At 44.5% G+C, this 71,247-nt stretch overlaps 1 protein-coding gene and 1 pseudogene across 4 annotated transcripts; one reads left to right on the forward strand and one right to left on the reverse strand.

Moving 5' to 3' along the window:
* The first annotated feature begins 4,120 nt into the window (after positions 1 to 4,120).
* Positions 4,121 to 43,651, forward strand: PRMT2 (protein arginine methyltransferase 2). 3 transcript variants are annotated; one of them, XM_082624514.1, is made up of 11 exons: positions 4,121 to 4,246; positions 5,479 to 5,575; positions 11,156 to 11,263; positions 11,929 to 12,111; positions 16,546 to 16,707; positions 17,629 to 17,793; positions 38,527 to 38,702; positions 39,948 to 40,077; positions 40,861 to 40,997; positions 42,356 to 42,527; positions 43,070 to 43,246. In XM_082624514.1, the coding sequence occupies exons 2-11, from the start codon at positions 5,537 to 5,539 to the stop codon at positions 43,100 to 43,102; spliced, it is 1,305 nt and encodes a 434-aa protein (XP_082480640.1). In that variant the 5' UTR covers positions 4,121 to 4,246; positions 5,479 to 5,536; the 3' UTR covers positions 43,103 to 43,246. The 3 variants fall into 3 exon arrangements, with proteins under 3 accessions (XP_082480640.1, XP_082480639.1, XP_082480641.1); XM_082624513.1 differs by lacking the exon at positions 42,356 to 42,527 and having other exon boundaries at positions 43,070 to 43,651; XM_082624515.1 differs by lacking the exons at positions 39,948 to 40,077; positions 42,356 to 42,527; positions 43,070 to 43,246 and having other exon boundaries at positions 4,152 to 4,246; positions 40,861 to 40,986.
* On the reverse strand, positions 43,482 to 46,866 carry LOC309806043 (vomeronasal type-1 receptor 4-like; annotated as a pseudogene). The gene is made up of 3 exons: positions 46,590 to 46,866; positions 46,308 to 46,455; positions 43,482 to 43,558 (listed from the first exon to the last, which is right to left on the reverse strand). The product of its transcript is annotated as a vomeronasal type-1 receptor 4-like (transcript).
* Positions 46,867 to 71,247: the final 24,381 nt, after the last annotated feature.

Consider the following 71,247-nt stretch of genomic DNA (forward strand, 5'->3'; position numbering starts at 1 on the left):
CCTATTTTCTTAAGATTTTGTTTAATATTGGTGATGAAATGAAATTCATTTTATGGCAATACAAGAAAAATTTAAACATAAAATGATTCTCTGCCCATTTGGGCCTTTTCCCTCCCCTTGAGTGTGTGTTGTGCATCTGCATTGACCAAACCTCTTTGGGAGACAACATTCCTTCTTAATCTTGTAAAGGGTCACGGTGACCCGCTACTCACTTTGTATTGTTACATGCAGATCTGGATTGTGTAAATGGTCAATATGTCACTTGACATATAACCTTTTGTCTCAAGAACTTATCTATAACTGTGTTTGAGCTCTAATGGGTGGAACAATTCTCAGAGCTTTCTGAAATACTATCTCCTGGCTTATAATCCTCAGGTTGGCTCCAAAAATATTTTCCCCTTCTTTTGTAGATCCACTATTGATTAATTTTTTTGTTGACATTGGTGTTATTTCTTCTTTACACATTTGATAGAATTCACCCATTAACCCATTTGGGACTGGAATTTTCTTGGTGGGAAGGTTTTTGTACAAAACTTAAAACCTCTCTATATATTCTTTAATTTTCTCTTGGGTCAGGATTGTTAGGTTATGCCTTTAAAGGTGTTGTCCATTTCATACAAGTTATCAGATGTATTGGCACAAAGTTGTTCACAGTCTACGGTTTATCTTTTTAACGTTGGTGTCATCTGGGGTGAGGTCCCTTTTTCATTTCTAATATTGATAGCTCTTTTTTTTTCTCTTGATAAATCTTGCTAGGAATTTATCAATTCTATTAATTTTTTCAGAGAACCAACTTGTCTTTGTTAACTTTTTCTGTTGTTTCCTCATTCAGTAATTTATGTTTATATCTTTAATATTTCCTTCTTTGACTTACCTTGCTAAACTTTGTTTGCTCAAACTTTGGTTTTAATTTGCTTTTCTTTTATTTTTTAATTTTAGCTTCTTAAGTTGGAAGTTTAGATCATGGATTTAATTTTTCTTCATTTCTAACATAAGCACTGAAAGCATCAATTTCTCTCTAAGCTCTGCTTTACCTGCATCACCCAAATTTTAATATATGTATCTTAGTCTCAGTGGGCTGTTACAACAAAAATACCATAAACCGTGTGGCTTATAAACAACTAAACATTTATTTCTCACAGTCGTGGAGGCTGGAAGTCCAAGATCATGGTGCCCACTTCCTGTGTCTGGTGAGGGCTTCCTGGTCCATAGACGGCTGTCTTCTCGCTGTGTCCTCATGTGTAGAAGGGACAGGGAGCTCTCTCGGATCCCTTTTATAAGAGCATTGATCCCATTCATGAGGGCTCTACTCTCATGATCTTATCTCCTCTGAAACACTCTGCTACTTAATACCATCACCTTGGGGTTAGGATTTCAACATATGAGTTTTGGGGTGATGCAGACATTCAGTCCATAGGAGTATATTTTCATTAACATTCAATTTGAAATTGAAAATAATATCTCTTTGGTTTCTTTCTTTCACTCATGGGTTATTTAGATTTATGCTGCTTAATTTCCGAATATTGGGACTTTTCCAGATTTCTTACTGCATTGATTTCTAATTTTATTTCACTATGGTCAGAGAACATACTCTAAGATTTCAATCTTTGCAACTTATTGTGACTTATTTTATGGGCCAGTCTATGGTCTTTCTTGGTTAACATTCCATATGATCTTAATAATAAGGTGTATTCTGCAGTTGTTTGGTGTATTATTGATACTTTGATTGTTAATTAAATCATGGCTGTGATAGTGTTGTTTAGATCTTCTACATCACTACTGTGTGTGTGTTTTTGTTTGTGCAGTTGTTCTGTCAGTTGCTAAAGGGTAGATGACATTTGATGTTACTTGGTGCTACTGTACATGACATTTTTAGATTGGAATTTCCAACTGTTGATTGTTACCATATTGGGCCTTCATCCAGAGACCTTAGAAATTCACTCATTAATTGTAATACTTTATTTGTAGATTATCTTGGATTATCTGCAAACACAATCATGCCGTCTGTGAACAATGACAGTTTTACTTTTTCCTTTCAGTCTTTACATTCTTTGTCTTTCTCTATCTTTCTTGAATTGGATAAGACTGCCTGTACACTGTTGAATAGAAATGGTGATAGAGGACATTCTTGTCCTGTGCCTGAATCCAGGAGGAAGGCATTCGCTGTTTTGTTATTAAATATTATCTGTGTGTCCTTTCACAAACTAAGGTATTTCTATTTCTAGGTTTGTAAGAGTTTATTGGGTGTTGAATTTTATGAAATGTTTTTTTCTGCACCTATGTAGATGCTGTTTTTTTCCCTCTAATCTGTAATGTGGAAATAACATTGATTTTTAAATATTAAACATTCTTTCATTCCTAGAATAACACTCAGTCATGATATGTAATCATTTTATATATCACCGGATTGTTTTTGCTGATGTCCATCCAGTTAAAGAAAGATGCACAACATAAGAGTTGTTGAGTTTAAGTTTTATGTAGGGTCTTGCTGAGCGTTATAGCTCAGGAGGCAGCCTCTCAGTGGCTCTGAGGGAACTGCTCAGAAGAGGTAGGGGAGGGGCCAGTTTATGTATGATTTTTGGCCTGGGAATACATGCAGTCAAGCATACATTTTGGTAAAAGATTGCTGTTAATCACAAAGAACAGATATCCCAAGTTAATGATTTTAGTACTTTTCTATGTATGGGAAGATACAAGAATCCAGGTCATTGAAATTCTTCCTGAGCGATGCATCTAGGGGTCTGTGTATCCAAAGCACAGAGTGCCAAATCCTGAATTCCTCTCGGTGCACTGTCGTCCAACCGCAGTGGGTTACGACTTAACCCTTGTAGAACTGCGTGGTGAGCAACGCTCTCTGTCTTAGCCATTTTAACTTTTTTTCTGCGTCTACTAGTATTTTATAGCAGGGTTATGCTGGCCTCATAGAACCAGTTAGGAAGTGTTTCAGTTTTCTTTATTTTCTGGAAGAATTTGTGTAACATTAGTATTATTTTCTCCTTATGTTTGGAAGCATTTACTAGTGAAGCCATCTGCTCCTGGAATATTCTTTGTAAGAAGATTTTAAATTATGAAATTAATTCCTTTTGAAAATCTAGAACTATGCAGATTTTCTAAATATTCTCGTTTAGTTTTGGTAAGTTGTTCTTCAAGGAATTTGTCTAATTTATCTAATTTGTTAAATTTTTTGGACAAACTTCATGATATTAGTATATTATCTTTAAAAAAACCTACAGCATCTGTACTGAATTCCTTTTTCATTTCGTATATTGGTAATTTGTGTTCCTGCTCTTTTTTGTATTATGGTAAGATACGCATAAAACTTACCTTAACCATTTATAAGTGTACAGTTCAGTGGTATTAAATAGCTCACACTGCTGTGCAACGATCGCCAGCATCCATCCCCGTTAATTCTCATCGTCCTGTGAAACTGAAACCCTACACCCATTCACATCGTCTCCCTATTTTCTGCTCTCCCAGGTCCTGGCACCCGCCACCCTACTTTCTCTAGGATTTTGACCACCTTCTCCTACCTTTCCGGCTCCAGCCACCACCTGCCCACTCCCGTTAGACCACCATATAGCAGTGGCCAATAACGTTGTTTTTCTTTAAATCTCAAACTTCCTCTCGTAAGTTTATAAATAAAAAATCACTCTGCTTCCATTTGTCAACTGGAAAGAACGACACAGGGTTTACACTTCACAGTGCGGTTGGGAAAGTTAACTGAATTATTACAAGAAAAGCACGAGAAAGCAGGTCCTGCTCCGGAAATCAGCCGCTTCTGTCATTCATAGAGGGTTTCTGACCCCCCCAGACCAGGATGGCTCCCGCTCCCCTCCGCCTGCGCCGCCGCCCCGCCCCCTCCCCGGGCTGCCCCCAGCGCCCGGGGACGCGAGCCCGAGCCCGCACGCTTGAAGCGCAGCGCCCGGGCTCGCGCAACGGCCGAAGGCGGGATCCGCGAGGCGCGCCTGCGCGGGGCGCTCGGCCCAGGACCGGGTCTTCGCCGGGATGCCCCCGAGCGCACTGCGCCTGCGCGGTCCAGGGCGTTGGCTCCCCTCTCCGGACAGCGGGGCGTGTACGGCGGCGCATGCGCGCAAAGCCGGCTCCAGGGCGGGGCTTTCTACGCGGGCAGCCTGCGCACATTACGCCTGCGCGGGCCGAGGGCGGCGGCTCGGGTTCTTGGTGGGTGCTGGCTGCCCCTCCGTGTCGGAGGTGTGGATGCCAACCTCAGCGGAGAAGCGCGGCTGAGGTAGGTTTCCCGTGGGCAGCTCGGGCGGCTGGACCGCGCGTGGGGCAGGACATGCCAGGTGAGGGGTCCTCGCCCGATGTGTGCGTCAGCGGGCGGTCCGAGGCCGCCGCTCCCTATCGAGATTTCTCCGCGCCTTCCCGCCTCTGTGCTGACCTCGAGCTTGGTGCCCCGCCCCCGCCAGGGCCACGCCGTCCCTCCGAGCACGCCTACGGCGCCACACCCATCGCCCCGCAGCCCCGCTACCTCCCCAACCACGCCCACAGTGCCCCGCCCCTCCCGGAGCCGCGCCCCAGTGCCACGCCCACATCCCGTCTGCCTTTGGCTTCCGGGCCACTCTCCCACCCTCTCAGAGAGCAGGTCACATTCCCTTCCCTCACTACCCATTCTGCTCTCGCGTCACGCCCTGCCCCTCCCTTCATCCTCTCTTCCCCTGTTTCTCTCCCTACCCCGTTGGCCACCTGCCCTTCAGGATCGTTGGCCCTCTCCCCCAACCCTGCCCCGCCCCTCAACCGAGCTCCGCCCCATCCAGGGCCCGCCCCATTATCCCGCCCCGCCCACCCTGGCCCCATCCGTCAACCCGGCCCCGCCCTCCCACCGGCCCAGCCCCAATGCAGTGTTTCCAGCGAAAATGCAATGCATGTGTATTAGTATTTATAATTACAAACGTCACCCAAGGAAGTATTACGTCTTGACTGATAAAGTGAAGCCCTCATTTTAAACAAAGAATTTCTGTATAATTGAAAAAAACACACATCCATCTCAGAGCGTAGTATGGGTTACACTGTCACCGGAAAAATAAGGTTGAGAATGAGAAGAAAAGCCTCTGGGAGATGCAGACCTTGGTTCCTGTTAGTGGAAACACTTTAAAGCCCCAGATAGGAAATTCTAATTGGAGTTAAAGTTGTCAGGGTTCCAAGGAAGGAATTGACATCAATTTATTGTTTTAATTCAACCCAGTGATCTAACAGAAACTAAGTCTTTGGCCAATGAACAATTAACACCTTGCAGGCTAGTGATGAAAATATACACTGTTTGGAGTTCATAAATTTTAAATGCTTTCAATTGATTTTGTAAGAATTATGTTTATAAATTTCATTTCTGTTCATTCTTTACATTCTTTACATTTATTTCCATTTGGTAGAGGACCTTTTTCGTGGACCTTAGAAGTTATGTGGACTTAATTATTATGCAACATAACAAGCATTTTCTCATTCTATCTCTTTTTAAAATAGAAATGGAGGAGAAAATGAAACATTAAAGCAGCAGCTATGTGCAGATCCCAGAGGAATTATGGCAACACCAGGTGACTGCCCCGGAAGTGAGTTGCAGGTAATTTCGGTTCTGCTGTGTGAGAACTTGTATTTAAAGACCAGGACCATTACAGAGACTGGAGCTCAGCCCAGAGTGATGGCATTTTCCTTGGACCTTGGAGGGTGGCCACTAACCAGGGGATGCTTAAATAAAGGAAATGCACAGTGTGTAAAGGTCACATACGACGTTCTGAAATGGGCACTGTAAACACTTCCCAGGAATCTAGGGTTCCATTTTTGGCCCTTGAGCTGGTGAAGAAAGCACATTTTTTTTTAGTTATTTAAAAACATCCCAGACATAATATGTTAGAGACAGGTTGGACATTAGAAAAGATTTATATATTCATACTGTTTATCTGCCTGGGACACACATATAATTTCATTCAAGTTAACAGTAAAAAAAAAAAGTCACCTTAAATTTAAAGGAATGTCAATTATGTAAAATTAAGAACCAGAATACTCTAATAAATAATGTTTTTTAAAAAACATTTTCATGTCAGTGATGTCAATTTTAACTTTTTTTTTTCTCTTTATATTCTAATTATCGTTCTAAATTCATTTGGGTTTTTATATATAGAAATTTTATTTATAGTTGGATCATTTCATTAATCTGTTTCTTAAAATTATGAAAATATTCTTAAAATTTGATTCTTAAAATATGATTAAAATTAATCATAAAATGTTTTAATTTCATGGATCTCTTAATTTTCTTTTGAGAAATTAAAAAACTACTGGAACATTTACAGAATAGCATTGCAGACATCAAGTATCAATACATATTACACAGAAGTGGAAACTTGCTAACATTTTGTCATATTTACTTCAGAATATAAGTATATATATGAATAAAAAAACATAAATAAAGTTTGTTCCCCAACCCCAGTCCCATTCTTCTTCCTCTGTCTCAAGTGCAAACACTACTATGAATTATGAATTGATATTTGTGCTTCTGCACCATCTTTTATACTTTTATACCTTAAGTAGGCATCTTTGAGCAGCATATGATATTGTTTGTGTGTGCTTTTTAGGATTTACCTAAGTGGTGTCATAGTTTGTGTGTCCTCTGCAGCCTGCCTTTTCCACCTACGTTACTTTTGAGGGATTTGTCTTTAATGTATGGTACAGCTGGTTTAGTCCTGAAGGATGGTCCCTCTAGTGTGTTCCTTATATGAAATGTATCATATTCACAGGTAGGTATGTAGGTCTGTTCAGTCTTACTGTTGTACGTTAGGTATATACCACATTTTATCTCTTTCCCTTTTGTTGGACACTTACATTGCTTCCAGTTTTTCTCTATTTCAAACAGTGCTGCAGTGAACATCCTTCAGTGTGTCTCTTTGTGCATATGTGCTCCAGGGTATTTACCCAATAATGGCATTGTAGGATGGAAGGGATTGCATATTTTCAGTTTTACTAGATAATGAGCAATTGTTCCCCCAGGTGGTTTACCAGTTCACAGGTCTGCCAGGAGCCCAAAGTGCTTGCTAACACTTGAGAACATCAGGCTTTTTAATTTTGGTCAGTCTGTGGGTTAGAAATGGTATCTTGTGATTTTAGTTTTCCTGGTTATTTATGAGTCATGGTAGTATTTCAATGATATTTGTGTTCATCCTGGTAATAGCATTCTTCATCACAGAAGAGATGCCTGATAGTCACAGTTTGTGTTTTTATCTTTTTAGGATTTTATCAATTTTATGTTTTCAAAGAAACCTTTGTTAACTTTCTCTTTGTCCATCTGTGTTCTATTTCATTGATTTCTGCTTTTATTTCCTTTATTCTATTCTATTTGGGTTTAATTTTCTCTTTTCATAGCATCCTGAGATGGAAGCTTGGATCACTGATTTTAAACCTTTCTTTTCATATATATTTGTGTGTGTGTGTGTGTGTGTATATCTTTAAAGCTGTAACTTTTCCTCTATTCACTGCTTTAGCTGCACCTCACACATTTAAATGCATTGTATTTTCATTATTGTTCACTTAAAATACTTTCTAATGTATGACAATGGAAATTAGAAAATTTCCGGGCTATTCAGAAGCGTGTTGCTTAATTTCCAAACATGGGAAATTTTATATTTTTGTTATTTAATTTTGGCTTGATTATGTTTGGTCAGAAAATATAACATTTCAATCTTTGGAAATTTATTCAGGCCTGCTTTATGGTCTCATCGTAAGGGTTATTTGGTGGATGTTCCATGTGCACTTGCAGAGACTAAGTTATTCTGCAGTTGTTGGGTGTAGTGTTCCATGTCTTCACTGTCAAATGGGTTATTAGTATTGCTCAAATCTATATCCTGTTTGATGTTTTGTCCATTTGTTCTATCAATTACTGAGAGAGATGCGTTTCAAAAATCTCCACAGTGATTGTGGATTTGTCTATTTTTTTTGTTATTTCCTTTTGGATCTATCACTTTTTGCTTCATATATTTTGAATCTCTGTTATTTGGTGCATATGTTTAGGTTAGTTTTTGTTTTCTAGATTGGTTGACCCTTTTATTTTTATGAAGTCTCTCTTTTTACCTATTAATACTTCTTGCCTTGCATCTACTTTGTCTTAGTGTTTGCATGGCACACGGACACATATATACCTATATTTTCAGCCAAACTAACTCCATATATTTAAACTGTTCCTCTTGTAAAGAGCTTATAGTTATGTCTTTTATTTTCCTGTCGGATAATATTTGCCATTTAATTGGAGTATTCAGTCCATTAACATGTAACATAAGTCTAACATGAGCCTAACATCTTGCTGTTTGTTTTCTGTCACAATTCTTCCTTTTTACCTTTCTCCATTCTTGCCTTCTTTTAGATTAATAAAATATTTTCTATAATTCCACGTTATCTCCTCTGTTGACTTTTTAGCTGTACTGTTTTGGGCTGGCCAAAAAGTTTGTTCGGGTTTTTCTGAAGATGTTAGGGAAAAACCTGAACAAACTTTTTGGCCACCCCAATATTATTCTGATGGTCACCCAAGAAATTATGATATGCATCCTTAACCTATTCTAGTCTTTTTTTGACCGCTTCACAAGAATCCTCTAAATTAGTTCCATTTACCAGCCGCTATTTTTGTGCTGTTTTTGTAACATATTTTACTTCTATATATGCTATAAACCCCACAAAAATTATTATTGTTTCTCTATACTGTCAAAAGTCTTTTTTATAAAGTATAAGTAATAGTGTTTCCCTACACGTTTACCTTTTCTGGAGTCTTTACACCTACTCCTCTGGCAAAAATTAAAGACGGTTACTCCATGCACTGCTGGTGAAGTGTGAAGTGCCGCATCCTTTATGGAAAGAATCTGACAAACGTTTGAGTGAAAACTATGTTGACGTTTCAGCCCCGTCAGTCTATCCCTTAGAGAGAAAGTGTCATCATGTCATGATAAATGTGCACAGACGCTTGTGGTGGTAGAAAACTGGACATCCAGAGCAAGTCCATCAGTCGAAGGTGACTTAAGCCTCAGGCAGAATCCCCGCTGCGAAATGTTATGTAGCCATATGTTATGTATGTACATGTGTACATACATAACATATATACGTATGTTATGTAGAGTTCTGCAGGCGGGGAGTTTGCCACAAGTTATTGTGTGAGTGAAAAAAGAAAAATTTTTTAAAACTGGTATCTTTTACAAAAAGCTATGTCAAAAGGAAAAATAAGTTGTGTGCGCACACGTGTGACACGAGCACGGGAGGTGTGAGGACCCTCCTCCCTCTGCATGCACTCCATGTAGACCAGGCGACCGTGAGGGTTGGGGGTGTGGGGGGCCGGTGACACACAGCGTGGATGGAGCTGGACAGGATGAGGGAGGGAGAGCAGAAACGAGTCGCGTTACTGTGATAGGAAAATGTGCAAAGGATACAAACAGGTGATTATTAAAATAAAAAGATGACCAGTGTATAGGTAAAATCATGTTTGATCACTAATAATCAAAGGAAGGCAAATGGAGGTAACCAAGAGGTAATTTCTCGCCCTCAGACTGGCAGAGGCTGCAGTGATGAACATCCACTGTTGATCAGGCGCAGGGAACTCACGAGGCTCTGTCCTCGCATGCAGGAGCTCAAGCGGCCGCCCCGTGGAAGGCATCAGGTGGTGGTGTCAAAGCCGTAAAAGATCTTGACCCTCAGTGTCATATTCAGGAATTTATCCTAAGAAAACTATCAGGGACAGACCGATTCATATTAAAGTTCACCTTAACATAACTTATACTAGTCAAAACTGAAAACAGTTTAAATGTTTATAGGAGATTTGATAAATAAGTTACAGTAATTCATGGAATGGAATACTATGAGATACTGAAAATGTGCTTAGAAGTGTATTTAATAATGGGGAAAAATGTTCAGAATTTCATAAGTGCAAAATATGTCATGAGGCAGAATTTTATGATCCCGGTAAACACCATGTAAGGAGGTATTGTGTGTGCACGTGAAGAAAGCCTGAAGCGCTGTAACGGTGGCGTGTTACCGTCATTGAGCTCTGACCAGTGAGCAAGCTCACACTTAGTTTTAATTTTCCTCTTTGTGCTCTTTTCTTCCACACGTTTTCTAAAATGAACATGAATGGTGGTTATGTTTAGGAAAATCTGTTAAACGTATGTCCGGGCAGGGTTGCTGCAGTGAACTGGATCGCGAGCTGGGGCCCTGCCGCCTCTGGGGTGGCCTCCAGGGAGACCCGTTTGGACGTAACGGGAGGCGGGCTGCGTGCAGCCGAGACCCAGGGCGCTCCCTCCGAGTCCTGAGCAGCAGTGCGCCCCGAGGGCTGCGCCCTGCCCCCTGTGGGCCCTCAGCACGGCCGCCCAGCTATGCCCTCGGGTCTGACGCCCAGACAGGGCTGCTTTCGCCTGGGCCGGTCGCCACCTTCAGAGCGTTGCTGCTGATGGGGTCAGTCACCAAGTGGTCACTCGCGGTGCCTCCTTCTTGTTCTTTCTCTGACGTTCGCTTAAGGATGCGAGTCATTTTGTACTAGAGACTAAAGTCAAGGTGGAGGGAGGGTGAGATCCTTTCATTCTGCTAGTGGAGACGACCCCAAGTGTTTGTAGGATGAAAACGTGGTCACGTGAATCTTGGTTTGAAACCATCCTAATAACCTGGAGCCAAGAGAGACAGACAGAGACAGAGACAGAGAGGCAGAGGTGGAGAGAGACAGAAACAGAGATGGAGACAGAGATGGAGAGAGAGATGGAAACAGAGAGTCAGAGACAGACAGAGACAGAGAGACGGAGAGGGACAGAGGCGGAGAAAGACAGAAACAGAGGCGGAGACGGAGATACAGAGAGGCAGAGACAGAGAGACAGATGGAGAGGGACAGAGACGGAGAGAGAGACGGAGACAGAGGCGGAGACAGAGATGGAAATGGAGACAGAGAGAGAGGCAGAGACAGCAGAGACAGAGAGACAGATGGAGAGGGACAGAGACAAACAGACGAAGACAGAGAGACAGATGGAGAGGACAGAGGCAGAGAGAGAGACAGAAACAGAGACGGAGACAGAGAGACAGGGAGGCAGAGACAGAGGCGGAGTGAGACAGATGGAGAGACAGGCAGAGAGAAGGGCGGAGAGGACAGGCAGCCCCACAGTCACCTCCCTTTCTCCCTTGCTTTGAACAGGAGGGAGAGGACCCCGCCGTGCAGGGCGAGGAGGGGAACCTCCAGGGTAGTGTGCACCCCGAGGAGTTCGTGGCCATCGCAGACTATTCTGCCACTGATGAGACGCAGGTAGCCATGTGGGTTATGCTTTGTGGATTCAGCATGTTCAGGGACAGGATTAGATGTAAAATTTGCAGAAGTCATAGCAGATTTAAATAAAGAAGTATTCAGATACTTCACTGCCACAGGAGACCTGTGGGTGACCCTCCCAGCCTAAAAAATTCAGGTCCCAAGCCTGATGTGAAGGATTCCCGGGTGAGGAACAGGGGGTGGAGGTACCTGCTTCAGTTTCTGCTTTGAAACTCTTACTTAGAACCTATTCTAATTAATGAAAAATTGGGTGTAAAATAAAAATATTTACTTGAATGTAGCATTCTTTACTTTGTAATAGGAATTTCTTAGCATAAGCCTCCAGTAACCGAATCAGCTACCACCTAGCTGAGTTACAGTGAAGGGGCTGTTAGAAATTTTGTTCTAAGAAATTTACGCTGTTTGAAAACGTTTAATCTTTTTTTTTAAAAAAAAATCAATTAAGGTGTGCTTTTGTTTCGTGTAGATATTCCACAAAAATCTTAAAATCCTGGTATCATTTTCATATCTTGTCAGTTGATGCATTTACCCATTGACTCCTTTTCGAAATTGCTGTGACTTGGGCCCCAGTGATGGGGGATTTATCACGGAAATACGAACTACAGGTTTTTCTTTAATTTTCATTTCTCTGTATGTTTTTATAGCTCAGCTTTTCGAGAGGAGAAAAAATTCTCATCCTGAGACAAACCACTGCCGACTGGTGGTGGGGTGAGCGTGCCGGCTGCTGCGGGTACATCCCCGCGAACCACCTGGGGAAGCGCTTGGAGGACTGGGGCCCCGAGGACTCGTGGCAGGACGAGGAGTACTTCGGCAGCTACGGGACCCTGGTACCGACTCCCCTGCCCGCCCAGCCGCTGGCGCTCGCTGCTCGCGAGTTTTAGGTTCTAAGTTTACAAATAATCTCTGGGCTTCTACTCATCATTCAGAGCAGGGCCCACAGATGTTTTCTTCACCTTAGCTGCTCAGCCCTGGCATCCACATGCTGAAGCAGCTGTACAGAACTTCAAGTGAGCAGGGCTGCTGCGTTCCAATAAAACTTTATCCATAGACACTGAAATTTTATTTCCATATGATTTTCATGTGTCATATTCTTCTTTTGGTTTTTAAAAACCGTATAAAAATGTAAAAGCCATTCTTAGCTTGTAGGCCATATAAAAGCAGGTGGTGGGCTGGACTGGCCCACGGGCTGTAATGTGCAGACCACTGGTTTAGAGATATTGTTTGAGCAGTGGAGTATTTCTCAGTATTTAAAAAAATAATAACTTTTACATTAAAAATGAAATACAAAAAAATTATATAAATCAACAGTAATACCTATAAATAACTAACTTATTAGTTTGTTTTTTTTCCAATGTGAATAAAGACCCAAGGTCCTGTGGTCCAGACTACCCTGTTTATAATTAAAACTAAATGCATGATGAACGTTGCAAATACAATGTTGAGTGAAAGAAGCAAGACATCAAAGAATACCTTATGTTTGATTCAATTATATAAGTTATAAGGCAGCGTTAAAAGGTGTTGCCTATGAATGTATATATAAGTGGTGGAGCTCTAGAGATCAGGGACCTGATTCCCCTGAGAATCTGGATGGGGGTTACTGGTAAGGGGGGGTTCTATGTTTGCCAAGGCCGGGTGAGATGCTCCGGGGTGCTGGTAGGGTTCTGGTGTGGGTACAAGAGTGTTTGGAATGTAACTATGTTAAGTAAACTCTAAAGTACTTTTTAGTGTACTTTTTTGTAGGTATGTCATATTTGACAATTAAACATGTTAAAGGAAATGAAAAACCCCTGATGTGTGTACATATTTAGAGATGGAAACCATCTACTAAGAAAGACATAGTGATAATCTGAAGTCTGTCTCCTCACTCTGCTCCTTGAGATTTTTTTCAGCAACAGTGCTTATGCTTCTTCCAAATCTAAGCTGCATCTGTTTTATTCTTTTAAATTTATAGAAGAGGAATAGTTTCACACACAGTTTTTCACCTTGCTCTTCTCACGCAGCTGTACTGTTTTGAAGGTCTGTTCTTTACAGTAGCTGCGGAGTATTGTGTTGATTTGAAAAGGATCATGTTTAGTTTCCGTCACAGCAGGCAATGCTGTAATGGATGTCCTCCTACATAAATCCTGCTAAACCTTTGCTGGAATTTTCACTGGGTAAATTTGAAGGGTGTATGTATGTGTTTTTTACTTGGGTGGATCTTGCCAAGCTGCCCGCCAGAAAGATACCAACAGCATAGAAGGTGTATTTCACCACCACAAGTCTTCAGAGTGAAAAAAGATTTCCAGTCTTAAAGGTGAAATATGTATCTCGGTTTTGATTTCCATTTTTTAAAGTGAGATTGATCTTCTTTCATATCTTATTGGCCTTTTGTATTTCTTATTTTTTGATAAACTTTCATATAATTTGCCCATTTTTCGTTTGATTTCGGTCAATTTATATGTTAAATAGGCAGTTTAGCTTGTATTTATATGTATCACACTGACCATTTGCTGCTGTTTTTCCCCCATGGAACTTTTTATCTTTACATGGTCTAATTTGTCCTTCTTTTCTTTGTAGCTTCTGCGTTTGTGTCCTATTTTCAAGGCCTTCACTCCAAGATTATAAATATCCATGCTTTCTTTTAGAACTTTTGTGATTGCATTTTTTTTAACAATGAAATATTTAAATCAATCCGGAATTTACTTGTTAAGAATAAGGTAAAATTCCGACTTAATTTCCCCACAAATATCCAGCTGTTCCAGCTTTTGGTTACTCTTCCTTTTCTGCATAATGTGAAACGCTCATTTATCATATGTCAAATTGTTAGGGTCTGTTTTGGGAATCTCTGTTCTGTGTCATTGATCTGGTTATTTCTTCTGCAGGTCCAGATGCTTTTTAATGATTGGAAGAGCTAGGCCTCTAGTATTTCTCCTAATTTTTAGCATTTTCATGGCCTCGTCTGTTTATTTTTTTGAAACTGTTGCCAGTGCATTTTGGCTCCCTGTGCACCGATGGCGAATAGAAATACAGAGACAGAGATTTGGAGGATAAGAAATAGAGAGGCTTTGTATTTTCTTTGCCAGGCAAAGGGAAGACCCAGCAGGCTAGCGCCTCAAGAACTGTGCCCCCCTGTTCTGGGGAATTACAGAGGGTATTATAGGTGGAACTCACAGTCCAGGATAAGTGATAGGATCAAAGTGGTGAAGGTCTTGCATTCTTCTTCTTGCAGTATTTTAAAACAGTCACTGCTGGCGTCAGGCAGCCTGGTAATTGGGTCCGTTCATCTCTGGGTTATCGGCCTGCGACCTTCTTTCTGAAATGTAAACAGCTACAAGGGGTGATTTGCTACAAGTGAATGCATGGAGAGTAAATGCCAGGTGCAGGGTACGATTCATGTGGAATCAGAGTAATTAGCTTTGTTTAGCTTTGTGAAAGACAAGTCTAGCTACCAGTGTTTGTCAGTAGTAACAGCTAAAGAATAACCAAGATGGCTTAACTCTTTCAGGCCTGTTTATGCTGTTTCCCCAGCCTGTTCATTGTTGCTTATTGTTCTTGTTTATCAGAAAAGTCTCATTTCTATTTTTTGCTGCAACAAAACTAGTTTTATTATCGTTGTGTTGTGCTCCTGCTCCACCCCGTACAGTTGTCCTGCATTCTAATGTGTTAATGGAAAACGTGCATTAATTTAGGGAGAAGTGACATCTTTGTGATGACTTTTCTCATTTCTTAAGCCTTGTGTTATGTGTCAGAGTTTTAAGGGTTTTTTTGTGTGTGTGTGTGATACGCGAGCCTCTCACTGTTGTGGCCTCTCCCGTTGCGGAGCACAGGCTCCGGACGTGCAGGCTCAGCGGCCATGGCTCACGGGCCCAGCCGCTCCACGGCATGTGGGATCTTCCCAGACCGGGGCACGAACCCGTGTCCCCTGCATCGGCAGGCGGACTCTCAACCACTACGCCACCAGGGAAGCCCTAAGGTTTTGATCATACAGGGTTGTGTACCTTTCTTGGTAAATCTGTTCCTAGATATTTTTGTGTATTATTGTATATGGCTGGGTGAAGCGTTCTATCAGTTGGATTAAGTTGGCTGAAAGTGTTGTTCACGTCTCTGTCTTTTCTGATTTTCTGCTTCTGTCAGTTGCTGAGAGAAGGGTGTTGAAGTCTCTGACTATAACTGGGAATTTGTTTCTGTCGCAGTTTTACTGGCTTTTGCTTTGTGTATTTCGAAGCTTTGTTATGAGGTACAAGAATATTTAGAATTGTCATGTCCTCTCGCTGAAGTGATCCCTGTCTTGTGACGACCTGATGCTCTTCGCTCTGAAGTGTATCGTGTCCGAGGCGAATGCAGCCATGCCGGCCTCATCCCCTGGGTGGGGCCTCCGCATCCTGCTTCTGACTCGGCGTCAGGTGGCCCCGCAGGCAGGACAGCAGGGTCTCGACTCCGTCCACCCCGGCGGCCTCCCTTTGTCCGTCTCCTAGGAGGCACGGGGCCCGCGAGGCCCGTGCAGGCCTCCTGTTGGCGCTGACCTGATCTGGGGGGCCGGGCCGCCTGTCCCTCGGTGCGTGGTGCCTCTTGAGCTGGGTCTCCATGGCGTTGGGCGTGGGGGTGGGTGCTGGGGGCGCCGCCTCGCTGGCAGCCGGGGCTCCAGCAGCCTCTGTGGCCCAAGACTGTCTGGAGGAGCCTTGCTCCGCCTCCCTGGGGACCGGCCGATTCCCGTGGAGCGTGTCCTCAGGTTGGGGGTCCCGCCCGCAGTGTGGCTGGGGACCTGCGCTCAGGCCCGAGCGCCAGCGGGGTCGCTCCTCCCTCCAGCGCTGAGGCTCTTGCTGTCCCCAGGCAGCGAGGCGGGTCATGTGAGGGGCCTTGCGGGGCCCCGCGCGGAGAGGACGCGTTGGGGGCGGCGTGCGCCTCCCGCAGCGTCTCCCAGTCTTGGCCGTTCGCTCTGGGCGGATCGTGGCCACGTTGCGTCTGGACGGGAACGTGGCCGCTCCTCCGCCGCCGTCTCCGTGGTCCACACCTGCCCCTCCGCTCGCCTGGCTGTTGGGGCGGCGCAGTGCGCTGAGCGGGGAGGGTTCCGGAAGCTTCCCTGTCATTCCTTCACTGTCTGCTCTGACTTGTGTCTGCTGCATATTTTGGCCTTTGACTCTTTAAACGCCGTCACTCGTAGTTCAGGTGTGGGGTGGCGGGGCCGAGTGGGTAGGTCAGGCTGTAACCCTCCGCCTTCAGCCAGAGCTCGGCACAGCTCCAGCCGCAGGCAGTGATCCTCCCTTCCTGTGTGTTTCCCCTAGAAACTTCACTTGGAGATGTTGGCAGACCAGCCACGAACGACCAAGTACCACAGCGTTATCCTGCAGAATAAAGAATCCCTGAAAGATAAAGTGATTCTGGATGTCGGCTGTGGGACTGGCATCATCAGCCTCTTCTGTGCACATTATGCTCAGCCTAGAGCCGTGAGTGGGAGGCAGCAGCTCTTTCACGACTTCGAAGCCGGGTCTTGGTGAAGCGCCCGCCACGTGGGCGAAACCGGCGGCGCGTTCTTGCAGGCTGAGCCCGCCAGAGGCTGCGACGTGGGTTTAATGAGTCGCAGGCAGCACAGGGTGCATAGGACAGAATAGAAAATATCCCAGTGAGTTGCAGCTGGTGGGCTGTGGTTTTGAAACTTATTTCAGTCATGCAAGGAGACACGTGCGTCCACGTGTCTGGGCTGGGCTGCTTGTGTAGACCACCGTCCCGTGTCCTCCCCCGCCGAAAGTGACCCTTGGCAGGGACAGGATGGGCCACTCTCTGGGACTCCTGCTGGGCTCCTGTCCTCCTCCTGTTAAAGCCCGTCTGGGCCAGGGAGAGGTGCCGCCTCTCGACGGCCCCAGCACAGGTGGATGAGGTTCCTAGCTTACAGGTGCGACTGCAGGGCAGTGACCGCCCAAGTCCAGACCCCGCCAGAACCAGGACGTAGCATTCAGGACCTCCTGAGGATCTGGATTTGTAGTTAGCCGCTGCTACCCTAAAAGTCTGACTGTCCGGTTGGGTGCCAAGAACCTCCTGTGTCGGTTACCGACTGTCGCTGCGTGTGTTGGAACCTGGGGCTCTGGGGTGGGCGGCCCACGTGGGTGCAGAGGCTTCTGTCCACCTGCAGCCCCGTGTCTGCGTTTAGGCAGAAAGTGGAGTTACGAGTAGAGGCAGGTCCTCCCAGGGCTCCGTCAGGTGGAGGCGGTACAGCGTGGCCGCCCGCCGTCCACCGCCACTGTCCAGCACGCTGCCTGCCTTCTGTTGCTGGCTCTGACTCAGCCGAGGAGACTCAAGCTTGGGGGAGTGGACAGCGGGCCGCGGTCTGGGGTCGGGGCGTGCATGGATGGTGCTTCTGTCACGTGCAGGTGTACGCGGTGGAGGCCAGTGAGATGGCCCAGCACACGGGGCAGCTGGTCATGCAGAACGGCTTCGCTGACATCATCACCGTGTTCCAGCAGAAGGTGGAGGACGTGCTGCTGCCGGAGAAGGTGGACGTGCTGGTGTCCGAGTGGATGGGGACCTGCCTGCTGGTAAGGGGCAGCGGGCACTGCTGGGGCGGCTGCTCTGGGCTCTGGAATCTTCATAAATCATGATTCATTTTGACTTTTTTCCTGAGGTGATGTGTAATTGATTTCTTGTGTGAACATTGGCTCAATGTCTTGAATATTGAACTGATTAAAAAAATGCTTTTATGAGGAATCTAAATCAAAGTTAATGGGACTTTCTCGTGAGTGATTTACATAAACTCTGTTCTCTTTGGGAACCTGCGAATATCCAGTGCTTGATGTGTGGCTTTTTAATGCCAGCAGAATCTTTGTCTGCAGCGCCTGATTTGCATCCATGACCAGCTCGAGGCCCAGGCTCTCCCACATTCTCTCCCCAGTCTCACATGGGTCAGGGTGGAGAGTTTTCTGATTCTACCCACCCACCCTGCTTATGAACTCACTGTGCTCCGAGGGTAAGTGAGAGGTGGGTGGAAGCCGGGCCTGCGGGTCTCCTCAGACCCTCAGCCCAGCCCCCTTTCTGGCTCAGCAGTCTGAAGTTCAGTCTCTGTCAAAACCCAGAAAAATGACAGCTGGGGGAAGGGGAGGGGAGCGCCACCAGGGTTTCCAGCAAGAAATCCATTTAAATAGTGAGTGAGTAACTTATGTGAATAATAAGAGTGCTGGCCTAGCTTCTTACAGGTCGCAAAGGTTGAGGAAAGTGATAGTAAGGGACATTGGGCCTTTAGCCTTGTTGAAATTGTGTTGTCTGGAGGTAGAGTGTAAATAGACTCAGCATCCATGATATAATTTTGTTGTTAATAACAGCTGTGGATTCACAAGATGCTGCACGGGAAAAAGGGACTTGCTACCCCTTTAATCCATGAGGCGGGCGTTGGCCTTTGCCCCCAGCACGCTAGCGTTCTTTCCGTAAATGTTACTGAGCACCTTGGGGTGGTGGGGACACCGAGAGCCCGGCTGTGGTGATGTGTCCTTTGGCGCAGTGCGGGTCGGGGAAGCCTGGCTGCCTGGGGTCCTGCTCTGCCCCTGGGAGGGGTTATGTGGAGACAGAGAGGAGGGGTGGGGGGAGGGGAGGGGGAGGAGGGAGGAGGGGAGGGGGGCGGGGGGTGGAGAGGGGGCGGGGCGCAGAAACCTGGGATTCGGTGTCCTTGTCCCTATGTGCCCGAAGCCCAGTGGTGTGGGCCGGGGGCGGGACTCCATGTGTCCAGCGGGGGAGGCTGGACTTGGGCTGTCTGCCTCCCCGCATGTGCGTGTGTCAGGTAGCCAGCCAGCGGCGTCCAGGACTTGGAAGGAGTGGGGTAGGGGTCATGATGCAGAGGCCCCAGGACTGCAGGGCATGGTGAGGCCTGCGGAGCAGAGGGGGGACGGTGCAGGGACCCCTGGGGCGTGCGGGGGCGGGGCCTTGGGGACACAGCAGAGGCCGCTGGGAATGCGCCGGCCGAGGGGGCGGCTGAGGAGAGGGCTGGAGGGGGACAGAGGGGTGGGCCAGCGGGCTTGGGGAGGCCTGTTCACCCGCAGGTGCAGGGTCCGTGGAGGGGGCGTGGCCGGGCCGGGAGGGGGCGTGGTCACGGGGGGCAGCAGAGCACGTGCAACGAAGGGGTGGAGAAAAAACCCGCGGCCCTCTGGTGCTCGCCTGTCCACTGCAGAACGTGTGGTCAGAGGGGTAGTGAGGACTGTGGCGACAGGACAGTGAGGACAGCCTGGGGTACCGAGTGGCTCAGGGCGAAGTGCCTGACCACGTGGAACTGGAGGGCCTGGTGGTTCTGTGCAGACCGGGAGGGGCCGTGTGGCCGTTGTGGGCCAAGTAGCAGACGTGGAGACGGGGCTGTGAGTCCGGCAGTATCACAGACCCATCAGCTGGGCCATACTGTGTCCCGCACAGAACCCTCCGTGCCCTGTGGCTGCCCCTCTTTTTCTGTGCTTTTTGCCTCCCTGGCATCTCCCCTCCTGTCCACTGCCTGTTCTCAGACCTCAGGTCCCCAATCTCCCTACTCTGCTGCTGACATGAAGAAAGTTGGGAAACAAACCCAAATATACGTGTGTTTAGTTTATAATAATAAGAGGTTTCTATTCAGTGGGGTACAGCTATATAATCATTCAAACGTGGGGCCGAAGCAGTTATTTTGGAGAAAATGGTTAGATTCTTCCTCACACCATATGCTGAGATAAATTCCAGATGGGTTATAGAGTTAAGCTTTTTGTTTTTTTTTTTTTTAAGGAAAGAAACATGAAACAATCACTAAAAATGTATCTGATGGGAAGCTCTTTCTAAGAACAAAGCACATAGAGAAACTATAAAATATTTGATTAATTTTATGAGACCAGCATTACACTAATACCAAAACCAAAGTTAGTACAAAAAATGAAAACTACAGACCAGTAACACTCAGGAACATTGATGTAAAAATCCTTGAAAATCATAGGAAATTGAATTGAGCAATACATAAGATGAACACCACGCTGCAACAGAGGAGAGATTATCTTCAGAATTCAAGGCTGGTTCAGTATATTAAAGTCATTCAATGTAATTGACTGTATTAATAATCTAAAGAAGAAAAATCACATGACTACCAATTAATGCACAGAAATTTGACAAAATTCAAAATACTTGAACAATTTCTGTTATGATTTCTTTTCTGACCCATTGTTATTTAGAAGTGTGTTTAATCTCCCAAGTATTTTGAATTTTACAGTTATCTTTCTGTTACTGATTTCTAGTTTACTTCCACTGTGGTCTGAGAGACCACTGTATTATCTCTATTCTTTTAAATTTGTTAAGGTTTGTTTTTGTCCCGGAATGTGGTCTGCCTTGGCGAATGTTCCGTGTGAGCTTGAAAAGACTGTGTATCCTGCTGTTGTTGGATGAAGTAGTCTATAAATGTCAATTATACCCTGATGATTGATGGTGGTGGTCAGTTCAACTATGTCCTTACTGGTTCTCCGCCTGCTGCCTCTGACCATTTCTGGGAAAGGGTTGTCAAAGTCTCCAACTATGACAGTGGGTTGATCTATTAGTCTTTGCAGTTCTATCACTTTTCTGCTCATGCAGTTTGATGCTCTGTTGTTAGGTGCGTACACATTAAGGATTGCTACGTCTTCTTGGAGAGCTGTCCCTTTATCATTGTGTAATGCCCCTCACTATCCCTGATCACTTTCCTTACTTTGAAGTCTGCTCTGTCTGAAATTAACATAGCTACTTCTGCTTTCTTTTGATTAGTGTTTACATGGTAAATCTTTCTCCATCCATTTACTTTTTTGTTTGTTTCTTTTGAGCTGCACCGCAGGGTATGTGAGATTTTAGTTCCCTAACCAGGGATGGAACCCGTGCCCCCTGCAGTGGAAGCGCAGAGTCCTAACCACTGGACCACGTCCCCCATCCATTTACTTTTAATCTATAACTGTATATTTAAAGTGGGTTCTTATAGACCACGTATAATTGTTTCTTGTTGTTTGATCCACTGTGACAATCTCTCTTTTAACTGGTGTATTTAGACCATTGGCATTCAAAGTGATTATTGATCTAGTTGGATCGACACCCACAGTATTTATTACCACTTTCTATTTGTTGCCCATGTTCTTTGTTGTTTTCTTCTCTTTTTCTGCTTTTTTGTTTCCCTGTGTGTGTGTGTGTGTGTGTGTGTGTGTGTGTGTGTTTTAAGCAGCTAAAGGTAGGGAGTTTAATCAGCATGAATTAATTCAGTGCTCACACATATGTTGGTTTAGAGCCTGACATGAACATGCTTTGATAAAAGTAAACTTAAGATACATATTATCACAGGGTATATGTCCAGTGGGATAGCTGGGTTGTATGGTAGTTCTATGTTTAGTTTTTTAAGGAACCTCCATACTGTTCTCCATAGTGGCTGTATCAATTTACATTCCCACTAACAGCGCGAGAGTGTTCCCTGTTCACTGCAGCACTATTTACAATAGCCAGGACATGGAAGTGACCTACATGTCCATTGACAGATGAATGGATAAAGAAGATGTGGTACATATATAGAATGGAATATTACTCAGCCATAGAAAGGAACCAAATTGGGTCATTTGTAGATACATGGATGGACCTAGAGACTGTCATACAGAGTGAAGTAAGTCAGAAAGAGAAAAATAAACATCGTATATTAATGCATATATGTGGAATCTAGAAAAATGGTACAGATGAACTTATTTGCAAAGCAGAAATAGAGACACAGACATAGAGAACAAACATATGGAGACCAAGGGGGGAAGGGGGTGGTGGAATGAATTGGGAGATTGGGACTGACTACTATGTATAAAATAGATAACTAATGAGAACCCGCTGTATAGCACAGGGAACTCTGCTCGGTGCTCTGTGGTGAGCTAAATGGGAAAGAAATCCCGAAAGGAGGGGATATGTGTGTACATATGGCTGATTCACTTTGCAGAAACCGTCACAACATGGTGAAGCAACTGTACCCCAATTAAAAAAATATATGTTTTCATAAATTGATGGGATATTCACTTAATAGCCCATTTCCAAGTTTTAAAAATTCTCAGTTTTTAAATTCCTCTCCCCTGAAGCTCACTTCTTTTATCTATTTTCACTTTTATTGAGGTATAACTGACAAAATTGTAAGGTATTTAAGTGTACAGAATGATGATTTGATATCTGTATACATTGTCAATGAATTGCCCCCATTGAGCTAATTAATATATCTGTCACCTTACATATTTACCTTTATTTTTAAAGTGAGAATACTTAAGTTCTACTCTCTTAGCAAATTTCAGTTACACAGCAGTGTTATCAACTGTGGTCACTATGGTATACAGCAGATCCTCAGACCTTGTTCACCTCGTTACTGAAAGCTTGTGCCCAATTACCAGCCTCTCCCTATTTCCTTCACCCCCACAGCCCCTGGCAACCACTTTCCTACTGTTTCTCTGAGTTCAGATTTTTTTTAGATTCCACAGATGAGTATTACCATGCAGTATTTGTCCAGCTTCTTTCACTTAGCAGAATGCCTTCTAGGTTCATCCATGTTGTTGCAAATGGCAAGATTTCTTTCTTTTTCATGGCTGAATAATACGCCATTGTGTGTGTGAATATATATAATCACATTTTCCTTATCCATCCCTCTGTCAATGGATAGGTTCTTTCCATATCTTGGTTATTGTGATAATGCTGCAGTGAACATGGGAGTATAGGTATCTCTTTGAGACAATTGTTTCATTTCTTTTGGATATAAACCCAGATGTGGAATTGCTGGATCATATGGTAGTTCTATCTTTAATTTTTTGAGGAGCTCCACAGTGTCTGTACCAGTTAACATTCCCACTAACTGTGTACAAAGTTTCCCTTTTCTCCACATCCTTGCCAGCTCTTGTTACTGCTTATCTTTTTTTTTTTTTTTTTTTTTTTGCGGTACGGTGGCTCTCACTGCTGTGGCCTCTCCCATTGCGGAGCACAGGCTCTGGACGTGCAGGCCCAGCGGCCATGGCTCACGGGCCCAGCCACTCCACGGCATGTGGGATCCTCCCAGACCGGGGCACGAACCCGTGTCCCCTGCATCGGCAGGCGAACTCTCAATCACTGTGCCACCAGGGAAGCCCACTGCTTATCTTTTTGATAATACATATCCTAACAGGTGTGAGGTGATACCTCATTGTGGTTTTGATTTGCATTTCCCTGATGATAAGTGATATTAAGCACTTTTTCATGTATTTATTGGCCATTTATATGTCTTCTTTGGAAAAATATCTATTCAGGGTCTTTGCCCAGTTTAAATTGGGTTGTTTTTGTTATTATTTTTGCTATTGAGCTGTATGAGTTCTTTGTATATTTTGCATATTAATCCCTTATTAGATAGGTGGTTTACAGACATTTTATCCAATTCTATAGTATATCTTTTCATTTTGTTGATGGTTTCCTTTGCTGTGCAGAAGCTTTTTAGTTCAATGTAGTCCTTCTTACTTATTTTTGCTTTTGTTGCTTTTGCTTTTGGTGTCTAATCCATAAAATTATTGGCAAGACCAGTGTCTCAAGGAGCTTTCATTCTTATGCAAGTGGCTATCGAGTTTTCCCAGCACTGTTTTGAAGAGATTATCATTTCCCCATTGTGTATTCTTGGCTTATTTGTTGAAAATTAGTTGACCTCATACGTATGGGTTAATTGGGCTCTCCATTCTGTTCCATTGATCTATGCGTCTGTTTTTTTTTTTTTTTTTTTTGCGGTACGCCGGCCTCTCACTGCCGTGGCCTCTCCTGTTGCGGAGCACAGGCTCCAGACTGCGTCTGTTTTTATGCCAATTCCATACAGTTTTGATTACTCTAGTTTGAAATCAGGAAGTGTGATGCCTCTAGCTTTGTTCTTCTTTATCAAGATTGCTGTGGTTATTTGGGGTCTTTTGTGGTTCCATACAAATTTTAGGGTTGTTTTTTCTATTTCTGTGAAAAATGCCATTGAAATTTTGATAGTGATTGCATTGTATCTGTAGCTTTCTTTGGGTAGTATGGACATTTAAACAATACTGATTCTTCCTATCCATGAACACAGGATGTCTTTCCATTTGTTTGTGTCTTCTTCAATTTCTTTCATTAGTATCTTCTGGTTTTCAATGTACAGATCTTTCATCTCCTTGGTTAAATTTATTCCTAAGGTTTGGTTTTTTTGATATAATTATAAATGGGATTGTTTTCTTAATTTCTCTTTCTGATAGTTCATTGTTGGTGTATAGAAATGCAACTGATTTTTGTTGATTTTGTATCCTGCAACTTTACTAACTTTGTTTATTAGTTCTAACAGTTTTTTGGTGGAGTCTTTAGGGTTTTCTATATATAGTGTCATGTCATCTTCAAATGGAGACATTTTTCCTTCTTCCTGTCCAATTTGGATGCCTTTTCTTTCTTTTTCTTTCCAAATAACTGTGCTGGGACTTTTAGGACTGTGTTGAATAAAAGTGGTAAGAGGGGCATCCTTGTCTTGTTCCTGATCTTAGAGGAAAAGCTTTTAGCTTTTCACCATTGAGTATGATGTTAGATGTGGGCTTGTCATATATGGCATTTATTATGTTGTGGTATGTCCCACCTATACCCAGTTTTTTGAGAGGTTTTATAATGGAAGATAGTTGAATTTTATCAAATGCTTTTTCTGCATATATTGAGATGATCATATGATTTTTTATCCTTCATTTTGTTAATGTGGCATATTACATTCATGGATTTGCTAAGTTGAACCATCCTTGCATCCCAGGAGTAAATCCCACTTGATTATGGTGTGTGATCCTTTTAATGTATTTAAAAATTTTTTTAATTTTATATTAGAGTATAGTTGATTCACAATGTTGTGTTAGTTTCAGGTGTACAGCAAAGTGACTTAGTTATACATATTCATATATCTATTCTTTTTCAGATTCTTTCCCATGTACGTTATTACAGAGTATTGAGTAGAGTTCCCTGTGCTGTACAGTAGTCCTTGTTGATTGTCTGTTTTACATTTAGTAGCGTGCATATGCCAATCCCAACCTCCCAATTCATACCCCCGTGACCTTTGCCCCTTAATGTATTGTTGAATTGGTTTGCTAATATTGTATTGAGGATTTTCCAACTATGTTCATTAGGGATATTGGCCTGTGATTTTCTTTTCTTGTAGTGTTCTTGTCTGGCTTAGGTATCAGGGTAATGCTGGCCTCTTGTAGAATGAGAAATGAGTTTGGAAGAGTTCCCTCCTCTTCTGTTTTTGGAAGAATTTGGGAAGGTTTGGTATGAATTCTTTAAATTTTTGGTGGAATTTGTCAGTGAAGCAGTTTGGTCCTGGACTTTTGTTTGTTGGGAGGTTTTTGATTACTGATTCAATCTCCTACTAGTAATTGGTCTGTTCAGATTTCTTGTATCTTCATGATTTATTCTTGGTGGCTCTATGTTTCTAGGAATTTATCAATTTCTTCTAGGTTATCCAATTTGTTGGCATATAATTATTCATACTGTCTCTTATGATATTTTGTGTGATATCAGTTATAATAGCTCCTCTTTCATTTACAATTTTATATATTTCAGTCCTCTTCTTGGTAAGTCTAGCTAAAGATTTGTCTATTTTGTTTATCTTTTAAAAAAGGAAACTCGTTGATCTTTTCTGTTGTCTTGTTAGTCTCTATCTCATTTATTTCCTTCCTTCTACTAACTTTGGGCTAATTTGTTCTTCTTTTTCTAGTTCCTTGAGGTGCAAAGTTAGATTTGCTTATTTGAGATATTCGTTTTTTCTTAATGTAGGCATTATTACTGTAAACTTCCCTCTTAGAACTGCTTTTGCTGCATCCCATAAGTTTTGGTGTGTTGTTTTTCCATTTTTGTGTGTCTCAAGATATTTTTTGATTTCTCTTGAATTCTTCTTTGACCCATTGGTTGTTTGGGAGCATGTTGTTTAATCTCCACATATTTGTGAATTTTCCAGTTTTCTTCTTGTAATTGATTTCTAGTTTCATACCATTGCTATGAGAAAAGATGTTTGATATGATTTCAGTCTTAAATTTATTAAGACTTGTTTTGTGGTTTAACATAGGACCTATCCTGGAGAATGTTCCTTGAGTTCTTGAGAAAATGTATATACTCTGCTGCTGTTGCCTGGAATGTTGTACAGGTCTGTTAATCCATCTGGTCTAATGTGTAGTTTAAGTCGTGTCGCCTTATGATTTTCTGCCTGGATGATTTATCCATTGTTGAAAATTGGCTATTGAAGTCCCCTACAGTTACTGGATTGCTGTCTATTTCTCTCTTCAACTCTCTTAATATTTTCCATAATATTTAGGTGCTCTGTCTTTTGAGGTTTTAATTGAGCATGTTATATGACTCCATTTTCTCTCCTTTCTTAGCATAGCAGTTATACTTGCTCTTTTTTGCTTTTTTAATTAGTTTCCCTACAGTTTTCAATGTGTATTTACAGCTGTTCCGAGTCTGTTTTCATCTAACACTCTTAGGCTTCATGGTTAGTGTGAGCACTTTATGATAACAGAGTAATCCTGATTTCTCCCTCCTGTCCCCTGTATCATCATTTTCATTCATTTTATTATATATAAGTATAGATATACATACGTACATAAGCATAATGGTTAAATACTGTGTTGCTATTATTTTGGACAACTTGTTAGATTGATTAAGAATAGGAAAAATAAAAGTTTTAGTTTTATCTTCATTTATTTCTTGTGATTTTATTTCTTATTTCAGTGATTTTCTTTCTTTATGCAGATCCGTGTTTCTGATCTACAGGCAAACCTCAGAGATATTGTAGGTTCAGTTCCAGACCACCACAATAAAGCAAGTTGCACGAATTTTTTGGTTTCCCAGTGCATATAAAAGTTACATTTACACTATGCTGTAGTCTGTTAGGTGTGCGGTAGCATTATGTCTAAAACAGCAATGTACATACCTTAATTAAAATATACTTTATTGCTAAAAAATGCTAACCATCATCTGAGCCTTCAGTGAGTTCTAATCTTTTTGCAATAGTAACATCAAAGATGTTGATCAGGGGCTTCCCTGGTGGTGCAGTGGTTGGGAGTCCGCCGGCCGATGCAGGGGACGCGGGTTCGTGCCCCGGTCCGGGGGGATCCCACATGCCGCAGAGCGGCTGGACCCGTGAGCCATGGCCGCTGGGCCTGTGCGTCCAGAGCCTGTGCTCCGCAGCGGGAGGGGCCACAGCAGTGAGAGGCCCGCGTAACGCCAAAAAAAAAAAAAAAAAAAGATGTTGATCACAGATTACCGTAACAAATACAATAATAATGAAAAAGTTTGAAATGTTGCAAGAATTACCAAAATGTGACACATAGACACAAAGTGAGCAAAGGCTGTTGGAAAATGGCGCCGATAGGGTTGCTCGATGCAAGGTTGCCACAAGCCTTCAATTTGTAAAAAGTACGGTATCTGTGAAGCACAATAAAATGAGATCTGCCTGTACATCATTTTCCTTCTTTCTAAAGAACTTCTTTTAACATTTCTTGCAAAGCAGGTCTACTGGCAACAAGTTCCCTCTATTTTGTTTGTCTGAGAAAGTCTTTATTTCTCCTTCACTTCTGAAGGATAATTTCACAGGGTTCAGAATTCTAGGTTGGTGGGGTTTTTTCTCTCAACACTTTAAATATTTCACTCCACTCTCTTCTTGCTTGCATGGTTTCTGAGAATTCAGATGAAATCTTATCTTTGTTCCCCAGTAGGTAGGTGTTTTTTCCCCCCAGCTTCTTTCAGGACTTTTCCTTTATCTTTTGAGTGTCTGTAGTTTGAACATGACATGACTAGTTTTACTGTTTTTTTCCCCACATTTATCTTGCTTGGTGCGCTCTGCACTCCTGGATGTGTGGGTTGGTGTTTGACATTAATTTGGGGAAATTCTCAGTCATTAGTTTTTCAACTACTTCTTCTGATCCCACCTCTCATTCTTCTCCTGGTACTTCCGTTTTGTGTTTACTATACCTTTTGTTGTCCTACAGCCCTTGAATATGTTGTTGTATTTTTTAGCCTGTTTTCGGTGCTTTTCAGCTTTGGAGGTTTCTGTTGTCATTTCCTCAAGCTTGGAGGCTTGTTGCTCAGCTGTGTCCTTACTAATGAGCCCACTGAAGACATCCTTCATTTCTGTTACATTGTTTTTCATCTTGAGCATTTGTTTTTGGTTCTTTTCAAGAATTTTCCTTTCTCTGCTTACATTGCCCATCTGTTCCTGCACGCTGTCTGCTTTATCCATTAGAGCCCTGAGCATATGAATCATAGTTGTTAAATTCCCAGCCTGATAATTACAGCATCCCTGCTGTGTCTGAGTCTGGTTCTAAGCCTCGCTGTGTGTCTTATATTGTTAGTATGTCTTGTGGTTTTCTCCTGAAAGCCAGGCTTGATGACTGGATAAAGGTTCAGTGCAAACAGGCCTATAGTGATGTGGTGGTAAGATGCGGGTTGGGGAGTGTTCTGTGGTCCTTCTGGGGTCTCAGTGTTCAGTGAGCCTGGGCCTCTGCACTGTGAACTTCACAGGTGCTTCTCAGTTTCTTTTCCTCTTTTAGGTGGGACAGGATGGCTGGAGAGGACTCAAGTTGGATATTTCTCGTTCACCAGCTGGTTAGGTTCGGTTAACTAGTTTCTCCTGAGTGCAGACCCTGTTAAGAAGAACAGAATACTCTGGTGTATTTCAAATGCTTCCTTTTGAACTTGTCAGAAGCACGAGGGGACTTTTCTCTGATGTTTACTGTGGGGACCCCTGTGACTGAGCCCGTCTGGAGCTTTGACTCTCAGGCTTGTCCACAGTGGGTCCCAGCAACTTGTCAACCACAGTTCATGTTTCCTCCCCTGGCATGTTGTGATTCTCTGTACGATCCTCCTTGACTTATGATGGGGCTACGTCCCGACACCCATCATAAGTTGAAAATATCAAAGTCCAAAATGCAGGGACTTCCCTGGTGGCACAGTGGTTAAGAATCCGCCTGCCAATGCAGGGGACACAGGTTTGAGCCCTGGTCCGGGAAGATCCCACATGCCGCGGAGCAGCTAAGCCTGTGAGCCACAACGACTGAGCCTGGGCCCACGAGCCACAATTACTGAGCCCACATGCCACAACTACTGAAGCCCGCACGCCTAGAGCCTGTGCTCCGCAACAGGAGAAGCCACAACAACAAGAAGCCCGGGCACTGCAATGAAGAGTAGCCCCCGCTCGCTGCAACTAGAGAAAGCCCGCATGCAGCAACAAAGACCCAACACAGTCAAAAAACAAAAAACAAACAAACAAAAAAACTTCAAAATGCACATAACACACGTAAGTTCCTGAACATCACAGCTGAGCCTCGCGTGCCTTAAATGTGCTCAGAGCACTCACATGAGCCTACAGTTGGGCAAAATCATAACCAAAGCCCATTTGATAATAAAGTGTTGACTATTTCATGTAATTGACTCAGTACCGTACTGAAAGTGTCGTTCACCCTAGCGATCTCATGGCTGACAGGGCTGTGGCTTGTGTGGCTCGTGTGTTGCACTGTGTATCGCTAGCTGGGAAAAGATCAAAATTCAAAATTCGATGCATAGTCTTTACTGAATTCCTATTGCACCGTTGTAAAGTTGAACCATCATAAGTAGGGGACCGTCTGTATTAGTCTCTCAATTTCTCCTATTTGGGGGCAGCAGTTTGCTCTGTGACCTCATTTCTCTTACGGATCTAAGAAGAGTTCTTGATGTTTCAGTTTGTTCAGCTTTTTACTTGTTAGGACAGAATGGCAACTTCCCCCTAAGAGCAGGAGTGATGCAGGGAGGGCCACTACACCACTTCTACTCCATATTGTACTGGGAAACCTAACCAGTGCAAAAGGGAGAGAAGAAGTGAAAGGCACACAGAACGAAGACAAAGAAATAAACCATCCCTTTCTCAGCATGATTGTCTTTGTAGAAAATCCCAAGGAATCTCCAAAAACTTTCCTAGACTAGTAGGCAAGTTTAACAAGATCACAAAGTCAGCATACAAAAACCAGTCATATTTTTATATAAATACTAGCACTGTACAATACTGTTTACAATAGCTCCAAAATGATGAAATCTGACGAAACGTATAAGATCTGTATGCTGAAAACTATGTGATGCTGATAGATACACATTGTTCATGGGCTGGAAGACAACCTTGTAAGGATGTCTCTTCTCCCCAGATTAATCTGTAGATTTGATACAATTCCAGTTAAAAGCTAAGCAGGAGTTTTTGTAGATAAGTTCATTGTAAAATTTATGTGGAATGTAAACAAACTAGAATAGCTGATACACTTTTTAAAAGAACAAGGGCTTCCCTGGTGGCGCAGTGGTTGAGAGTCCGCCTGCCGATGCAGAGAACGCGGGTTCGTGCCCCGGTCCGGGAGGATCCCACATGCCGCGGAGCGGCTGGGCCCGTGAACCATGGCCGCTGAGCCTGCGCGTCCAGAGCCTGTGCTCCACAACGGGAGAGGCCACAACAGTGAGAGGCCCGCGTACTGCAAAAAAAAAAAAAAAAAAAAAAAAAAAGAACAAAATTGGAAGAATTATAGTACCTGACTTTAAAACTTAGTATAAAGCTCTGGTAGTCAAGACTGTGAAACTGGTGAAACAATAGACACGTAAGTCGCTGGAACAGAATAGACAGTATATTCCTACAAATACAGTCAACTGATTCTTAACAGAGGGGCAAAGTTAATTTAATGAAGAAAAGATAGTCTTTTCACCTAATTATATTGGAACAGTTGGCCATCCATGTGCAAAAAAAAGAACTTCAACTTTAAGGCTCATACCTCATACTAAACAATGAACTCAAAATTGATTACAGATCTAATTGCTTAGAACATAAAACTATAAAACTCTCGGAAGAAATCACAGGAGAAAGTGTTCATGGGTTAGTCAAAGGGTTTTTAGGTGTGACTCTAAAAGCATAATCTATTAAAGAAAAAGTTGATAAATTGGACTTCATCAAAAGTAAAAATGTCTGTTCTGTAAAAGACAGTGTTAAGAGAATGAAAAGACATGCTAAGGGCTTCCCTGGTGGCGCAGTGGTTGAGAGTTCGCCTGCCGGTGCAGGGGACGCGGGTTCATGCCCCAGTCTGGGAAGATCCCACATGCCATGGAGCGGCTGGGCCCATGAGCCATGGCCGCTGAGCCTGCGCATCTGGAGCCTGTGCTCCGCAATGGGAGAGGCCACAATAGTGAGAGGCCCGTGTACTGCAAAAAATAAAAATAATAATAATAATAAAGACATGCTAAGGTTAGGAGAAGATATTTGCAAATCACATATCCAGTGTGTATCCTGAATATACAAAGAATTCTCAAAATTCAACACTCCCGAGGGGCACCTAGGGGCGCTGGGCCGCTCTTGACTTCGGTGCCACGTGACCTCTGTGGCTCTCCTGCTTTGATGTTCCACGTCTGTTTTTCCTTTGTTAAATGAACATCAACATTTTATTCAAAATTAGGCCAGGAAATTGACATAGTTAAATATAATCGAGGAACAGTTACTTTTTTTTTAAACATCTTTATTGGACTATAATTGCTTTAGAATGGTGTGTTGGATGCTGCTGTGTAACAAAGTGAATCAGCTATATGTGTACGTATATCCCCACATCCCCTCCCTCTTGCGTCTCCCTCCCACCCTCCCTATCCCACCCCTCTAGGTGGTCACAAAGCACTGAGCTGATCTCCCTGTGCCATGCAGCTGCTTCCCACTAGCTATCTATTTTACATTTGGTAGTGTATATATGTCCATGCCACTCTCTCACTTCATCCCAGCTTACCCTTCCCCCTCCCCGTGTCCTCAAGTCCATACTCTACGTCTGTGTGTTTATTCCTGTCCTGCTCCTAGGTTCATCAGAACCTTTTTTTTTTTTTTAGATTCCATATATATGTGTTAGCATACGGTATTTGTTTTTCTCTTTCTGACTGACTTCACTCTGTATGACAGACTCTAGGCACATCCACCTCACTACAAATAACTCAGTTTCGTTTCTTTTTCTGGCTGAGTAATATTCCATTGTATACATGTGCCACATCTTCTTTCTCCAGTCATCTGTCGATGGACACTTAGGTTGCTTCTATGTCCTGTCCTGGCTATTGTAAATAGTGCTGCAATGAACACTGTGGTACATGAGTCTTTGAATTATGGTTTTCTCAGGGTATATGCCCAGTAGTGGGATTGTTGGGCCATATAGTAGTTCTAGTTTTTGTTTTTTAAGGAACCTCCATATTGTTCTCCATAGTGGCTGTATCAATTTACATTCCCACCAACAGTGCAAGAGGGTTCCCTTCTCTCCACACCTTTTCCAGCATTTATTGTTTGTAGATTTTTTGATGATGGCCATTCTGACTGGTGTGAGGTGATACCTCATTGTAGTTTTGATTTGCATTTCTCTAATGATTAGTGATGTTGAGCATCTTTTCATGTGTTTATTGGCAATCTGTATATCTTTGGAGAAATGTCTATTTAGGTCTTCTGCCCATTTTTTTGGATTGGGTTGTTTGTTTTTATATTGAGCTGCTTGTATATTTTGGAGATTAATCCTTTGTCAGTTGCTTCATTTGCAAATATTTTCTCCCATTCTGAGGGTTGTCTTTTCATCTTGTTTATGGTTTCCTTTGCTGTGCAAAAGCTTTTAAGTTTCATTAGGTCCCATTTGTTTATTTTTGTTTGTATTTCCATTTCTCTAGGCGGTGGGTCAGAAAGGATCTTGCTCTGATTTATGTCACAGAGTGTTCTGCCTTATGTTTTCCTCTAACAGTTTTATACTGTCTAGCCTTGCATTTAGGTCTTTAATCCATTTTGAGTTTATTTTTGGGTATGGTGTTAGGAAGTGTTCTAATTTCATCCTTTTACATGTAGCTGTCCAGTTTACCCAGCACAACTTTTGAAGAGGCTGTCTTTTCTCCATTGTATACTCTTGCCTTCTGTATCAAAGATAAGGTACCATATGTGTGTGGGTTTATCTCTGGGCTTTCTATATCCTGTTCCATTGATCTATATTTGTTTTTATGCCAGTACCATACTGTCTTGATTACTGTAGCTTTGTAGTTTAGTCTGAGTCCGGGAGCCTGATTCCTCCAGCTCTGTTTTTCTTTCTGAAGATTGTTTTGGCTATTTGGGGTCTTTTGTGTTTCCATACAAATTGTGCAATTTTTTGTTCTAGTTCTGTGAAAACTGCCATTGGTAGTTTGATAGGGATTGCATTGAATCTGTAGATTGCTTTGGGTGGTATAGTCATTTTCACAATGTTGATTCTTCCAATCCAAGAACATGGTATATCTCTCCATCTGTTTGTGTCATCTTTAATTTCTTGCATCAGTGTCTTATAGTTTTCTGCATACAGGTCTTTTGTCTCCTTAGGTAGGTTTATTCCTAGGTATTTTATTTTTTATGTTGCAATAGTAAATGGGAGTGTTTCTTTAATTTCTCTTTCAGATTTTTTCATCATTAGTGTATAGGAATGCAGGAGATTTCTGTGCATTAATTTTGTATCCTGCTACTTTACCAAATTCATTAATTAGCTCTAGTAGTTTTCTGGTAGCATCTTTAGGATTCTCTATGTATCGTGTCTTGTCATCTGCAAACAGTGACAGTTCTTCTTTTCCGATTTGGATTCCTTTTATTTCCTTTTCTTCTCTGATTGCTGTGGTTAAAACTTCCAAAACTATGTTTGAATAATAGTGGTGAGAGTGGGCAACCTTGTCTTGTTCCTGATCTTAGAGGAAATGGTTTCAGTTTTTCACCATTGAGAATGATGTTGGCTATGGGTTTGTCATATATGGCCTTTATTATGTTAAGGTAGTTTCCCTGTATGCCTACTTTCTGGAGAGTTTTTATCATAAATGGGTGTTGAATTTTGTCAAAAGCTTTTTCTGCATCTATTGAGATTATCATATGGTTTTTATCCTTCAATTTGCTAATATGGTTTATCACATTGATTGATTTGCATATATTGAGGAATCCTTGCATTCCTGGGATAAACCCCACTTGATCATGGTGTATGATCCTTTTAATGTGCTGTTGGATTCTGTTTGCTAGTATTTTGTTGAGGATTTTTGCATCTGTGTTCATCAGAGATATTGGCTGTAGTTTTCTTTTTTTGTGACATCTTTTTTGGTTTTGGTATCAGGGTGGTGGTGGCCTCGTAGAATGAGTTTGGGAGTGTTCCTCCCTCTGCTATATTTTGGAAGAGTTTGAGAAGGATGGGTGTTAGCTCTTCTCTAAATGATTGATAGAATTCGCTTGTGAAGCCATCTGGTCCTGGGCTTTTGTTTGTTGGAAGATTTTTAATCACAGTTTCAATTTCAGTGCTTGTGTTTCGTCTGTTTATATTTTCTATTTCTTCCTGGTTCAGTCTTGGAAGGTTATGCTTTTCTAAGAATTGGTCCATTTCTTCCAGGTTGTCCATTTTATTGGCATAGAGTTGCTTGTAGTAATCTCTCATGATCCTTTGTATTTCTGCAGTGTCAGTTGTTACTTCTCCTTTTTCATTTCTAATTCTGTTGATTTGAGTCTTCTCCCTTTTTTTCTTGGTGAGTCTGGCTAATGGTTTATCAATTTTGTTTATCTTTTCAAAGAACCAGCTTTTAGTTTTATTGGTCTTTGCTATCATTTCCTTCATTTCTTTTTCATTTATTTTTGATCTGATCTTTATGATTTCTTTCCTTCTGCTAACTTTGGGGTTTTTTTCTTCTTCTTTATCTAATTGCCTTAGGTGTAAGGTTAGGTTGTTTGAGATTTTTCTTGTTTCTTGAGGTAGGATTGTAATGCTATAAACTTACCCCTTAGAACTGCTTTTGCTGCATCCCATAGGTTTTGGGTCATTGTGTTTTCATTGTCATTTGTCTCTAGGTATTTTTTGATTTCCTCTTTGATCTTTTCAGTGATCTCTTGGTTATTTAGTAGTGTATTGTTTAGCCTCCATGTGTTCGTATTTTTTACAGATTTTTTCCTGTAATTGATATCTAGTCTCATAGCATTGTGGTTGGAAAAGACACCTGATACGATTTCAATTTTATTAAATTTACCAAGGCTTGATATGTGACCCAGGATATGATCTATCCTGGAGAATGTTCTATGAGCACTTGAGAAGAAAGTATTTTGGTTTTTTTTTTAGATGAAATATCATATAAATATCAATTAAGTCCATCTTGTTTAATGTGTCGTTTAAAGCTTGTGTTTCCTTATTTATTTTCATTTTGGATGGTCTGTCTATCGGTGAAAGTGGGGTTTTAAAGTCCCCTACTATTATTGTGTTACTGTTGACTTCCCCTTTTATGGCTGTTAGCATTTGCCTTATGTACTGAGGTGCTCCTGTGTTGGGTGCATATATATTTACAATTGTTATATCTTCTTCTTGGATTGATCCCTTGATCATTATGTAGTGTCCTTCTTTGTCTCTTTTAATAGTCTTTATTTTAAAGTCTGTTTTGTCTGATATGAGAATTGCTACTCCAGCTTTCTTTTGATTTCCATTTGCATGGAATATCTTTTTCCATCACCTCACTTTCAGTCTGTATGTGTCTCTAGGTCTGAAGTGGGTCTCTTATAGACAGCATATGTACGGGTCTTATTTTTGTATCCATTCAGCCAGTCTATGTCTTTTGATTGGAGCATTTAATCCATTCACATGTAAGGTAATTATCGATATGTATGTTCCTATTACCATTTTCTTAATTGTTTTGGGTTTGTTTTTGTAGGTTTTTTCCTTCTCTTATGTCTCCTGTCTGGAGAAGTTCCTTTAGCATTTGTTGTAAAGCTGGTTTGGTCGTGCTGAATTCGCTTAACTTTTGCTTATCTGTAAAGGTTTTAATTTCTCCATCGAATCTGAATGAGATCCTTGCTGGGTAGAGTAATCTTGGTTGTAGGCTTTTCCCTTTCATCACTTTAAGTATGTCCTGCCACTCCCTTCTGGCTTGCAGGGTTTCTGCTGAAAAATCATGTTAACCTTATGGGGATTCCCTTGTATGTTCTTTGTTGCTGTTCCCTTGCTGCTTTTAATATTTTTTTCTTTGTATTTAATTTTTGATAGTTTGATTAGTATGTGTCTCGGCATGTTTCTCTTTGGGTTTATCCTGTATGGTACTCTCTGTGCTTCCTGGACTTGATTGACTATTTCCTTTCCCATGTTAGGGAAGTTTTTGACTATAATCTCTTCAAATATTTTCTCAGACTCTTTTTCCCTTTTTCTTCTGGAACCCCTATAATTCGAATGTTGGTGCGTTTAATGTTGTGCCAGAGGTCTCTGAGACTGTCCTCAATTCTTTTCATTCTTTTTTTCTTTATTCTGCTCCCTGGAGGTTATTTTCACCCTTTTATCTTCCAGGTCACTTATCCGTTCTTCTGCCTCATTTTTCTGTTATTAATTCCTTCTAGGGTATTTTTAATTTCAGTAATTGTGCTGTTCATCACTGTTTGTTTGCTCTTTAGTTCTTCTAGATCCTTGTTAAATGTTTCTTGTATTTTCTCCATTCTGTTTCTGAGATTTTGGATCATCTTTACTATCATTACTCTGAATTCTTTTTCCGGTAGGTTGTGTATTTCGTCTTCATTTATTTGGTCTTGTAGGTTTTTACCTTGCTCCTTTGTCTGTAACATGTTTTTTTGTCATTATATATATATTTTTTTGATGGGTGGTGCTGTATTCCTGTGTTACTGGTTGTTTGGCCTGAGATGTCCAGCAGTGGAGTTGGCAGGTGGTTGGATAGAGCTGGGTCTTGGTGCCGAGATGAAGACCTCCGGGAGGCCTCACTCCAACTGATATTCCCTGGGGTCTGAGGTTCTCTGTTAGTCCAGCAGTTTGGACTCGGAGCTCCCACCACGGGAGCTTGGGCCTGACCTCCAGCCTGGGAACCAAGATCCTGCAAGCTTCATGGCACAGTTAAAAAAAAAAAAAAAAAGGAAGAAATAAAGAAAAAAAGGAGCAGTACAATATCAAAGAATGAAGAACAAAATAAAGTTAGAAAGATAAAAAATATATTAGGAAAAATAAAACTATAATTGAAACAACTGCAACAAGGTAAAATAAAACCACAGCAGAAAAAAGAAAAAAAAAGTGGGGGGAGCAACAAGCCAGGAGGAGAGATCACTAACGAAGTATAAAGAATAAAATAAAATTAGAAAAATAAAAGGTTTATTAGGAAAAACAAAAATCTAAAAGAATCAATGACAGTGAATCAACAAGGTAAAACAGAACCCCAATCTAAAAGAGGAAAAAAGAAAAAGAAAAAAAATAGCCTTGGCTATGAGGGCAGAGTTCAGGTGAAGGCGGAACAGGCAGGGGCAGGGTTTAGGGTGGGGCGGGACCTAGGTGGGTGGGTGGGGGTGACGTTTGAGCGTGGGGCGGGGCCTCTGCTTAGGGCGGAGGGGGAGAGGCAGCACGTGGAAAGGAGGGCCTCTGGAGTGTGGAGCTCGGAGTCTGGAGGTAGGGCCCTGAGTGGGGGGGTGTGGGCGGGGTTTAGGCCCAGCGCATTGGAGCGGGTCTCAGAGGGGGTCTCCGAGTGTAGGGGTGGGGCTTGGGCTCTGCATGGCAGGAGGGGGCCTGGGTGGGCAGAGGATCAGGCCCAGGAGCCCAAGAGGCTCCTGGGGGCCCAAGTAGGCAGAGGAGACCTGGCCACGCTCCCTTTGGACCCTCTGCCCTCCCAGTGGTCCCCCAATTTCCCCCTTCAGATGTGGGATCCCTTCCCCTCCCACAGCCGCCCCTCAGGGGCACCAGTCCCCTCCTGCCTCCACTTCTCCTCCCTCCTCACTGCCCCCACACCCCAAGTCCTACCCAGTTGTTGGGGGTTCCTCCTGTCCCCTTAGGTGTCTGTGGTCCCCCACTGGTGCCTGGTAGGTGCCCTAGTTGTGCGGAGACGCAAATTCTGCCTCCTCCTAGTACGCCATCTTGACTCCGCCCCCGATGTTACACGTTTTTAAGAAGTGACTTCAGCCAACTTAAAGGGTGGTGAGAATCCTGAGGATACCCCAGACCAGGTTGATACCGTTGGAGAGTTAAGACCCTGAAACACTTGAGGGCTTTAGGAACATGGGGACAGATGACTGCTGAGAGAGTGGGGTGGGCGAGAGGCTGATTTCCCTGACCGTTAGCCATGCCCAGTTCCGAGCTCCATGCGGCTGATGGGGCTTAAACCCAGGCTGTGACTGGACTCGGTGACCACTGCTGTGTGGGCGCAAGAGAAGCCCTCCCCTGGGCCGGGCAGCTCAGCCAGTTCTGTGCCTCTGGAGGTGACAGACGTGAAGACCCCAGAGTCTGAGCAGCGAGGGGGCTGCACAGACATGGTGCCTCCTGTGTGTCTCTCCCTCCCTGCAGTTTGAGTTCATGATCGAGTCCATCCTCTATGCCCGGGACGTGTGGCTGAAGGAGGACGGGGTCATCTGGCCGACCACAGCCGCGCTGCACCTGGTGCCCTGCAGCGCCGACAGGGACTACCGCAGCAAGGTGCTCTTCTGGGACAACGCCTACGAGTTCGACCTCAGTGCCCTCAAGTGAGTGTCACCGGGCGCTCCCGGGCTGCGGGAGCATGGGGGGCGGGCTGCAGGTCTGAGAGCTGCCACCGCGCTGAGCTCAGTTTGCTCACGTGACTAAGAAGTTTGCACGTTGCCTTACAGGTCTTTAAACCAACAACAGATGTGATGGGAAACTGAAGTGTCCCATTTATAAGACCCCAAATATAATGGGAAAAATAAGGTCATGTTTATAAATGCGTGGGCCGTTAAAACAAATGAATGTTCCCACTAAGAGCCCTAACTTTTTAACAAGAGTCAGAAAATGTGTTAGTGAAGGCATCGCTGGCATTTGGCAAAGAAAGCAGTGCTCCACAAAAGTTCATTTCCTGGTGTGTAACATACGTCAGGCTTGTGGTAGAGCTTCAGGTTTTAACATAAAACAGTCTTCTCTCAAGGCCTTCATGGTTGTCACATCGCCTCCTCTGAGAAGGATAGTCACACGTGTCGGCTGCGTCCCCTCTGAGGTGCGGTGGGACGTGGGCAGGAGAGACCCAGCAGCAGCCCTGGAATTAGGGAAGGGCCCCTTTGTCAGAGGCAGAAAGAAGCTTCTGTTCAATGAGCCTGGACACCTGCTAGGTGTCCAGCTGGGGAGTTGGCAGCAAGATAGGGGCCTCTGGCCCTTTTTGTTAAAAAACTCAAAAAAAGAAAAAGTATCAACATAAAAGTATGGAATCTTCCCTAGTCAATGTACTCTCAACCCAAATCCCAAAGGGGATGGAGAGGAAGGGTCTCCAACAGAGTCGTTCCGTGGTTCATGTAGGACTAATGTGTGGGAAGGGCTGGGAAAGTTTGAAAAGAGCAGGGGGTGTGGGGTGTGTGGTTTCTCATGCTGCCTGAATTAACGCCCAGTAATGAAAGCGACAAGGAAGGACGGAGGAAGCTCTGAACAGGGTCTGTGGTGTCCGGAAGAGGCGCACAGTGAACTGGAGGGTGGGGGGATAACGTGCTGAGGCCGCACGTTATCCAGGACACTGGTTGGCCCCTTGGAGGAGATGTCTGTTCTCCTCTCACACCATTCGTTAACATTTAATTTCCCGTGGATTCCGTGTTCTGTGGGTGTGTGCTGAGACCCCGCGAGTAGGACACTGAGGGGCCCCGGAGGGCTGGCCGCCTCTGCCCTGCCTCTCGCCCGGTGAGTTAGAATTCCTGCTAACGCAGAGGAGGCGTGATAGCCTGAGATGTGGGTAAATGATATTGAGCAAAATTACTTTGACTTTTCCCCAGATCTTTAGCAATTAAGGAGTTTTTTTCGAAGCCCAAGTATAACCACATTTTGAAACCAGAAGACTGTCTCTCTGAGCCATGCACCATATTACAGCTGGACATGAGAACCGTGCAGGTCGCCGACCTCGAGGTGAGAAGAGGCGACCCTTCCTTCCTATTCAAATAAACAAGTTAAACTTGTTGCTATTGATTTTCCCACAGTCTTTTTTTTTTTCCTCTTGTGATTTTGTTTTTTTAGGTTATTTTCTTTATAGTTAACCTCTTTAACGTCTTCAGTTACTTTTAGATTTATGTGTAATATTCTCAGCATCTTCAGATTCAAATAAATTATATGTTTCATCATGGAATTTGAATTAAATTTTTTTCTAAGTTTTTTTAGCCCCCATTGATGATAAAATTCTTTTACTTACCCTCTGTGGCCACGAGGTGGCGTGTGTGGGTTCCGGACGACCCCATTATAAGGGTTGCTCTGAGGTGGAGGAACCCCGTTCTGGAACTTAGATGGGCAAAACCACGTGCAAACTGAACTTTTGAGGCTTTAGTTAGTTTGGGAATTGTAGAGACTCAGTCTGGAGCTTTATATTTGTACAAAATATTGAGAAGAGGAAGTATTCCACTTGAATTTGGGGACAGAAAATTAGGCAAATGAGACCCAAATTGCTCAAAACCTTTTCTGATTATCTGCAGCCTTTGAGTTCAGGATGCAGGTTTTAACATTTACTTTCCCTAGGAGGAAATATGGTTTTTGATATGTTCAGCTAAACTAGCAAGTTACAGATTTGTGGCATAACTACCGAAACCGACGGTGTGGCTGCCTGGGGCCGTGCTGTGGGATCTGGGACGGAGCCCCACGGAGGCGGGAGCTGCCCCCCGGTCCCCAGCACCCTTTTCTGACTCATTTGCTTGAACACAGATGATGAAAGGTGAGCTGCACTTTGACATCAAGAAGGCAGGCACCCTACACGGATTCACAGCCTGGTTCAGTGTCCAGTTCCAGAACCTGGAGGAGGACGAACCACAGCTGGTGCTGAGCACGGGCCCGCTGCACCCGTGAGTGTGCCCCTCCTTCTGCTGGGGCGGCACAGAAAGCCTGGCAGAGCCACGAGTTTCAAGATCTAGTAATATGGGGAGTGGGCCCAAATCTCCCCAGACGCGGTTGAGCCCTGCCTGGCCCAGGGCATGTGGGCGGGAGGGCTGGCGGTGAGTCCAGGTGGACCCCCCGGCATCGGGCTTCCTCGGGGCCGGGTCCCCGACACCCTGGATGGTCAGGCTCCACCTTCTCTGTGTGTTTCCAAACGCTACTGCACCTCTTCACCATCTGACTCAGAAACAGCCCACAGGGTTCCAGGGGCTTTTACTCCGACTTCTGGGGAAGGCAGATGTTTCCCGAGACGCATCTTCTGAGCAGTAAGGTTTCGGGGCTGCGCGCTTGCTCCTGCGCGTGGGGAAGCGCGCCTTGTCCGTCGTGCTGCCGGGCACAGTGGCCCCTGGGGGGGCGCCACCTTCATTCGGGGGCTTCGCGGCCCCTTTCAGCGGCGGCCCCAGTGCTCCTCTGCACCGTGTGGTCGGCAGAAGTGAGCAAGGCCCAGGGAGGGGCGCAGACGCCCGAGTCAGACGCCCCACGGTCTTGGGGCCCAGGGGTCCTCAGCGTCCTTTGTGGAAGTCGAGCAGGAGAGTGAGCTGCCTGGCCAGAGCCTCCTTCCAGGGCCCAGAGGAGAGGGGCCTCAGGGGCCCCTGCGAACCGTGTGTGCCCGGCGTTTCCCACCTGAGCGTCTGCATGGGGTCATCCACACACAGGTGGCATGGGGATGGGATGGGGGGCAGGGCGTGGGCCAGGGAGGGAGACACCCCCCACGGAGGCTGAGGGGGCGGCCCAGCGTCAGGGAGGATGTGACACGAGGGGGAGACGCAGCAGAACCTCACTGCGGGGTGTGACCTGGGTCCTTTCAGGCGCTTGTGTGTGAGAGTCACAGGACTTACAGAATCCGGGGCGTCACTGCTCCCCCAAATGCTGCACTTGTTTGCTCACACTCAACTGAACCTTCAGAGGAATTATGACTTTTTTTGGACACGATTTCAGCAGCATGTATCTCGCTTTAACTGCAGAAACTAGAACCGTGGGCGTCAGCAGTTCAGAGAAGGTGGCTTTGGGTGGGCACTGCTGTGCCAGCTCGTGGAGGCTGGGTTGACCCCACAAGGGGCTGGGGACAGGCGGCCCCTGGGGACCTGTGTCTGGCCACGTGCCCCTGCAGCCCGGCCTCCTTGGCACCAGGGAGTCTGTGCAGCGTCCGGGAGGCCCCCCGGGTTGTGGGTCCACGCGGGTCCCATGAAGCCATCTGGTCACAGGGTGGGGGCATGGCAGTCCCGACGGGCTCCCCGAGGGGTGACACCATGCCCCTGTCTTGCAGCACCACCCACTGGAAGCAGGTGCTGTTCATGATGGACGAGCCCGTGTCCGTCCTCGCGGGAGACGTGGTCACAGGCTCAGTGGTGTTGCAGAGAAACCCCGTGTGGAGACGGCACATGTCTGTCACTCTGAGCTGGTCCGTCACTTCTAGGCAAGACCCCGGGTCGCAGAAAGTAAGATATTTAGCTGTGGAGTCACGGGCTGTGGTGCCAGTCCAGGCAGCTGGTGGGTCTGTGGCGGTCGCGGTGGCAGATGCCTATTCCCACCCGGCGGACCCTGTGGCCAGAGCTCGGGCCGAGGGCTGGGCCATGGTGCAGCCTCGCTCACCCCGCATGCCTTGCCGTGGGCAATGTGGACGTGCGGTGGGGTGGTGTTCTGGCCGTGGCAGCAGTTTGAGGGCTGAAGTGAGCATGTGGCCAGGCGGGGCCTTAGGGCTCACGGCTCACAGAGCCCAAGGAAAATCCTCCTCTTCAGACTCATGGTTAATGCAGGAGAGGGAAGAAAATAATCAAATGGTTTCCCTTTATTTTGTAGTACTTGTTTTGTGCTTTGCTTTATGCTGATTTTACGTTAGAAAAGTTTAAATTGTTGTTGAAAGTCTGCACCTGAATTCCAGACTCTTGTCCAGTATTAAATTATTATTAGGAAATACTGTGTGTTAATCAAACTGAAATGATTTATCATCTGATTGGTTTGTTTTCTTTGTCTTTCTCAGGTTGGAGAGAAAGTCTTTCCCATCTGGAGATGACAGGTGCAGCTCTGTGCGGGATGCAGCGTCGTGGAGGGACAGACGCAACTCAGTGGAGTCGGCCCTGGATGGGAACGCGTGTCCTGTGGAAGCCGCGGACTTGTACCAGGATGGGGTGGTAACACCCTCACCCGAGGGCGCGGGGCTGCAGGCCCTCCCCAGATGCGCCCGTGCTCCTCGGGGTCCACGCTCGCCATTGTCACTGCCCTGCCTGTCCTTAGAACTGGGCTGTTTCCAGGTGTCCACCTGTGGGTAGTTGATGGCCCAGTGTCCCTCAGCCAGGTCTAGGTCTAAGCTCATAGGACACTCTCGTCAACCCTGTGCTCCTGTGAAGGTGGCTGTTTGTGCGTCGTGTGTGCGTGTCCTTCCCGCCCTCGGCTCACCCACTCAGCTCGCGGGATGTGGGGTCACACAGAGCCTCGTGGGGGCCTGAGGTGCGATGCATGCGATGGGGCTCTGCATGGGGTAGTCCACTTGTAGAGACGTCTTCCAGATAAATTATGTGTCGGCACATAGTATACGCTCAATAAATATTTTTTAATAAATGAATGTTGGTGTATATCCTGTTTCTATGCACATACATTATTTTGCAAAAGCATGGATCATACTGTGTGCATTGCTCTGTAATCTTTCTCATCTAATATTATGAAGAAACTTTCATGCCAGTAGGTACATGTCTGCATTTTTTGGTGTGTGTGGTTTTGATTTTTAGTTAACTTTTTATTGAAATAGAAATCATATACACCAAACCGCATAAGTCATGAGTATACAGATGGATGAAGTTTCACAAAGTGGGCACACGTGTAACCAGTGCTCAGGCCCAGACCCTTCAACACGCTGGAGGCCCCAAGTGCCCCTGCACTCAGAACCACCCCCAAGGCTGATACCTGGCTTCTATGACCAGAGAAGACTTTAGCCTGGTTTCAAACATTGTGTGAGTGGGCTTGTACACTGTGAATTTGCTGTAGACTGAATGTTCGTGACCTCTCAAAATTCATGTGTTGAAAACGAATCCCTAATATGGTGGTGTTAGGAGACGGGGCCTCTGGGAGGTGATGAGGTCATGAGGGTGGAGCCCCAAGGATGGGATTAGTGTCCTTAGCTAAGAGGCCCCAGAGAGCTCCCTGGTCCCCTTCCTCCGTGTGAGGACACAGCAGGAAGACTGAACCAGGAAGGGGGCCTCACCAGACACTGAATCTGCTGGTGTTTGACCTTGGACTTCTCAGCCTCCAGAACTCTGAGATAGATGTTTCTGTTGTTTATAAGACACCCAGCCTATGACAGTCTGTTACAGCAGCTCAAACAAAGGCCTCAGCATATGAATTTTGGAGGGACACAGACCATAGCATTCTGCCCCCGGGTCCCCCAAATTCATGTCCTCACCTGCAAATACATTCATTTCCATCCCAACAGCCCTAAAGTCTTGACTCAATCCAGCACCAGCTCCGAAGTCCAAAGTCTCATCTAAATCTCATCGAAACCAGATGTATGTGAGACTCGAGGTAGGATTCATCCAGAGGTGACCCATGGAACCACATGAGTTTGTGCTTCTGAAACATAGTGACAGGTCAGGCACAGGACAGACAATCCCACTCTGAAAGGGGAACTTGGAAGGAATAAAAGGGTGGTGGGTCCCAGGCATGTCCAAAACCTAGCAAGGCAAGTTCCATCAGTATTTGGGTCTGGACAATAATCCTCTTTGGTTTGATACTCTTCCCTCCAAGCCCACTGGGCGGCAGTGACCCTTCCACTTGGGCCACCCAAGCAGCTCTCTGTGAGGGCCCCACTCCTGAGGCCCTGGGCTGGGTCATCCTGGTGCCCTGAAACTGAAGAGGCAACCCCCCGCCCCTGCCCTATGAGGAGGAAGCAGCCTCACCTCCTGGGCCTGTGGGGGCAGTGGCAGCCGCTGGGGGTCAGTCTTCCCTTTCCTTGAAGGATAATCGTGTTCACAGTTGAACAGCTCTGTGCTGTCGAATCCAATGCTCGGTGCCTTTTTTTTGCTCCTCCTGCTTTAATATTTGTTCTTTGTCTTTGATTTCAGCAGTTTTATTACATTGTCACGGAGCTTCTTGAATCTGTGGGTTGATATTGTTCATCAGCCTTAGAAAATTCTGGGTCATTCTCGCTGTACATGTTGTTTCTGCCCTACTTTCTCTCTTCTGTGTATTAGGTTCCTTTACACATTTGTTGGAAACTACTCACCGTGCCCCACGTGACTCACAGTCATCCTGGCGACTTTCTACCGACCTGCTGTCCAGCTCACTCACCCATCCTGTCTTTCACCGTGTTGGATCTTGAGCTCCTGGGCCCTTCCCTGGTGTCGGCCATGGGGGGAGTGTGGGTCATCCTCCAGCATCCGGGAGAGCCAAGCAGATGGTCAAGACGGGCCGTCACCCTAGGGGGACATCCAGACCTGAGCGAGCAGGGCAGGACTCCTCTTGGGGCCGTGAGTAGGAGGCACCCTTGGATATTCTCTCATATTTTTTCAGAGAATAAAAAATGAGAGAACATTCTCCACTTGTTTTATTGAACCAATATAAATGTACCCAAAGTATACAATGACATTGTGGAAAAAATAATTATAGGTGAATACCAGCAAGTTAAAATCAGTGATATGTAAAAATAAAATATCATCAACAGGTATATTTGAATTCCAGGACTAAAAGACTGAATAAACATTTAAATATAAACTACTCAAATGCAGTGGGGAAGTAAATTGCCCACATGAGTAGGAAAGGGGTAAAAACCATATAATTTTTAAAAATGTAAAAATGATAAAATTCAAAACACATTCATAATGAAAAATTATTAGCAAAGTAGGAATAGAAGAGAGATTTCTTAATCTGATAAAATTCAGAGGAATCCTGCAGCAGACATAGTTTTCACAGGGTTAATTAAACTTTAACTATATTTTTCTATTACCTTTTGAGTAGAGCCCAGAGGCAGAATAAAAAAAAAAAATCTTTTCAATACTGTGTCTTTTCTTTCAAAACACTTTTATGGCAATGTATCCTTCTATTGAGAGGAAGGCTGGGTGGTGACCATGCCATCACTATTAATTCCCTTTTATTAGAGAGCATTCTCATCTTGGCAGGGGAGGAGTTGAGGCAGGAAATTCTACTGGCATTTTTCAGCATCTCCAAAGGACGCATGGCTGGGTCGCAAGAGGACAGAAATCCAGTGATGCTCTCTAGCGACATGTTACTTTCAGATTTTAAGGACAGGTAAGTGGTAAGGCAGCCGTTGGTCCAACAAAAGAAGACAAAGCAGCTTACGAGCAGAATGGTGTTGGTGGCTTTGGTTTCAGGAGATGGCCTGGGAGAAAGATGGTTGCCATAAAGATTCTGAATTGTCTTGTGGTGGTTGTAGAGGAGCATCACCATGCAGCCACTGGTCCAGACCATGAGGTTGATGTAGAGGAAAACCCGGATGAGCATGGCACTCTGAAATACTGCTGACTCCCTGTAATCCCCTCGCTTTGTTTTACAGTAGCCAGAGAATAGCCAGGTTGAGCAGCTGAGGTGTTGGTGACGGCCTCATTGTTTGTGATGATCCAGATGTAGATGAGCATGTTGATGACCCAGAAAAAGATGAATGAAGGCAAAACGCATGTGGAGGTTTGGGGTTTGAGCCATGCCCACTTAGAGTTTCCGGGGCTAATTTTGATGGCCTGAAAAAGTGTTCAAGATAGAAATTGTGCAGAGAGAAATGCCTTGAGTCACCCTAGAAATGTACAACAATGATTTACAGCCAATATCACCCATTATAGGCCAAATTCCAAAAGATGACATTGCGTCTTGAATGCCCCTGAACATAATGGTCATGATATTAGCTAGGGTTAGGTGCATGAGAATCATATCTGTGGGCTTTTTCCTGTGTGGATGAATTTTTTAAATGCACGTGTATAATATTAATACGAACAGGTTTCCCAGATTCCCAATGCCAACTTGAGAGATGAAGAAAATTTCCAAAATGGTATCAGTTGAATATCTAATTCTTAGAAATTTTGTACAACAGTCTAAAGAGGACCACACCTCTGTTATACGAATAAAAATTGGCAATAGTTGAGCCCCAATGGGAAGAAAATGTCAATGTAATAATTCTGTCTCATAGGAAGAGATTTCTCAGCTACTCAGAATTCCAACCATGAGTCGTGTTTCAGGAGTCTGAAAGCAAGGAATTGATAAGATCTCTACGGTAAAGAATCCAGGGCTCAGAGGAGGTGAGCTTCCTGTTTTATCCCTATTCATTTAGGCTTTCTCTTGGGAAATTCTAGGCCTTTCCCAAAGGTCAAATTTGCAATTGGCAGTTGACAATTTTTCTCCTAAACATTAGAGTTAATTTCAACCATACTCTTGTATTTTTAAGTAGTCTGGTTAAAATATCCCTGAGAGCCATTACCTATTGATTTTTTAGGACAATTTTTTTTGTTTTTTTAATTTATTTCAGTATCTGATTTATTAGTTTCATGGAATATTAAGGGTAGAATTGATGGTTGCTATTGTGATAAAGTTACTTGATGACCTTATTTATGTAGATCGTTTTGAATTTGTGTATCTAAAATCTTTCTCATCAACAATATTCTTCTCATTCAATAAAATAGTGAGTTCTCTCTTATTGGCACTTATCTTTCATTTGGTTGTGCAGCATCACCCAAGTGTTTCTATTCCAATCGAATGTTTTTCAGAGCAAAGCTACTTAAAGAGCTTTTCTAACATACAAGGACCAAGCCTACTTCTTTAGCTATAATACTTCCTTTAACACCCTTTCCCATTTTCTTCACTATAATTTTTACCATCTAGGAATATAATCTTATATTAATGCAAGATCTAGTATGTAAGACATTCGATATCACAGAGCTCATTTTCCTCACTTGGTTATATAAACTTTGCATTGTTATCTTTATTTTGCAGGTAATGCAACTAAATTTCAAGAAACAAACACCTGTGTCTACATAAACTGTGTGTGTGGTTGCTGGTATTATTACTTGAACCCAGACTCATCTAATTTCAAACCTTCACTGGTGAGCTGGGAGATAAATACATTGTCCTAATCAATATTCAATGTTCAATGTTCAATCAATGTTCAATGCCTGTTCCGCAATATCTTTGTGATATTTGATTGCTATTTTTAATGAAAAACTCTGTATCACGGCTTCAATTGCATGACATTTTCCTAGCTATTTTTAAAAATTTCCAAAGACTTTTGCTAGCATTGTATGTATATAGTTCCATTTCTGCCCTAACATTTAATTATGTAGGGCTCCAACCTCACTTTTACTTTACTGTGATGCATTCTTCCCTCCACCCTCCTATTAGTCTATGACCCAAACACTACTTGTAGTTGATCTATAACCCAGACCACTTTCTTGAATTCCAGAATAACAGACAGCGGCCACAAAGGTCTTGCCAATCTCTCCTGCGTATGTTCTTCCTCTCCTAATATTCTTTTCTTGATCAGTAAAATTGATTGAGTTGCAGAAAATTCTATTATTGGACAGTAACCAGGTCAACACATAGACGGTAGAGGTATCATGTGCACCTAAAACTCTGAGGGATCCATTCCACTCAGATTAAAGGAGATGTGGTCCCAAGGGGATGAGTAACATATTATTGTTTTTTTCCTATATCTTCTTACCACTTGTCCCAGATGCACATGCAGTCACAGGAAAGGTGCAGAAGGGCAGGGTAAATCAAGCCCTAGCATTCTGGCTGGAGTGCCAAAAAAGAGAGCTCTAGGGACCCAGAAAGTATTGAGGATATCCAGAAAGGGAGGATCTCAGGAAAGGAACGTTATAAGCTTGTTGCTGAACTCCTGGCTTGCCCTCGAGCTGTGCATGCATGAATGTGACCTTAGGAATGTACCACAGACTCTGAGAATAAATACAGGATAGACCTCTACCTAGGTGTCACAGTGGCCACTGGGTGACACACACATGTGACAAATCCAAAGAGTCAAGCCTTTGAAAACATAACTGACATTGAAAGCAGAACCCACTGAAGTCTGGCCAGAACTGTGGCCTGGACATAACTTGGTCAGTTGCTGGCTAAAACAAACATTTTCTCATATTCCATTGTACTTCAGCAAGATCCAGAGGTCATAACGTAATATTGAAAATGTCCTGGTTACGTGACATATTCACTTAGCATGTAATTACTCAGAAGAATCAGGAAAACTTCAATTCACATGGGAAAAAATACATAAGTCAACATTTAGTTAGCCCAGATTTTGGAATTATCTAATAAAAAACTTGAAAGAAACCACCATAAATATTTTATAACGCAAAGTGACAAAGACTCTTGAAATGGATAGAACGATGGAAAGTCTCAGCAAAAGAAGTAGAAAATATAAAGAAGAGCCAAATTGAAAATTTGGAACTGAAAAAACACAATGGCCTAATTTTAGAAATAACTTCACAATATAAGCTCAATAATAGGAAGGAGAGGAAAATTTACAGAGTACACTATAAATGAAAAAGGGTCTCAAATATTTAATCTAAACTTCTTCCATAAGAAACCAGAAAAAGAAAAGAAAAATAAATCTAAAGCAAGCAGAAGGAAAGAAATAATGACTGTAAGAGAAGAAGTAAATGAAAATAGGAAAACAATAGAGAAAAATCAATGAAACTAAAATCTGATTCCTTGAATAAATCAATAAGATTGATAAACCTCCAGCAAGGATGACAAAAATAAAGAACATGCAAATCATCTATGTCAGGACAAGATGGGGGATATCGAGAAAGAAACTCCAGTTGTGAAAAAGCTAATAGGGAAATACTATAAACTTTTTTACACTCATAAATTTAAAACTTAGAAGAAACAGTCATGCTGAATTCCTCAAAAAACACAAATACCAAAACTCAACAAATGAGCTAGATGATCTGAATAGTCCATTAAGGACAGTGAATTTATAATTAAGTAGCTCCCAACAGAGAAATCTCTGGGCTCAGCTGGTTTCACAGAAAAAGTCTTCCAAACATATAAAAAGACTGAACATGAATTTTACAATCTCTTCCATTACGGAGAAGAAGGAATGCTTAAAACCATATTTTATGAGGCTAATATAACTCTGTTACCCAAAACAAACAAAGACGTTCCAAGAAAAGAAAACTCAGACCAATATCTTTTACCAATTTAGATACAAAACTCATGAACTAAATATTAGCACACTAAGTCCAACAATATAAAAAAGAATTATATACAGATTAAGTGGAATTTATGAAATGTAGCAAGGCTAGTAAGCATTTGAAAGTAAATTGGTATAATTTATCTTCACTGTAAACCATAAGTTCAAAGAGACAAAGAATAAAAGTCATAACAAACAAGTGAGGCAGAAAAACAATTTTATAAAATGTAATGCCTGTCCATGGTAAAACCTCTCAGGAAGTTAGGAAAAGAGAGTTGCTTCAGTTTAACAGCATCTACAAAAGACCTACAGGTAACATCATACTTAATGGCAAAAGAGGAATACTTTCTCCCTAAGGTCAGTAACAAGGAGAAACAATAGAGAAAGTTAATGCAACAAAAATTTTGTTCAATGAAAAGATTAACAAGGATGTTCATTTCCAGCACTCTATTCAACATTATACTAGATGAATTAAACCAGTCACAAAAAGACAAATTCTGTATGTTTCCATTTATATGAGCTACTTAAAGTATTCAAAATCATGGAGACAGAAGGTAGAATGGTTGTTTCCAGGGACTGAGAGGAAGGAAGAGTGGGGTGTTCTAGTTTACAGGTTTACCTGGTTTTATTGTGCTTTGCTTTATTTCGCTTCACACAGATATTGTGCTTTTTGTTTTGTTTTACAAATGGAAAGTTTGTGACAACTCTGTCAAGCAAGTCTATCAGTGCCATTTTCCCAACAGCATTTACTCATCTTGTGTCACATTTTGTAATGTTCACAACACTTCAGACTTTTTTTTACTGTTATGATATTTGTTATGATAATCTGCGGTCAGTGGTTTTTGATGTTACTACTATGACTCGCTGAAAGTTCAGATGGTGGTTAGCATTTTGTTAGCAATAAAGCATTTTGTAATTAAGGTATGTACTTTTTTAAAGACATATTTCTACAATACACTAGACTACAGTATAAACATTACTTTTTTTTTTTTTTTTTTTTGCGGTACGCGGGCCTCTCACTGCTGTGGCCTCTCCCGTTGCGGAGCACAGGCTCCGGACGCGCAGGCTCAGCGGCCATGGCGCACGGGCCCAGCCGCTCCGCGGCATGTGGGATCCTCCCGGACCGGGGCACGAACCCGTGTGCCCTGCATTGGCAGGCAGATTCTTAACCACTGCGCCACCAGGGAAGCCCTAAACATTACTTTTATATGCTCTAGAAAACCAAACGTTTTGTGTGACTATTTTCTGAGGTGGTCTGGAGTCAGGTCTGTAATATCTCCAGGGTGTGCCTGTAATGGGTATAGAGTTTGTGTCACAAGATAAAGGGGTTCCATCCATCAGGAGGTGGATGGTGGTGATAGCAGCACAGCATGATGAATGTCTTCAGTGCCACTGAACTGTAAGCTAAAAATGAGTAAGGTGGTACATTTTGTATTATGTATATTTTAGCAATGTAGAAAAATAAAAAATACTTAGAGAAGAATGAAAATGAGAACAATACACCAAAACTTGTGCAAAACAGTGAAGCCGTGCTCAGAGAGAAATTTATAAGGGTAAATGTGAATATTAAAAAAAAGAAAGCTCTCAGTCCAGTGAATAACTTTACACCCTAAGGGTCTAGAAAAAGAAGAGCCAACTTAACCCTAGGAAGCAGAAGGATCGAGCTCTTGAGATATGCAACAACTTGAGTGGATCCAGAGAATAATGTTAAGTGATAAGAGCAGATCCCAAAAGATTGTATGCTGTAAAATTATATGATCACATTTAGATAATGTTCTTGAAAAAACAAAATTGTAGTGAATACGGAGGTAGTAGCGTGAGGGAAATCGTTCTGTGGATGCAACAGTTTTATATCTTCTTTTTCTTCTTCTTCTTTTTTTTTTTTTTGGCCACACCACGACTTGTGGGATCTTAGTTTCCCAACCAGGGATCAAACCCGGGTCCACGTCAGTGAAAGCCCAAGTCTTAACCACTGGACCTCCAGGGAATCCCCAAGAGTTTTGCATCTTGATGGAGATGATGGTTACATGAATCTACACATGTGATAAAATGATGTGACTATACATAGACATTACATCAATGTCAAAAATTTTTATATTGTACTATAACTATGAAAGATGCAGCCATTGGGGAAACTGGGTGAAGGGTTAATGGGACTTCTCTGTACTACTTTTACAACTTCCTGTGAATCTACAATTATTTCAAAATAAAAGGTTTACATTTTAAAATGTAAATTTTTCATGTGTTTAAAACTGCATGAGTTCTATCACTGAGTATGTACTAGGAATTCAAATAAAAATGAGGATTTGGTCATTGAGCAAGAAAGAGCAATACACTTATTTTGTATGGAAATGATAGAAACTTGAAATTCAGCTGTGAATAGTCACCACCCCAGCCTCAGGGATGCTACATGGTGGCCAGTGTAACACTGAATATTGGCATACTGTTTGTCAGGTGAGAGAATTAAATTTATGATTACCTTCCAAGCATCGTTCTGGAACCCTGAGAAATAATTACCAAGCTTAGTTCAACTCAGGAACAATCTATCACTTCAGAAGGTAATTGCACACTTGAAACTGTTGAGCCTAGGGAGGGCAGTTTAGGCTTCCCTGGGCATGCCAGATTGAGTCCCTGTACACAAGGCCATTTCCATTTTGGATAACAAACTAGTTAGTGCCCAGTGGGAGATGAAATCACACAGCCCCTTCCCCATAACTCTGGCATCCGGTCATCGCTTTTCAGCACAGCGTATGAGATTACCCTCCTGCACCTGGGCAGCGGAGACTGGCTTTGGTCAGGATGCTGGTGTGCCTGGGGTCTCAGGGCTGTGAAGGAGACGCTAAGCCTTTTCTAGACTCTCTCCTACTCACTCTATTCTCTTCTTTCTAAATCTGAACTCATGCTCATAAATCTTGCATTCCCCCCTCTATTTCAATTTCTTCTTTGTATTAATTTTTTATGGTACGATTACATTGTGGTTTTACTATAGCAACTTAAAAAATTTCTTCTGTTTATCTTTTTTTCTATTCTACTAGTAATTCCCCTTTAACTAAATTCTTCTTTCCTGTTTAAATTTCTTTCTTGGTTTCCCTGGTCATTTCTATTTCTCTTCTTTAATATTTGTTCATTTTCAAAAAAACCAAAAATCTCTTCCATGCAATTAAGATAATCAAATATACTTGATTATAGATCAAAATATATCATGTATTGATTGCATAACCTTTTTGTCCTTTTTCTTTTATTATTTCTTCTTGGCCCTTTACACCTTAAGAGTGTGTCTTTACCCCTGTTGTATTTCTATTCCTTGCTTCTTTTCTTGGTTGTGTTTTCAACTTTCATGCACTCATTTTTTTAGAGTCTTTTGTTTCTTTTAAGTATATATCCAATCATTTTTCCTATGAATTAATATTTCAAGTCATTTTCTTCATTCTTCCGTTTATCTACTTCTGCAATGTATATCACCCTTCTCTCTTTCTGCTACTAATTACCAGATTTCTGCTGTTTCCATGATTTTCCACCATCCTCTATTTTCAGAGGAGTATTTGTTGTCCTTTTGTTTTTCTTTCCCTTGTTTTCCTTTGGTTTATACTTAACTCTACTATCTTTTAGCCTAAACACATCTGCATACCCTAATGCATCTGCACACCAGAATTTGCAGTTATGTTTGTGGCAAATATCTTCCTCCTCCGTAGGGCTGGTTATTACACTCGCTTTGTAGTCTTAACTTTAATGTGGTCAAATCTTTTAATATTTTATCTTTACTTGTTTTTTTAAACATTTGAGGGAAATGTATCTGGCCTAAACTCTTGAAGATATTCCCTATATTAATTCCAAAGTATTTAATAGATTTGTTTTTATAATTAGATGTTCAATGCATATAAAAATGATGGCGTTATATCAGAAATATCTTAGATCATTTGTAGAAAAGAACATCGTGTTTGTGAAAGACTCTTCCCACTTCTCTTCTTTACTTCCTGCATCATATATCAGGACTAGAAAAATGTGTAGGGTGATTTCCAGGAATTCTAATGTGTTTTGTAGGGGCCTCCTGGACCAAAACGATTGTATTTAATGATTTAGCTTTATAATGATTTCTCTTGATACCTCCTGGAAAAATTGTTTACACATTTTTTTTCTTCTGTTAAAAATTGCTTTGACTATTCTTGACATTATGCATATCATAGACATTCTACAGTTGGGAAAATCATTTTTCAGAATTAGATTTGGATTCTATAATATCCATATTATCATTTCTGAAAAATTGTCATCATTAACATATTAAAGCTTTGAGTCTTTGAATGTATTGTATCTTTACATTTATTTAGGGTTTTAATATTAAGAAATTGATATACTTTTACTGCTCTCATGTCTTTTGTATTTAAAGTTATTTGATACTTTTATGCTATTTAGAGTATCTCAACCTTAAATTTTATCTTGTAATACAGTTTGTTTCTGATATAAACAAATACAAGTGATTATTGTATAGTGATATTTTTATCCACTTACCTTGTAAAGCTCTCTTATTTCTACTTTTTAAACCCTAGGTTATTTGGAGTTTATATACACAAAATAATAACATATAATGGGAAAATTGTGTTTCTTCCTTTCCCAAACTTATGCTAGTCATTTCCTTTCCGTGTTTTGTGGATCATCTCCTCTGGTACAAAGATGATGAAAAGAGTTATCCTGTTTTCTTCCCATTCACAAAGAGTGAGTTCACAGGTTTAACCATTATACAGGATGATTATGGACCAAGGGTTATAATTACTTTTACTAGGTTAAGCATGTACCATTTTATCCTTACTCTTCTACAAGTTATTTTAATTTTGAATGCATTTTGGATTTTATCATGGAATTTTGAGGCAAATACTGGGATGGTCATATTTTATTTTGACCTCTGAATATAGTTATTTCATCGACTAATTTCTTTTTAATATCAAGGTTAGGGTTAGGGTTAGGGTTTAGGGTTAGGGTTAGGGTTAGGGTTAGGTTTAAGCATAACTGGCCCTCTTCCCCGTCCTCTCTCCCCATCTCTCTGAGACCCCCATGAAGGACAGGACTAGTCCACAGTCACAAATGTCTCAGGGAGTTGAGGTGGACCATTGTTTTTCTGCCCCCTAGTCCTGGGCATAGTTTTGTGTACTGTCTGTGTATCTTCTTTGGCTAGGTGTCCATTCAGATCTTTCCCTATTTTAATGGGGTTGTTTGTGTTAGAGTTATTTGTATGTTTTGATACAAAACCTTTATTAGATATGTGTTTGCAAATATTTTTCTCCTAGTTTGTGACTTGTCTTTTGATTTTCTGAGTAAGGTCATTCATAGAGTACAAATCTTTAATTTTATTAAGTCCATGTTATTCCTTGTTTTCATTTTTAGATTGCCTTTTTGTGTTGTGTGTTAAAACTCCAAAGCTCATGATTTACATGGGCAAACCCAAGCTCATGTCAATTTTCTTCTATAATTTTGAATAGTGTTGTATTTAAAATTTGTCTGTGGGGACTTCCCTGGTGGCACAGTGGTTAAGGGTCTGCCTGCCAATGCAGGGGACACGGGCTTGAGCCCTGGTCCAGGAAGATCCCACATGCCGCAGAGCAACTAAGCCTGCGCTGCACAACTACTGAAGCCTGCGTGCCTAGAGCCGGTGCTCCCCAGCAAGAGAAGCCACTGCAATGAGAAGCCTGCGCACCGCAACGAAGAGTAGCCTCGCTCGATGCAACTAGAGAAATCCCACATGCAGCAACGAAGACCCAACGCAGCCAAAAATAAATTAAAAAATAAAATAAAATAAAATTTGCCTCTGAATAACTTTGAGTGAATTTGGTATAAGTTGTAAAGTTTGCATCTACATTCATTTCATTCCAAATGGTTTCCAGTTAATTGTTCCTTAACTAATTTTAGAAACCTTTTGGGATAGAGACTCCATTTCAGTTTGAATTTCCAGTTTAATGGATTCAGCAGTTCTGTCAGTAGGGGGCGCTGTCTCCAGTGACCTGTGAGGGAGGCGCGGCCTGTACTTCCTGCACTGACCACAGGGTGGCGCCGAGCTCGCCTCTCTGACCCACAGCGCAAGCTCTTTCCCTGCGAACTGGATTCTGAGCGCAGCTGAGACGAGTGGAGCCTCCTCAGGCGCGGGGGCGGGGGCTTGGGTGGGACGCCCGGCTCGGCATCTCTGCTGACAGGAGCTCGGTCTCCGTCTCCTTAGGACTCGCTGGGGTTTCGGCTTCAGGACAAAGTGGGGCTGCGTCCACGCTGACTAGGGAACTAGGTTTCCTGAGGACCCAGGTGATGCTTGGGGGAAAGGTGAAGAGACAGTGAGGAAAAGTGGGGAGAAGCTTCCTGTGGGCGACTGACGGCTGAGGGGGTCCGTCTTCATGTGACCGAGGAAGGGCTTGGTGTGCAAAGCTGGGCTTTTGCTCAGGTTTGTGTGCAGGGTAGCCAGCATGAGTTACGGGGTGTCCAGTTTTCCCAGCACCATGTATTGGGGGGACTGTCGTCCTCCATGGTGTGTCCTTGGTCCCTTTGTCATAAATTAACTGACCCCGTCCATGTGGGCTGAATTCTGGGCTCTCTGTCCTGTTCCTCTGGTCCCTGTGCCTGTTTTGAGCCAGTTCCACACTGTTTTGGTGACTAGCTTCGTAATGTAGTGTGAAGCCAGGGAGGGAGATGCCTCCAGCCTGTTCTCTTTTCTCAGGGTTGCTTTGGCTATTTGGAGTCCTTTGTGGTTCCACACAGATATTAGGAGGATTTGCTCTATTTTGGGGGAAAATAACGTGGAATTTTGGGAGGGATTGCACTCACTGTGTCCATTGCTTTGGGTAGAATGGGTATTTTAACAGTATTAATTGTTCCGTTCCCTAAGAACAAGATGTCTTTCCATTTATTTGTGTGTTTTTCAATTTCTCCATCAATGTCTTAAAGTTTTCAGTGTGCAGGTCTTTCACAACCTTGGTTAACTTTATTCCCAGGTATTTTGTTCTTTTTGATGCAATTGTAAATAGGGTTGCTTTCTTTCTCTTTCTGATGGTTCATTATTAGTGTTTAGAAATGCAATTGATTTCTGTGTATTGATTTTGCAACTTTACTGAATTCATTTATTAGTTCTAATAGTTTTTTTGTGGAATGAAGTGGAAAATTGGAATTCCAAAATCCCACTGTTTCTACCATATCTAGGTCGTCCACAACACGGAGGACAGTGGCTCCTAATATAATCTTCCCACAGTGCCTCTGTATTACACGTGGACTTTGGGTGAACTGGATCTGGGTAAAGCTCGGCTTCTATATGGAAGTTTGGTGTTTTCTCTGCTTTTCTGGTGTGCTATTGACATACATGATATTTTGAAAAATAATTTACTTTCCAGTAATTTCAAACATACAACTTTACACACATAAAACAAGTCTTGTACCTTGATTAAATATACCCTTAAATATTGACGTTATTAAAAATGGAATTGTTTTCATAAATTCTTTTCCAGATTATATTTTGCTAGCATATACATATAAGATAGATTTTCATGAATTGATATTTTGTTCTATAACTGCTTAATTAGTTGATTAGCTCAAATAATTTCTTTGCTGATTATAGGTAGTTTTTTTTGTTTTTTGTTTTTTTGCAGTACACGGGCCTCTCACTGCTGTGGCCTCTCCCGTTGCGGAGCACAGGCTCCGGACGCGCAGGCTCAGCGGTCATGGCTCACGGGCCCAGCCGCTCCGCGGCACGTGGGATCTTCCCAGACTGGGGCACGAACCCGTGTCCCCTGCATTGGCAGGCGGACTCTCAACCACTGCACCACCAGGGAAGCCCATAGGTAGTTTTATATATAAGATGATGTGACCTATGTTCTGTGAAGAGACACAGTTTTAAGTTTTCCATTCACCCACGGATGCCTTTAATTTTTTCCTCAGGAGTCTGGGTAGAACTTCCAGTACACTATTGAGTAACGGTGATGAAGGCCAGCTTCCTGGCCTTGCTCCTGACTTCAGGAGTAAATCTTTCAGTCTTTAACATTGAGCATGAAGTTTGCTGTGGCTTTTTGTACTGCTCTTTTCCATATTGAACACATTTCCTTTTAGTCCTGGTTCTTGGGTGTTTATCATGAAATAACACTGGATTTTCGTTGTAGATTTGTTTGCATTAATTGATATGATCATGTGTTTTTACTTCCCACCATTACTGTGGTTCAGTACATTGCTAACTTTTAATATGTTGAGCAACCTGAAATTTCTGGTGTAGAGATACTTGCTTATGGCATATTATCCATTTAAAGTTCTGTTGGTTTCATGTTGCTATTATTTTGTGATAGATTTTTACATTCATATTTATAAGTTATATTGGGGTAGTTTTCTTTTTTTTTCTTTATTTTTAAATCTCTTTTCTTAAATAGTGGTTTTATTTCATTTCATTTATTTATTTATTTTGGCCACATCCCATGGCTTGTGGGATCTTAGTTCCCCAGTCAGGGATCGAACCCGAGCCCTTGGCAGTGAAAGTACAGAGTCCTAACCACTGGGCCATCAGAGAATTCCCTAGTTTTCTTTTTTAAGATTTATTTGTATAATTTGATTAGATTTGGCTTGGTGTAAGTGGTTTGGAGGGTTAGCATTAGGGCTGGGACTGGTGTGAGGACTGGGGCTGTGTATGGTTTATGGTTGCTGTTAGGGTTTATGTTTTATGGTTATGACTTATTTATGGGTATGGTTAATGAATATATTTTATGGTTTATGGTTTGGTTATGGTTATGGTTTTGCTTATTGGTTAAGGTTTATGGTTTTGGTCTCAGGGTGTTAGTGCTCTGTGTTAGAGTGGGTGTTAGGGTATGGATTAGAATTGGGGTACAGGTAGGATATGGGTAGAGTATGCGTTAGGGTAAGGTACAGGTTTAGGGTATGGGTTAGGGCTAAGGTTAGGTCAGGGCTTAGGGTCAGGATCAGAGTTTAGGGTGAGGATCCATGTCGGGATTAGCGTCAAGGTTGAGCTCGGCCGTTGTTTTCTGCTCCTCCTGCCCTGGATTCTGATTGATGGATGAATGAAAGGTCTGCTCTGGTCAATCACTGTTTCAAATTGAGCTCAGCCTTAGTCAAGGGTTCTTAGGGCCTCAGAGGTCATGCAGGGTTTCCCTCCACCCTCCCTCCTGGGAAGGGTGATGCAGGCCTCACTCTGTCTGGGCAGCCCCAGGTCCAGCATGGCCCTGACATGCAGGATACTAAATAGATGTGTGTGTGTTTATATAAGACTTGGTGCATCAATCTGCCAGCCCCAGGTGCTGCCCTTTTTTTTTTTAAATTAATTTATTTATTTTTGGCTGTGTTGGGTCTTCGTTTCCGTGCGAGGGCTTTCTCTAGTTGTAGCAAGTGGGGGCCATTCTTCATCGCGATGCGCGGGCCTCTCACTGTCGCGGCCTCTCTTGTTGTGGAGCACAGGCTCTGGACGCACAGGCTCCGGACGCGCAGGCTCAGTAGTTGTGGCTCACGGGCCCAGTTGCTCCGTGGCATGTGGGATCTTCCCAGACCAGGGCTCGAACCCGTGTCCCCTGCATCGGCAGGCAGATTCTCAACCACTGCGCCACCAGGGAAGCCTTTTTTTAAAATTAATTAATTTATTTATTTTGGCTGTGTTGGGTCTTCATTGCTATGTGGAGGCTTTCTCTAGTTGCGGCGAGGGGGGGCTTCTCATTGCAGTGGCTTCTCTTGTTGCAGAGCACAGGCTCTAGGTGCATGGGCTTCAGCAGTTGTGGCTCGCGGGTTCTAGAGCTCAGGCTCAGTAGTTGTGGCACAAGGGCTTAGTTGCTCCGTGGCATGTGGGATCTTCCTGGACCAGGGCTCAAACCTGTGTCCCCTGCATTGGCAGGTAGATTCTTAACCACTGCGCCACCAGGGAGGTCCGGTGCTGTGTTCTTGAGGGCTGGTGGGGCCCTCCTGGGACTGGATGGATCCTTTGTTCCATCTGCATGAGTGTACAAGCAGGTCTCAGAACAGCCCTTGGCCTCTGAGCATCCAGGCAGGCATCCATATTCCTCCAGCTCAGGTTAGCCTTGTCCCCTCAAGCCCCCGTGGCCAATTACTGAGCTGATTGTGTCTTTACTCTTTAAAATTAAATCACTCTCTCGAGGTGGGCAAGAAGTTTACTTGTGAACTTGGTTAGAGTTACGGGTTAGGGGTTAGGGGTTAGGGTTAGGGCTAGGGGTTAGGGGTTAAGGTTAGGCTTAGGGTTTAGGGTTAGGGTTAGGGTTAGTGTTGGGTTAGGGTTAGGGTATGGTTAGGGTTAGGGTTAGGGTTGGGTTAGGGTTGGGTTAGGGTTAGGTTTAGGGCTAGGGTGTCCAGCCTTACATCCCATCCAGCTGTGGGTGTAGATGTGGTCAGTCCAGTTACATCACAGCCCCTGATCGAATTTTGTAAGAATTCCTGTCTCTCTCACTGTCTTTTTGTTGTTTTGTAATTTATTTGTATAATGGGCTGTAGCTGATTTTCAATGCTGTGTTCCTTGGTGCTGTACATCCACTTGATTCACTTATAGAGAGACATCAATAAATTCTTTTCCAGTTTCTACTAGTCAGATATATTCTTTTCCTGTGAATAGAGTGTGCTGAGTCCAGTTCCTTGAGCAGTGAGTAGGTCTTTTCGATTACATTATTGGTTTATGGAACGGTATCTGTGCCAATTTCAACCTCCTGATTTATGCAACACCACACCACACCTTTCCCCTTAAGCAGCCATAAGTGTGTTTTGTAAATGTGTGATGGTCTTCTGTTTGTAATTCAGTTCATGTGTGAAGATTTTTAGATTCCCCCTATAAGTGATATCTTATGATAAGTTTCTTTTGCTGTCTAACTTATTTCACTCTCAATGACCGTACATAAGTCCACCCGAGTTGCTGCAACTGTCCTTATTTCATTGATTTCAGGGCTGAGTAATATTCTGTTGTGCATAAGTACCATATCTTCTTTATCCATTTTTTCCTTCCAAGGACTTTTAATTTATACCCAAGTCGAGGCTTTTGTAAACATAGCAGCAGTAAACGTTTGGGTGCCTGTGTCCTGTGGAGTTTTGGTTTTTCCAAGATATATGCTCATGAGTGGAAGTGCCCTATGCTTTGTAGCTCTGTTTTTTAGATGTTTTAGGAAACACAATACACTTCTCCAGAGTGGCCGTTGGCAATTTACATTCCCCCATCAGCGTAACAAGGCTCCCTTTTCTCCTCGCCCTGTCCTGCATATCTGGTTTTTACTCTTTGTGAGGATGGCCCTTTTTTCTGATTCAAAGTGATACCTCTTTGTAGTGTTGATTTGCCTTGTCTGCTTTTTGTTTGGCCAAAAAGGGCGTATGTGTTTTTCCTGAATATATTCAGGAAAAATGCATACGCCCTTTTTGTCCAACTGCATCCTTGGTGAAGTTCAGCTGCTTTTCATGTGCTTTAAGGGCGAGTCCAATCTACCTGTTGAAACCCCTTTCCTGCAATTCTGCCTTTCTTTCAACTCCTTTTCGTTGACTTACCTCAACATAGTTTTCTACGATAGGTATCATTTACAACCCTGCTGGTTTGTGAATTGCAGTGCCCCTCAGCTCCATTTTTCAACTTGCTTTCTTGGGAACTGGCCACAAAAGAGCAGGATTGCTTCAAACCCTATTCTGGTTCCGGGGGCAGGCTGAGCCTTTGGGCAATTCACCTTCCTCATTGGAAATTAGGGTGACATGTGCCTGTGAAAACACCTAGGGCTGGTCTCTCATTGGTTCCCCCCCTTCATCTTCATCCTCTGGACAAATTCCATACTATTCGAAACAGGATGTTGAAGGCACTGATTCCCCAAGTGGGGAGATTGTTAGGAAAGAGTCTGGTGGTGGAATCCGAGCACCAGGAGATGAGGAGACGAGCTGCCTTTTCCAAACTCTTCCCGATCACACGGTGTACCATTCTCTGGGTTTCCCATGCACGTTTTAGCTGTAGGAAGATTCCCTTGCACCTGGAGATTTGGGAACCATGGAATGCGGACCAGGCAGCATTACTCTATAGGGGCTGCATTTGCTGACCCATCCTCACCAATCCTCTTAACCCCACGAGTGTCCAGCTTAGGTCCCATCCAGCTGTGGGTCTAGATGTGGTCAATCCAGGTTGCATCACAGCCCCTGTTTGAATTTTGTTAGAATTCCTCTCTATCTCACTGTCTTTTTTTTTTTAATTTATTTTCATAATGGGGTATAGCTGACTCACAATTCTGTGTTTCTTGGTGCTGTACATCCACTTGATTCACTTACAGAGAGACATCAATAAATTCTTTTCCAGTTTCTACTAGTCAGATATATTCTTTTCCTGTGAATAGAGTGTGCTGAGTCCAGTTCCTTGAGCAGTGAGTAGGTCTTGCCGATTACATTATTGGTTTATGGAACGGTATCTGTGCCAATATCAACCTCCTGGTTTATGCATCACCCCACCTCACCTTTCCCCTTAAGCAGCCATAAGTGTGTTTTCTAAATGTGTGACTCTGTTCTGTTTTGTAATTCAGTTCATGTGTAGTGATTTTTAGATTCCCCGTATAAGTGATATCTCATGATAAGTTTCTTTTTGTGTCTGACTTATTTCACTATCAAGACCGTACCTAAGTCCCCCGAGTTGCTTCAACTGGTCTGTTTACATGGCTGAGTAATATTCCCCTGTACATAAGTACCAAATCTTCTTTATTCATTTTTTCCTTCCAAGGACATTTAAGTTGTACCCAAGTTGAGGTTTTTGTAAACATAGTAGCAGTAAACGTTGGGGTGCCTGTGTCCTGTGGAGTTTTGGGGTTTTCCAAGATATACGCCCATGAGTGGAAGTGCCATATGCTCTGTAGCTCTGTTTTTTAGATGTTTTAGGAAACACAGTACACTTCTCCAGAGTGCCGTTGGCAATTTACATTCTCCCCATCAGCATAACAGGGCTTCCTTTTCTCCACGCCCTGTCCTGCACTGGTGGGTTTTACCCTTTGTGAGGATGGCCCTTCTCACGGCTGCTGCGAAGTGATACCTCTTTGTAGTGGTTTTTTCCTTTTATTTATTTATTTATTTTTATTAGTTTCTGCTTTATAACAAAGTGAATCAGTCATACATATACATCTGTTCCCACATCCCTTCCCTCTTGCGTCTTCCTCCCTCCCACCCTCCTTATCCCACCCCTCCAGGCGGTCACAAAGCACCGAGCTGATCTCCCTGTGCTCTGCGGCTGCTTCCCACTATCTATCTACCTTACACCTCTTTGTAGTGTTGATTTGCCTTGTCTGCTTTTTTGTTTGGCCAAAAAGGGCGTATGCGTTTTTCCTGAATTCAGGAAAAACGCATACGCCCTTTTTGGCCAACGGCATCGTTGGAGAAGCTCTGACCCTTTCCATGTGCTTTAGTGGCGAGTCCCATCTACCTCTTGAAATCCCATTCCTGCACTTCTGCCTTGCTTTCAAGTCCTTTTTCATGACTTACTTCAAGGCATTTTCTGATGTTAGGAATCTTTTACAATCCTGCAGGTTTGTGAATTGCAGTGCCCCTGAGCTCCATTTTTCAACTTGCTTTTTTGGGAACTGGCCACAGAACAGCAGGATTGTTTCAAGCCCTATTCTGGTTCCAGGGGCAAGGTAGCCTTTGGTCAATTCCTCTTCCTAATTGGAATTTAGAGTGTCATTTACCTTTCCAAACACCTAGAGCTTGTCTCTCATTGTTTCCCCCACTTCAGCTTCATCCTCCAGACAAATTCAAAACAGTGAGAAACAGGATGTTGAAGGTGCTGACTTCCCCTAGTGGGGAGATTGTTAGGAAAGAGGCTGGAGGGGGGAACCCGAGCCCCAGGAGATGAGATGAGGTGCCTTTCCCAAACTCTTCCCGATCCGACGGTGTACCATCCTCTGGGTGTCCCATGCATGTTTTAGCTGTACGAAGGGTCCAGTGCACCTGGAGATTTGGGATCCATGGAATGGGGACCAGGCAGTATTACTCTAAAGGGGCTGCATTTGCTGACTCATCCTCACCAAGCCTCTCAGCCCCACGAGTGTCCAGCCTTAGGGCCCATCCAGCTGTGGGTCTAGATGTGGTCAATCCAGGGTGCATCACAGCCCCTGAACGAATTTTGTAACAGTTTCTCTCTGTGGTTTTTTTTGTAATTTATTTTTATAATGGGGTGTATCTGTTTTTCAATGCTGTCTTTCTTGCTGCTGCACATCCACTTGATTCACTTACAGAGAGACATCCATAAATTCTTTTTCAGATTCTTATCAGTCGTATATATTCTTTTCTGGTGACTAGAGTGTGCTGAGTCCAGTCCTTTGAGCTATAGAGTAGGTCTTGTAGATTACCTATTTGGTCTTTGGAAGGCATCTGTACTAATTTCAACCCTCTGGTTTATGCCTCACCCCACCCCACCTTTCCCCTTTAGCAGCCATAAGTTTGTTTTCTAAATGTGTGACTCTGTTTCTGTTTTGTAATTTAGTTCATGTGTAGCCATTTTTAGATTCCACCTATAAGTTATATGCTGTGTCTTTTTGTGTCTAACTTATGTCACTTAGAATGATCGTACATATGTCCATCTGAGTTGCTGCAACTGGCCTTATTTCATTGATTTCATGGCTGAGTAATATTCCATTGTACAGAAGTACCATACCTTCTTTATCCATTTTTTCCTTCCAAGGACATTTATATTCTTTCCAAGTCAAGGCTCCTGTAAAAGGGCTGCACTAACAGTTGAAGTGCCTGTGTCCTGTGGATTTATGGTTCTCCCGAGATATATACCCAGGAGTGGAAGTGCCATATGCTCTGTAACTCTGTTTTTTTAAAATTAATTAATCTTTTTTGCCTGTGTTGGGTCTTTGTTATTGCACACGGGGTTTCCCTAGTTGCAGCAAGTTGGGGCTACTCTTCGTTGAAGTGTGTGGGCTTCTCATTGCAGTGGCTTCTCTTCTTGTGGAGCACAGGCTCTAGGCGTTGGGCTTCAGTAGTTGTGGCACATGGGCTCAGTAGTTGTTGCTCAAGGGCTCTAGAGCACAGGCTCAGTAGTTGTGGCGCACGGGCTTAGTTGCTCCGCGGCATGTGTTATCTTTCCGCACCAGGGCTTGAACCCGTGTCCTCTGCATTGGCAGTTGGATTCTTAACCACTGCGCCACCAGAGAAGTCCCTATAGCTCTATTTTTTAAGAAATTTTAGGAAACATCATACCCTTCTCCAGCGTGGCTGTTAGCAATTGACATTCCCGCCATCAGCGTAGCAGGGTTCCGTTTTCTCCACATCCTCTCCTCCATTTCTTGTTTTTACACTTTGTGAGGATGGCCATTCTGACTGGGGCAAAATGATACATCTTTGTAGTGTTGATTTGTATTTCCCGCATGTTTGGTTGGCACAAGGGCGTATGGATTTACACCTGTACGCCCTTTTTGGCCAACTGAATCATAGGCAATGTTGAGCAGCTTTCATGTGCTTTAACGGCGAGTCCAATCTACCTCTTGCAATCCAGTTCCTGCAATTCTGCTTTGTTTTCAAGTCCTTTTCAGTTACTTACCCCAAGACATTTTCCCACCATAGTTGTCATTTACAACCCTGCAGGCGTGGTGGATTGCAGTGCCCCTGAGCAACTGTCTTCAACTTGTTTCTGAAACCGGCCACAAGGTGGCAGGATTGCTTCAAGCCCCATTCTGGTTACAGGGGCGGCCTGAGCCTTTGGGAAATTCCTCTTCCTGATGTGAAATTAGAGTGGCATGTGCTGTCCAAGCACATAGAGCTTGTTTTTCATACCTTTCCCCCCTTCCCCTTCATCCTCCCGACAGATTCCAAGCCGTGCTCCCCCCGGACATGTGGAGATGGGGTGACTTTTCCAAACTCTTCCCGCCCATCCAGCCCCCATCCTCTGGGGTTCTGTCCGGACACCGCGGGGTTTCCAGCGGTGCGGGGCTCTGGCGCCGCCCTACAGGGAGCAGCCCTGCTACCCGCGCCTGCAGCGCCGCCTGCTGGTCTCTCCGTCCTCCCGTCGGGCACAGTCTTCACCTTCCCCGCTGCCTTGGATGCTCTGTCTCCACACTGTCCTGTGATCACCCCCGGCTCCACACCCCTCTTCCAGCCTCAGGGATGACCCAGGACTGGGCTCCCCGCCTGCCCACCCTCGGTCTGTGTCCTCAGTCCACCTGTGCAGACAGGTGAGGATCCCCTCCAGAGGCTCCCAAACGCTTCACCCCTACATCCTCCCCGGGGTCGGCCCACGTCCTGTTGGGATGTTCCACCCTCACCAAGACCCCAAGTAGATGGCAAGGGCAGGCATCAGGCCTGCTGCGTGCACTGCTGTGCGTCCTGCTGTATACACAGGCATGACCCTGCCCCAGGGTGCAGGAAAGGCAGCCTTACCTCGGGATGTGGGGAGATGGACTGACTACAGGGCGGACGTCCGCTCTCGGCTCACCAGGCAAGGGCAGCCGGGTTCTCGCTCCTTGGACGCTTTCTCACCCAGCCGGACCATGACCCGGCTTTGTTCCCACCCCCGTCGTCCCTCCATTGGCCTCGCTCTTGTGAGCAGAGCAGGACAGTGTGGTCGGTGGTCATAGCCTGAGACACACAGACACTGGCTGACCCGCGTGCACCCACACTGACCATGTGGAATGGGCACTGCACCAGGGCCCGTGCGGTGTGGGCTCACCTGCCCACAGAGAGGCCGGGCCTCTGTCCTGGCTCCAGACGTCACCTTGAGTCTGACGGGAGTGTCCGTGCTCCGTGGGCCTCGCTCCAGGCTGGTCTGTGCTGACAGCGTGATACATGGTGGAGCTTCCTGAGTCCTCCGGGGGCTGGAGGCCAAGGTCAGGCACATGGCGGTCCCCACATTGACATGACAGACCCCAATAAACCCTGCACTTCAGGACTCAGGTGGGATTTCCTGGGCTGCCGCAGCCGAGGAGGCTGGACCCTGCTCATCCCCGCTGTCCTTGCTGATTTTAACTTGCATCCTTCACCATAATAAACCCTGGGTATAACAGCTTCAGGGAATTCTGGGAGCCTCCATGAAAAAAGAAGCCGGGGAGGGAGTCACTGGGTCCCCGACTTTGCAGTTGAGGTCAGAAGTCAGTGGGGAGGATCTTGGGGCCCTGGAATCTGAAGGGCCCCTCTACCAGGGGAGGGGTAGGAGACCCCGGGTGGTAGTTAAGCTGAGTCCAAGGCCCTCCTGCGTAGGAGGCATCCTAGCCCCGGGGATCCCAAAGAGGCCGGCTCCCTCCTCCCCTCCGCCCCCAGGCCTGGTCCCTGCTCTTGAGACATTCCCTAGGGTGGGGTCCTGGTGCTGGAGGTGCCCCGATGCTGTGGCCTCCTGAGCTTCCAGTGAGGATAACGGGAGTGGGGGAAGACTTGTTCACAGAAAGGGAGCTTCTGCCGGAACAGAGCCTGGGTCTGCTGCCCCCGCCCCCAGGTGCACTGGGGCAGGAACGTGAGAGCGAGGCCCCCTCCCCTCCCAAGACACCCAGGACACATGGGCGCTGGGCGCTGGACTCCCACACGATATTAAAATCTCCCACGCAGGCCTCATGGATGAGAGACACTGTTTAAAGACTATTAATGGGGCCAGGGGAGCCCAGAGGATGAAGCTGGGTGTGGGGAGAGTTGGAAAGTCACCCAAGGACATGCTCTCCCTGCAGCAACCCCCCAGGTGAGCTCAGGTGGAGGTGGACCCCTCAAGTCAGAGCCCACATTCGGGGTCTTCGGGGGACAAATAGCCAAGCACCCCCAGTCCTTGCCTTCACCTGCTGCAGTTAGGGCGTGCCCTGCCTTCTTCATGGCCAAGTTCTCACCCCTCCCAGAAGGCCTCTTGGGGGTTCATGGGATGGGGGTGTCCATGGCAGGACTGGAGGGCCTGTGGTGGGCTGGAGGCCACGTGGCAGGCAGGAGGGCTCTGCCGGTCCACACCTCCTGGTCACAGGCCCGCACAGAGTCCACCAGGCTGTGGACGTGGTAGAAGGTGCAGAGGTGTGGGGACTGGGCCAGCCATGCAGGTGTCTGACCACCGAGCGGTCAGTTTGGAGTATTCCCAGGGAGCCCTGGCCGTGCTCGCACCCTCCCGGGAAGGACACGTCAGCATGGCCCCTGGAATGACCGGGAGGTCAGCCGGCAGCGCCCCCCACCCAACCTCACTGTTACCATGGGAAACAAGAGACAACTCCGTGAGGAAACACAGAACATCACCAGCCTGATGCTGTCCTGAGGAAGGTCGGCTGGCATCTGGGAACTGGCTGCTATAGTGGGTTGAATGGGGGCCCCCCAGAAGTTATGTCCACGTCATGCCCCCCAGAATCTGAGAATGGAACCGTATTTGGAAGTACGGTCTCGGCAGGTATAATTAGTTGCGGATCTGGAGATGACATCATCCTGGATCTGGATGGCCCTGAATCAGTGACAGTGTCCTTCTAAGAGACAAGTGGAGAGACACAGACACACAGGAGACACCACGTGAAGATGGAGGTAGAGACAGGAGGGATGTGGCCGCAAGCCCAGGGACGCCTGGAGCCCCCAGAAGCTGGAAGAGGCAGGTAGGACCCTCCCCTGGAGCCTCCGGAGGGAGCGTGGCCCTGGGACACCTTGACCTCAGACGTCTGGTCTCCAGGACTGAGAGAGGACAGGTTTCTGTTGCTCTGAGCCTCCGTTTGTGGTCGTTCGTCACAGCTGCCCCAGGAAGCCATTGCAGCTGGTGAACAGCTCCCGGGCCTGATTTAAACCCTCCCGCCTCCCGTTAGGGGCAGCCCCCTGCGCCTGTGCTGTTTGCACAAACCATGTGGCTCATGCTGGACCCCGGCTCCCCTTCTGGGCACTGGCATTTTGGAGGGTGAGGGCAGAGAACACCATGCGACCAGCCCCCAGCCGGGTGCCAAGCCTCTAGTGAGCTTTCCTGGGGGGACGGGGGTGCGGGTAACTATCATGGCTCTGCCCTTCATCACTGACACCCTAGAGACACCCTAGAGACCCTCGAGGGAAGGAGGGGGCATGACGGGTCATGAGGTGACCGGAGCAGGGGCCCTCCCGCCCGGGCATCCCTACTGCATGCTGTGACCCATCTCAGCTGTAAGCACACAAGCCACGAGCATGTGCCGAGTCCTGTGAGCCTCCCAGCCAGTCCCTGAAGGTGAGGGCGGCCCTGCAGACCCCAGCCCTCTCCTCCATGTCTAGTAGGTGGAAGACTCACTTCTGCTTGCCATTCCAGAAGCGGTTCTGGGGCTGTCCTGGGAGGGCTTCTGGGGTTATGCGGGCTGAGCCCCTGTTGCTAGGCCCCCACTTCCCCACAAGAGCCTCCAGAGCAAGCTGTTTGCCCTGTTGCCTGAATGACCGCCCAGAAGTTTTCTCAGGAAAGAATCAGGGGGTTCTGTAGCGGTGTCTGCAGGCAGCTCTGCATCTGGGCCCACATTCACATCTTCTGTGTAAACACCGAGAACCTTCCCTGACACGTGCCCCCTGCTGACCACCTCCACATGCCGACCACAGGCCCCAGTGCGGGCGTCAGACTGACCACCCGTCTCAGCCTCCTCTTGTTGTCAGAGCTGCTCCAGGCCCTGCTCAAAACCCGTGGACCCACCTTTCACAGGGCTGTCCTCCACCCCCCAACTTCAGCAGGAGTTCACCTAAGTATTTAAGTGAAGGGGTCCAGAGATAAGAAAGGAAGCTACAAACAAATAAACAGATGGAATCACCTGGGACCAAGATGGCAACAAATGTGACCTCCAACAGACCCTGAGTCTCATCCCATGCTGAATTTACTATATCAGCATATTAAGTGACACACCTACTGGTGGCCATGACTGGACATGAAGGACCAAAAATGGGTAAAAGGAGGTGGTACCCCACCCCCTTGGGAAAAGCCCCACCCCCTTGGGAATAGCCCCGCCCCTTCCCCGGAAAGCCTCTTCATCCCCATCACTAGCCTCGCTCCTCCTCCCTTTGTCTTCATTCTTTAAAATTAAGCCACTTTCGGGCTTCCCTGGTTGTGCAGTGGTTGGGAGTCCGCCTGCCGATGCAGGGGACGCGGGTTCGTGCCCCGGTCCGGGAGGATCCCACGTGCCGTGGAGCAGCTGGGCCCGTGAGCCATGGCTGCTGAGCCTGGACGTCCAGAGCCTATGCTCCGCAACGGGAGAGGCCACAACAGTGAGAGGCCTGCGTACCGCAAAAAAAAAAAAAAAAAAATTAAGCCACTCTCTCCAGGAGGGCGAGAAGTTGATCTGTGAACTTAGTTCCCGCTTCTCCATTCTTTGGCCACTGAACAGAGCCTGTGCTGTGGTGGTCTGGGCTTTGGTTTTGTTATTTGCCTGCTTGACTCCACGTGGTAAAAGGAAACCTCCCCCGCTAAGGCAGAGCGCCTCACCAGGCTGGGGCCCGAGCAGGGTCCATGTGACTTCACTTGGTAACAGTCTGTAAGGGGGCGGCGGTTCAGGGGGTCCGTGGCATCTCCCGGTTCTCATTTCATCCCAGCGCTGCCCACAGGGAAGTTGCTAAGCAACTCTGTGCCGGCTGCACAGAGAGGGCGCTCATACACACGCCCCCCTCACAGCCCACGGGGCTCTCATGGCCAGCCCCTCCCAGGATATGGAGCTCACCTGAGCAGGTACCCAGCAGCCCCCGGGGCCCTCATGGTCAGGCCCCTCCCCAGGTATGGAGCTCCCCTGGACAGGCACCCAGCAAGGCTGGGCACCCAGGAACTGTGCACGTAGCCCTCACTGCAGAGCACCCCCAGCCCACCTGTTGGTCAGAGCTGACCCTGAGCACCTCAGAGCAGGACTAACAAACAGCAGCTCCGACAGGTCTGTGACCCTGGGCTTCACTCTGCACGGCCTCCCTCCACCTGATCTTCCAGAGGCTTCCACTGCAGCCGGGGCACCAGGCCTCTGTTTTCACCCACCACCCCTCATCTCCCTGACTCCTGGGTTCCTCTCATTAGGAGAGGGTCTTCTTGAAGTTGTCTCCCACTCATGGGCCAGATAAAATGATTAGAAAACAAGCTAGGGCTGCAGTCCCTTGTCTATCCTGACCCTCAGGACCCTACACCTGTTCCTTGGACCTGGCCG

This window comes from Mesoplodon mirus (genome assembly GCF_964341445.2).
Source record: "Mesoplodon mirus genome assembly, chromosome: 6".
Classification (NCBI taxonomy): Eukaryota; Metazoa; Chordata; class Mammalia; order Artiodactyla; family Ziphiidae; genus Mesoplodon; species Mesoplodon mirus.

What these genes read in the sequence shown, in the direction of transcription:
- PRMT2 (XM_082624513.1), top strand. Translation starts at nt 5,537, where the DNA reads ATGGCAACACCAGGTGACTGCCCCGGAAGTGAGTTGCAG. An exon ending in TCGGCAGCTACGGGACCCTG is followed by an intron (nt 12,112 to 16,545) that starts GTACCGACTCCC and finishes TGTTTCCCCTAG; the next exon opens with AAACTTCACTTGGAGATGTT. An exon ending in TTCGACCTCAGTGCCCTCAA is followed by an intron (nt 38,703 to 39,947) that starts GTGAGTGTCACC and finishes ACTTTTCCCCAG; the next exon opens with ATCTTTAGCAATTAAGGAGT.